Raw genomic sequence first — 72,089 nt, 5'->3', positions numbered from 1 at the left:
TTGCTTTAGACCGTACAAGGCCTTTTTGAGTTTATAAACGTGGTTTGGAAATTTTGAATCTTCAAACCCAGGAGGTTGATTAACATATACCTCTTCGTTTATAAGGCCATTAAGAAATGCACTTTTTACATCCATTTGGTATAGCTTAAAATTCATGAAACTAGTATAGGCACACAATATATGTATAGCTTCTAGCCTAGCAACAGGTGCAAATGTTTCTCCATAGTCTATACCTTCTTGCTGACTATAGCCTTGGGCTACGAGTCGAGCTTTGTTTCTAATCACATTTCCATGCTCATCTAGTTTATTTCTAAAGACCCACTTGGTTCCTATGGGCTTTTGATTCCTAGGTCTAGGTACTAGATCCAATACCTTATTTCTGGTGAATTGGTCAAGTTCTTCTTGCATGGCATTTATCCAATATTCATCTTGCTCAGCATCAGCAAAATTCTTTGGCTCAAGCATTGAGACGAAGGCAACATTGCTAAGGTATTTTCTAAGCTGATCTCTGGTCATCAACTTGTTGTTGGCAGCATCAAGAATGGCCTGTTCTGTATGTCCTCTTGGGATCTTTATTTCCTTGGGCAATGTTGAGTTGTTTAGAAGAGGTGTTTCTACAATCTCTACAGGAACAGATTGGTCAGCAAATGATATTTCAATTTCTTGCTTACCTGAGGTCAGCCCTTGTATAGATGACACATAGGCTTCTGGTTGATCAGCGGAAGCTGAGCTTGGTTCATCTTCTTCGAGCTGAGCTGACTTACCTGTAGGGTCAGTTTCATCGAACTCAACATGTACAGACTCTTCTACAACCTGAGTTCTTTTATTAAATACTCTATATGCTTTACTGTTTGTTGAGTACCCTAAAAAGATCGCTTCGTCAGCTTTAGCATCAAATTTTGCGAGGTTGTCTTTTGTATTGAGTATAAAACATTTACACCCAAAGGCACGAAAGTGTCCAATGTTGGCCTTTCGTCCTTTCCAAAGCTCATATGGAGTTTTCTTAAGTATAGGTCTAACTAGAGCCCTATTCAATATGTAACATGCTGTGTGAACAGCTTCACCCCAGAAGTACTTTGGAAGCCTATTTTCACTCAACATTGTTCTAGCTATTTCGACAATGGTTCTATTTTTCCTTTCAACAACCCCATTTTGTTGAGGTGTTCTAGGAGGGGAGAAGTTGTGGTCAATACCACTGGTTTTACAGAATTCATCAAGCTGTTGGTTTTTGAATTCTCCACCATTGTCGCTTCTAATGTGAGCTACTCTTAGGTCTTTGTCATTTTCAAGCTTTTTAATCAGTGTGGTAAACATCTCAAAAGTTTCATCCTTGCTACTCAGCAAGATGATCCAAGTGTACCGAGAGAAATCATCTATAATAACCAAGGAAAATCTCTTACCTCCCAAGCTGAGTGGCTGGATAGGTTCGAAAAGATCCAAGTGTAGTAATTCCAATGGTCTTTTGGTTGAGATAATATTTTTGCTATGAAATGACTTTTTAGTTTGTTTGCCTTGCTGACAAGCTTTGCATAGTTGATCTTTTTCAAACTTTAATTTGGGTAATCCCTCAACTAATTACTTTCTAGCTAATTTGACAAGAAGGTCCATGCTGACATGCCCAAGTCTTCTATGCCATAGCCAGGAGTTGTCCTCTTTAGACGCTAAGCATATGTTTTTAGAAAACTGTTTTTCTAAGTTTAACATGTATACATTTTCTACACGAGGGGCAGTTAAAATCAATTCATTTGTATTTCCCTCGAGTATTTGACACTTAGTATCATCAAATACAACCTTTCTGCCGCTCTTGCAAAGCTGAGCTACACTCAGCAGATTGTATTTGAGACCTTTAACTAAGGAGACAGACTCAATGGTTGGGTTACCTCCGATAGTACCTGAGCCGACTATCTTACCCTTCTTGTTGTCTCCAAAGCTTACGCTTCCACCTCGTTTAAGCTCTAGTGTGATGAACTGGGTTTCATCACCTGTCATATACCTTGAGCATGCGCTGTCTATATACCATAGTTTTGACTTCTCCACGCATGTCAAGCTGTCCTGCAGTTTAAACTATTCATTTTTAGGTACCCAATTCCTTTTGGGTCCTTTCTTGTTAGTAAAAACAGGTGCAAAATCATATTTTAACTTGTGACGGCATACTTTTATGGTGTGGCCCGGCTTACCACAGAAATCACAAAATGGTACCCCTTGAGGGTTGAACTGAGCATGGTCAGCATTGTTGTGTTGAGCATGCCAACATACTTTTGTGGTATGCCCTTTTCTTCCGCAGAAGTCACATTGGACAATCCGCTTGTTATGCCAACACACATCCCTTGTGTGCCCCCTTTTTCCACAGTATTCACATAGAGTGAATTGCTTATACTGACTAGTACTTGCGTACTCAGCATGGGGTTTATTCTTACTTGAGCCTTTTACTTGGCTTTGTAATGTTGTGACATCCTTTCTAAGTTTCTTTGACTCAGTTTGAACCTCCGTGACAAACTCATGTATGATTTGCATGTTGGTATGTAAGTCAGAGTTGTCCTGGAGGAGATATCGGACGTCACTCAGCTTGACCTCTTCAATCTCGTCACACCGCCTGCTGAGTGATTTAATCCTTTTGTTACACTTCTTAGTTAGTGTATATAAGTCACTCAGGGCATTTACCATTTCGTTTCTAAGCAAAAGTAGGGATGTTACCTCATTGTTATTTTCCTCCTGCTCGGAATCTCCAGAGAGGTCAGCTTGCTCAGATTGGGATTGTCAGCTCCATCATCTGCCATGAAACATATGTTGGCTGTTTCATTTTGCTCAGCTTCAGATGATGTTGACATATCACTGTCACTCCATGTGGCTACCATAGCCTTTTTGCTCCCCTTCTTCTCTTTCTTGAGGTTGGGACAGCTTGACTTGATGTGCCCAGTTTGATGACACTTAAAACATGTGACAGATTTCGAGCTGTCCTTCTTATACTTGTCACTTGACTCGGCCTTATACTTATCATTTCTTCTAAATGACCTTTTGCCTTTTTTATCATTTCTCCTGAATAGCTTCTTCATCTTTCTGGTGAACATGGCCATTTCCTCATCATCAGTTGACTCAGCTTCAGTCGAGTCAGCTTTCATGACAAGTGACTTTTGTTTCTTATCTTCTGATTTTCTTTCTCTTTGGCTTCAAAGTTTTTCATAGAGATTTCATGGGTCAGCAGGGATCCGATCAGCTCATCATATTTATAGGTAGTCAAGTCTTGGGCTTCTTCTACAGCTGTTTTCTTTGATTGCCAGCTCTTAGGCAGACTTCTCAGAATTTTCTTCACCTGTTCTTCTTCAGTGAAGTTCTTTCCAAGCCTTTTTAGCTCGTTTATAATGTTTGTGAATCTTACGTTCATTTCTGAGATGTCTTCATTCTCATTCATCTCAAACAGCTCGTAGAGTCTCATATGTTGATTGACTTTAGACTCCTTAACTTTGCTTGTGCCTTCATAGGTTACTTCAAGCTTCTTCCAAATCTCCTGTGCTGACTCACAACCTGAAATCTTATTGTATTCTGCAGCATCTAACGCACAGTGAAGCATATTTATAGCCGAAGCATTATTTTGTAATTTTCTGAGGTCATCCTCTGTCCACTCAGCCTCACTTTTAACAATTTTCTCATTGTTAACAGTTTTGTATGGCACATGTGGACCTTGAACAATTGCAAGCCATGCACTCATGTTTGTGGATTGTATAAAGTTCTTCATCCTATTCTTCCAGAATGTATAGTTTGACCCAAAGAATAGGGGAGGTCTGGTGATTGATAATCCCTCTGGGAGTATTTGTGTTGTTTGGTTTCCTGGAAGAAACCGAGTGCTATTCTCACCCATTTTAAGGGATCAGCTCAAGATTGTTAGATCTTTGAGTAGAGAGCTTAGGCTCTGATACCACTTGTTGGTCCCTAGTAATTAGTTCCAAGGGGGGGTTAGGAACTGATATAACTTTTTCGCGTTTAGTAATGTTGACTGAAGGTTATTTTAGGAGTTTGTTAACTCAACTTTTGGTCAGCTTGGTGAGATGTGTTTTAAGACAGCTTTAGTCAGGTGTTGACTAAAGTTATTTTCTTGTAAGTTAGGAATTGACACTCTTGGAGGTCAGCTTCTAACTCAGCACAACTTATTTACTCAAGGTCAGCTTTGGCAATTTATATGCTAAGTAGATAAAGCAAACAACACATGCAATATGAGAGAGAGTTTAGAGATTACTCAGTATCACTTATCCTGGTTCGGCCTCTCTGCCTACGTCCAGTCCCCAGAGTCCTCCGGGCTTTTTGAATCCAATACTGAGCTCTTTAACGGTAGAGCACAAACCAATTACAAGGCAGTTGAATATGCAAGAGTACCTTCCTCTATTCGTCTACTCAACTCCTACTAAGTGCTACAACCCAGCACCTAGATTTCTCTACCACTGAATGCTTACAACCAAGCACTCAGCTTAACACTCTTAATATTCCTATTGATCACAGACTTGTTCTTTTTCAACTAAAGAACACTTTAGATGATTACAAAACAATCAATCTAGCATTTACACAGAGAATAGAAAAGTTGGTGTAAGATCTTTTTGTATTTGAGTGCTTTCAAGATTTTCTCTCTTTGTATTTTTCTCTTGATGCTTCGGTGATTATCCAAGGTTCTTCATTGTCCTTTTATAGAAGGAAAATTGCAGATTTGGATCGTTTGAATTGTTGTTACCGTTAACACCAAAACGGCTCTTTTGGGGGACAAATTCTGGTCAGCTTTAGTCTGTTCCGCCATTCCCTTCCTCTGTTTTCTTCAGGCGTCAGGTTTTGTCTTATTGCACCAAACTTGTCTTTTTGCGCCAGTTGTCTTTTACCAATAATCCAATGTCCCATGTTTTTTGGAATTAGTCTTTTGTGTGTCTTCGAGGTTCCAATTATTGGTGCAGAGGATTGGCAGACTTTATCTTGTAGTGAACGGATCCTTCATACTGTCCTGACTGTCACTCAGCTTTATTCGTTATCTTCGAATGTTCAACTTCTAAGCTGAGTTCTTTCTTGGTCATCTCCGTTCTGTTTAAAAGCTTCTGAAGAAGTCTTCAAATTTAGTTAGCTTCGTTTTGCTTCTGAGTTCTACTCCACTCAGCTTCCATTCTGTCATGCTGAGTTCCGTTCTACTCAGCTTTGCTTGTGCTGAATTTTGTCCTGTTTTTACTTTATATATATTTTTGCACTCAATATTGAACAAACACATTAGTACAATTAAATCAAAGCATTTAAATTTAATTGCCTCTTAATCATGGATGATTTTAGTCGGTCCGCCATGATCAAGTTTGGGTTGGTTCCCGAGCCACATCCTAGACCTTACCACCTTGGTTGGGTCAACGAGGTGGAGAAACTTTAAGTTACTCATTGGTGTAAATTTTATTTCACTATTGGAGCTTATGGGGATGAAGCTATGTGTGATGTTGTGGAGATGGGTGCTTGTGATGTGCTACTTGGTAGGCTATGGCAATTTGATTGTGATGCCTCACATGCGGGAAGAAGCAACACCTACACCATACGCAAAGGTGAAATCCGATATGTCCTTACACCTTTGAAGAGTTCTCCTAGTACAAAAATGGAGGCCATTTTGGAAGGTTATCCAACTCGGGAGTTGAGTGTGAATGGGTGCATTGGTGGAACGGGTGATACATTGAATCATCTTGACTTGGGTTCCATGGATGAGTTAGCTAGCCACTCTCCTAGTGAAGTCAGATCCAAAGAGGAGAATGAAGTTGAGAAAGGGGAGAGCAAAGTTGGAAGTGAGGAAGTTGAGCCGATGTCCGAGGGTGACAAGTACATGTCTTTCAACGAGCCACCTAAAGGGCTTCTTAAAGGGCTTCCACTTTTGAGAAAGCTACCACATAACATAGCATGGGATCCGGGAGATAGGGCACCTAGCTCTACATATGGTGAGTTGAGCTCTAGAGAGGAGGAGGAAGGTTGCTCTATGAAGCCTATTGATAGCACCGAGATGCCTAACACATGCCATATGCAAAAGAATCGAGTCACTCATTGGGTAAAATGTGAACTTATTCTTTTGTGCATTGTTGAAATATATGTGTTGGAGGTTTGGTTGTGTATGTTGAGGGAGAACCTTTCCTATGATGAGCCCATGAGGGGTGATATTGTCATGAGGAATGGGAGTTTTATGTTGAGGGAGGATCTTTCCTATGATGAGCCCATGAGGGGTGATCTTGTCATGAGGAATGGGAGTTTTATGTTGAGGGAGGATCTTTCCTATGATGCCCATGAGAGGTGATCTTGTTGTGAGAAGTGTAAGCTTCATGTTGAGGGAGAACATTCCCTATGATGAACCCATGAGAGATGATCTTGTTGTGAGGAATGTGGACTCTATGTTGAGTGAGAACCTTCCCTATGATAAGCCTATGAGAGGCAAGCTTGTTGTGAGGAATGTGAGCTTTATGTTGAGGGAGAACATTTCCTATGATGGGACCATGAGGGTTGATCTTGTTGTGGGCTTTGGTGATTGTTTGTTGAAGGGGAATGTCTTCCCGTGGAATATAGAGAAGATAGAAGGAAGTCGAGACTTGGTAAATCCGGAATTCACTATTGTGTGCCTTATTGAGATGAATGTGTGCGGGTATGTGTTGTGCTTGTTGAGGAAGCATCAACCTTATGAAGAGTCAATGAGAAGCGATCTTGTGATGAAGAGAGTGGGGTTTATGAAGTCTTTGATGAATGGGAATAGCCGCCCGAGAGATGTTGAGAAGATTGATGGAATTCAAGGCCTTGGAGAATAATAGCCAAGTTAGTAAAGTGGCAAGTCTTGAAGTTCTGAGATTGTTAACCCAAGGTGAGGGAAGAGCTACTATGTGTGTGCTTGGGTTCACTATAATGTGGGTTGATGAATGTCGCCGGGATATTCCGTTTGATGTGGGCCATGGGCAAGGAGAGAATGAGCATGATAGTCGAGTTAGTGGAATGAGTGATAGCCAAGTTCGGGCATATTCAATTCAAAGTCATGTTTGGGTTGTGAAGAGTACTCAAGGGATCGCTCCAATTTGGGTTGATATATGGTACCGGGACATGTCATTTGAGTTTGGCTATGAGCGAGTGGAGATTGATCCTAGCATCCGGGTTGATGGCGTGAGGTACATTGAGGTCCGGACATATTCGACTCAAGATCATGCTGGGATTTTGAAGAATATTTGTGAGATCGATTCTAATTGGGTTGATACGTGTCGTCGGGACATTCAATTCAAGGTAGGCCAAGAGCGGAAGAAGAGTGTGTTGATTCCTCAAGTTCGTGATGGGGAGATCAAGAGAATCCATGGGTGGTCCGTGCAACCAAATGAGGGCCGTTGGAAGATCACCCAAGCATTTATTGGGAAGTGGTTTGACAAGCTTTGCCAAGACATACCATTCGATGTTGGAAGAGCATCTGATATTGGTGGAGATGGGGAGATGAGTACCACGGAAGATGAAGTCCGAGGTGAGGCACTTGTGGAGATATGGGGAAAGGCTCATGAGGAGAAGGTGAGTCCGACAATATGTGGAGTGGACTTCTTGAATTCATCTCGAACAACACTTTGGTTCGATTTGAGGGCTTGGGTTCATTCACAACGAACACGTCACATCAATATGTGGCAAGCAACTTGGGGTCAAGTTCTTTTTAAGAGAGAGTGTATGATGCAGGGCATCTTTCCCTAGGATCAGGTCCGTACGAGGAAAGTCGGAGGAAGAACCAAGCACGAGCAACAAGAGAGTAAAGAGGCCAAAACAGGGCCACATAACAGCTCAACAGCTCAGGCACGCCCCGCGTACCTTATAGCACGCTCCGCGTACTTGAGTGTCTGATCCGGAGAAGGGTTCAAAGCCAAGGCACGCCCCGCGTAGAGTGAGTACTGATCCAGAGAGGAGCTCAGCAGCCAAGGCACGCCCCGCGTAGAATGAGTACTGATCCGGAGAAGAGTTCAACAGCCAACATACGCCCCGCGTAGAAATAGGCACGCCCCGCGTGCCTTCAGTTTAAGGAACTTGCTCCTTACTCCAGCTTCCTCCTTATTACAATCCTGCCACTCCTTATTTACACATTTGCCACTCCCTTATTACAACTCTATCACTCCCTATTTACAATCCATGCCACCCCTTTATATTTAACCCCTTTTACCCTTATCTTATTATTTTTAAGTAGTTATATGCTTTACCCTTTATTGTAATTTGGCAATTAGGTTTTAGATGATATAAATTCATCTCTTTGTCATTGTAATGCTTAACTTTTTATCAATCAAATTATCAACTTCTTTGTGAAGCTTTGTTAAGGTTTTCACCTTCAACAATGGGGGATCTTTGATTTCCTACGGATTTAGTCCGTAAAACCCGGGATTCACTTCTTCTAGTTTAGCTAGAGAAGAAATATCTTTGTAAGTTTACGATTAAAACTTTCAGTGAAAACCGATCTGTATCTCTATATGTAAATTATATCTTTTAATCCTTAGGATGAACCCAGAGTATAGCAACTTGATGGTACCAATTTTAATTCTGCAACTTTCATCAATCCTAATATCTATTATTTCAAAAAATAAAATTTCATTAGTAGAAGACAAAATAAAATCAATAGTTAAATAAATTAAGATTGATCCACCAACGTCCTCATCTCTAACATGTCAATATGCCAAATTAATATATATCACGTGTTAATTGCTTAGTCTCCATTACATTATTTTATCTCTATACATAAATTATATTCTAAATTGTTTAAACTCATCTTTATCTTTTAATTGTTAGGAGCAACCAATTTTAATTCTCCTACTTTCAATGTAATATATTATTTCAAATATTGATCATTTCACTTTCACCCCAATCCAAATCGAATAAACAATTTCATTTTCTTTAACTAATGATTAAGTGGATAGTTAAAGCTTAATAATATATTTTTATATTAATTTTTTACCTGCATCTTCACCTGAATATCTCTCAGTTTGAAGCCGGCACAACATATGTGCATATCAACATGTGTTTTTAATTCCACTATTTAATAAGGTTATCAGAAATTCGTACCAGAGACTCTCGTACCATGTCATGCAACTGTTTGAATTAAAAGTTTAAACGGATAGTTCACATCTAAAAATAGTTGAGTTGACAGTTTAACTACCTTTTTTTCTATTCCATGTTCAAAATATTAGAGCTCAATATACAAAATTTAGAGATTCCTCAAGCGGACCGAGTTCATACATGTATAAAGATTTAGCATTGAATTAAATCACTAAACTATCTCATTGAATTCCTCTAGGTATAATTCTTGAGATTTTGTCAATATTAAGTTCCAAAACCGATCAATGGCCGACCTATATATTGGACCGAAAGGATCAATTTTTATATTTGTTCTTATGTTTATAATATAGCTAGAGTGTTGTAATATCTATACTATATATAATTACGGAAGCAAAGAGAAATGAGAAGAAGTGTTTTAGAGGTCTTTTTGATGAGTTGTCAACGTAGTAAAAAATCAGATTAAAAATATTTAATTAATTAAAAATAACAAATTTATATTTATAATATATTAAATAATTACTAGCCTATTAATTAAAATAATAAAAGAAAGCAAGAGTTACGAGAAGATGAAAAAACACAAAGCAAATGAAATCCAAAAGTCACAAATAAACTTCTATATAAAGCATGATAGATAATATTTCACCATTATATTCATTGGTCACGATAGATAGTATTATATTTCTGAAGGTAAATATTCGATTTTTTTCATATGTTGTAGTTATTTTGTTCTCAATTATGTTGTTGTTTTATTTTTATTAAACAATAGTTGTTATAGTTTTATCTTTCAGATTCATTTCTGTTGTTACTCAGGTTCTATATCCCTCGCTATCTTATCCATGTTTTCTTTTTTATTTGTCTTTTTTTTTCCAAACTGGTAGCTTCAATTGAAGAAATCCGACAAAAATAGAAGATGCATGAACAACTAAAATCGGAAAACACAAAAGTGTCAAAAATTACAAGAAATTCTTATGTTTCTCAAGGTAATTATTCGATTTTTTTTTCCATATGTTGTAGTTATTTTTGTTCTTAATTGTGTTGTTGTTTTCTTTTTATTAAACAATAGTTGTTATAGTTTCATTTTTCAGAGATGAAATTCCATTTCTGTCGTTACCCAGGTTCCATACCTCTCGCTACATTATCCATGTTTTCTTTTTTATTTGTCTTTTTTTTTTCAAAATGACTAAAATAAAAATTTTGTAAATTTGTATTCTTTTTTAGTATATGTTGCTAGGTGTTATCGTTTCGATTGTTAACTCTTAACTAAAATTTAGATTTTCGGCTTTATATGAACTCAATTTTTGGCTTTCTCAATTGTGCTGTTGTTTTATTTTTATTAAACAATTGTTGTTATAGTTTCATCTTTCAGAGATGAAATTTCATTTCTGTCGTTATCCAGATTCCATACCTCTCGCTACCTTATTCATGTTTTCTTTTTTATTTATTTATTTTTCAATGACTAAAATAAAGATTTTGTATATTTGCATTCTTTTTTAGTATATGTTCCTAGGTGTTATCGTTTTGATTGTTAACTCTAACTAAAATTTAGATTTTCGGCTTTTTATGAACTCAATTTTTAGTTTTAATTGAAGTTAGATTAATTTTTCTAATTCGGAACATGTTGAAATCCACTCATTTTTTTAGTTTGAGTTTAGCTAATTGATATGGATTGTATTTTTTTTATTTTTATGCATTTTGGTACAAATAGATATAAAGTTTCACATGATAGTTGTTCATTGAAGTTTGAGACATATTAAATAAAATATTAAAGAGATATTGGAATATTATACTTACAATGAAGTTTATTTCAATATAAACTATGTTATATTTTTATTATTATTATTATCAAGAAGTTATTTTTTCCCAATTTTCTAGACAAGGAGATTGTAAGCGTCTAATACGTTTGATAAGATGTTTATTCTTGAAGAATGTGGATTATGCTAGATACGAATTCAAAATCAAAGTAAATAAAAATAAATTTTGACGCTCAAAATCCTAAAAATGTACATTAATTATGGATATTGAGATAACTGCTTTTGCAACATTGGCTTATATAATTTTTAACTATTATATTATAGTTCGTACAAAATTGTTAGTATTTCAAGAGTTTTTAACAGATGAAAATGAAATATGATCATAGGACAAATTATTGAAAAATATTAATTAAGAAAATATTATTATTTGAATCTCTTCAAATTCTCAAATGTTGAGCATAATGATTCTAATTAATATAATTAATTTCACATATTAATTATAAAACATTTTTTTTGTACTGTGTGGTTACAATTACGATTTAATTCTATTTAACTAAAATTAATTTATGGACTTAATACTTCATTAAGAAAAAATAAAATATTTAATTAATGGGCAAAAAAATATTTTCACTCTCCTCTTTATACGCTTATGTCTCGACATTCTCTCTTATTTTCAAAAAAAAAAAAACCCGAGAGGAAGATGGTTCTCTCCTAATTATCTTTTTCGTCCCTTCATTTTTTTTTCAATTCTTTTGTTTGTTTTTCTTACTTACAAAATTCAAGAATATATCATTATTAGAAAATATTTAATGAAGTCAAATAAGTTATATCTGCGATTATGACTGATATTCTATATAGTGAAAGAATGAAGAACAAATTGATCGAATGTCTTGATGAGATATTACGAGATGAAAATAGGAGAAATCATCATCTTAAACTGATTCAATTAGATATATTGGGTTATTGTAGAAGAATGAATAATTGAATTCGAATACTTGGTGATCATGAAATTCCATCAACCAAAATAATTATCATCAAGATGAATTTGTAACTAATTCTTATGAATTTTATTTTTTTATATGTAACATATTGAATTGATAAAGTTTCTTCATATGCAACATTAAAAAAGTATTGTTTGTAATAGTTTATAGAATAATATATTGATGTTGCTTCCTTTTTAACATAGATTGTAATTCTTTTGTATCGTAGATATAATATTTAATTTTAATTTTAGTTTAATTTAATTTTTGTTTAACCTATATTGTAATTCTTTTGTATCGTAAATATAATATTTAATTTTAATTATAGTTTAATTCAATTTTTGGTTTTTTATTATATTCTAATATATTTCTTAATTAATCTGCTATTTTATTATTATTGTTTCACAGAATATTTGGAATATGAAAACGTATTAGTACAAATCATTGAATTTTGTAAAAATAAATAAATCATTCATCTTTACTTAAAATTCTATAAAAAAAAAAGTAGTCAATTATTTTTAAAATTAATTTAATTTGAATTATCATTAAAAAATATATATTAATTTCAAATATACATAATATAAAAAATTTTCATAGCATGATATAAAATTATTTAAAAGTAAATATGTCAATTTATTTATTTATCTAAATTATGTAAAAGTTTCATACCCCGTGCATCGCATGGGTTTTCGACTAGTGTATCCTAATTTGACAAACGCTAATTTCAATCTCATTTTATGGTTCGATTTCTATTGGGGGTAATTTAATTTTTATATTTTTAGCATACGCTATAATTTTACTCTATAGTTAAATTTATTTAATTAAATTCAACTTTCTTTTTTCTTTTTTCTTTTTTCTTTTTTCTTTTATTTAATTAAATTCAACTTTCAACAACATAAAAATATAATAGAAGTAAGAAATAATAAAAAATTTATAACAAAAAACAGAAATAAAAAAACAAGGATCAAATATGAACTATTTTTCAGCAATCTTGCCCAATAACTTTTGCAACGAAATTGAATCCTGAATCAGTGGAATTTTGGACGGCCAATATGGAATTCTAAAAATTTGGGATGTTAGCTTTCTAGAATGTCGAAAATGAAGAAAAACAGAGTTGTATTGAAGCTTGTGGAATTTTTCAAAGTTCACTGGTAGTGCTGAAAAAATGGGATGAAAAGCGGCCCTTGAAAATTGTTTTTCATGGCTTCAACTCTATTTTTTAGCTCCATATTCACTCATGATCTTCCCTTAACTAATGGTTATTTTCAGTTAATTAGCTGCTCAAAAAGCTGTAAATAAATAGAGCTTCAATCACTCATTTCAAAGCCCCAATCAAACATCCATTAAAATCAACAACAACAATTTTTATCAAATCAATCCTATTTCGTATTAATCCAACATACATTATCAATTTTTAGTCTTTCAAATTGGTTCTCATAGCTTCAATTTAGTCAATTTTAGCCTATTTTTAAAAAATAAGACTCTCAGGTTCTTCAACAAAACTTCCAAATTTCAGAAACTTCAAATTGTAAATTCTCTTAGTTTACTCAACCAAATTCCAATTCGATATTTGCTTCCTCTCAGTTTATTCATTACTGATATTGCCTAGTGATCAATTCAAGCTCTCATAGTCTAGATTAAAATCCACCATTGCCATCTTCCTCAAAGCTTCAAGCAATTTTTCGTGAAACCGGTATCATTGAAATCTTATTTTCGAGTCATTCTTAGTTTACACATTCGTTCTAAATCATATGTTTAGAAACTTTTTATTGATTCCAACCAGTTAAAAAGACCCGGAAACAAACTTTTGTATTTTTCATTCTTGAAAATTCATCAAACAACTTTTCTGAAGAGCCGTTTCGAAAATTTATTCTGAGCTTGTTACTTCACCATTTCATCCCAAACTAATTTTAATCGTTTTAAAAAGGTGAAGCATTAAAGTTGTTTAAAATATCATTTAACGCTTGAAAATTTTCATTTCGAGATCGTTATCGGTCAAATTCTGACAAAGTGAACTAAAATGCAAAATTTTACAAGTCACAATATTTCGTTTGAAAAAAATACCACAAGTACCAATCTGCAAATCGGCAAAACCTCAGGTTATCTATATATAATTAACCCTTTTTTTTATTATTTATTTTTTTTACCCTATTATTTAATAGTAATAAATAATCTTTCATATTATTGTAGTATGATAATAAAAGGCCAAAAGCATCATGAAGCCCCTGATCTTTCATTGTTTGGTGCATTAAGCCCTCAATCTTTCATTTAGACACATTAAGCCCTTGATCTTTTATATATGGGTGTATCAGGCCATTCCGTAAATCAATTCATATATAAGTGTATTAAGGGCGTGTTTGATTCAACTGTTAGCTAATAGATGTTGCTGTTGATTATAGTTGTTTGCAGTTGTAGTAAGTTGTTTGTTATTGTTGTTCGCTATTTGTTATTAGCTGTTTAATTATTAGTGTTTGGTAAAATTATACTGAACTGTTGATATTAGTATTTAAAATGTCTAATATGGACATGTTTTAAATTAATCAACAAAGAAATTATAAAATAAAAAAATGTATTATGCAAATTAATAAAAATAATTTAAATAAAAAATAAAAAATAAAAATTTATTGAACGCAAGAAAACTTTGTTTTTCGATAATTATGTTCTAAAAATAAAAATAATGTTAAAAAGGAAACACATTTTGTCCAAATAAGAATGATAATTTTGTGAATAACAAGTAACTAAAAACAACTGTTTATGAAAAGCTCTAAAAAAGAGTTTTTCGTGAAAATCTCCAAAATGCGCAATATCTAGAGAAAATGCTAAACATTGCGGTTATATAAATCTAACCAAACAGGCCTTTAATATACTCATATAGGAATTGATTTACGGAAGGGCCTAATACACCCATATATGAAAGATTAATGGCTCAATGTGTCTAAATGAATATTTGAGGGCTTAATACACCAAACAATGAAAGATCAGAGGCTCAATGTGTCTAAATGAAAGATCGATGGCTTAATACACCAAAAAATGAAAGGTCGGTGACCTCAAGATGTTTTTGCCTAATAAAAATGCATGTAATATTTTTAGCATGTCTTTATTTACTACATTTCTTATGTAATATGAGTCAAATTTTATTTTATTGGGTAAACAATAATGTAGTTTAACATAAAATTTGAGAAAATAAATATAAAAAATATTTGACTTTTTTTATGTAACAATTTATTTCAAATCAAAATATATATATTTTATTTCACTTTTAATTTACAAATCAAATTTTCTTTCACTCATTTCTGATCTTTTGGACAGAGAACTTATCAACACTTGAACTGGTGAGTAATATGCACATTTCATATCTAGAGAATTTTAACAGCATCTGAACTGATATGGGAGATCTATAGGAAAATATATAATGAACATAATAGTGTCTTTTGATATTCTATTATTGTACACATAAATGCATAAACACTATTAAATTAGTGCAACCTTTTCAATTTCCAATCGATATAATTTATGTATAAACATTTTATAGAAAAATAGAGTAAAAAAATTACTATTATAAAGAGAATTATGATTTTTTTCTATAACTTTTTACACATCACAATTAATGTGGTGTGTCAAAATATAGAAATATCCTTTGTCCCTACTTTGATATATATAATATAGTTCTTGTATTTTTTCGGTTAATCTAAATATAATTGTGGTTTTATCTTCTTATTTTCTTAACTGTTTTCATTTTGTATATTCATTATAATAGTTAATTTATATTTATTAGTTAAATTTATTCCACTTTAATGTTTATCAGGGTTAATCAGGGGTAGAGATGATATTGATTTCTGTGCTTGGCAGCCCTCTACAAAAGGTATTTTCTCTATCAAAGAGTTCTACTCGATTCTCAGTCCTAGTTCATCCTCGGTGGATTGGTATAAATTTGTTTGGAATGCCCACACTCCCCCTTCTCGATCCTTCACTTTCTGGAGAGTTTTGCATGGACGGATTCCGACTTATGACCTCCTGCAGCGTATTGGTCTCCATTCCCTCTCGTTGTGCTCTATGTGGTAGGGATGCTGAGTCCATTAACCATCTATTCATTAGCTGCTCTTTCGCAGATTCTCTTTGGAGGGTCATTGAGATTCATTTTGATTGTACTTTTCCTCGGCATTCCCAATTCATCCACTTCTTTAGCAATCTTCGTAGCATTGATTTTGGCTCACAGGTGTCGATGATCTGGCGTGTTGCTGCTGTCACTTGCATCTGGTTAATTTGGCATTGCAGGAATGAAGAAATCTTTAAGGAAGTTTCCCCTTCTATTCAGCATTCGAAGATCGCCCTCTTTCGAATGATTCGAGAGTCCTTGGCCACTTCTAAAGGTTTTTGCTCTTCTCGGAGAGATGCTGCTATCTTATCCCGTCTTTTGGCTTCTCCTAGGCCTCCTCTTGCTTCCAACATTATTCTGGTCCATTGGCTTAAACCTCATACGGGTTGGGTTAAAGTCAATGTGGACGGCTCTGCTTTTGGCACTCCTGGCGAGGCTAGAGCGGGAGGAATTTTTCGCAACCATCGAGGATTTCCGAAAGGTTGTTTTGCTTTTTCTAGCACGCCCTCTTTTGCTTATATGGCTGAATTGAGAGCCGCTATTTCTGCAATTGAACTTGCTTGGGAGAAAAATTGGCATCAGCTTTGGGTTGAGTCAGATTCAATGTACGTAGTTAATCTGCTTAGACACCGCGCCATGGATGTTCCTTGGAGTATTTGACAAGAGTGGTTACATTTTCTCAACATTTGCTCAAGAATGAACATTATCTTTTCACACATCTTTCGGGAAGGAAATAGAGTTGTTGATGCATTGGCAAAGTTTGGAGTCTCTTCCTCCTTGATCAATTGGTGGCCTTCAGCTCCTGCTTTTTGCCATAAGTTTATCAATGATGACATTTGTAGTATTTCACAATTGCGTTTTTCTTAACTTTTCCTATCTTTTCTCCTCCCCCTTTCTTGTTTGTTCTCCTTCCTCTTCTCTTGTTCAAACACTCAATTTTTTTTTATTTATATATTGAGGGTTTGTCAGTTCTTGGGTCATGGGTGTTATCCCGCCCAAGTTCTGTCTCGTCCCAATTTCTATCAAAACACTTTAATGTTTATCAGGGTAATAGATTTTTATCTTGTCTTCTTTCAAAGTCATGTTTCACATAAAAAAAAATATAGTGAGAAGAAACTGAAATAAATAAAAATTTACATGTTGACACATCATTATTATTTTTATTGATGCAAATCGATCAACATAGTATTTATGATATTAATATAGTATATATGATGACATAGATAATGTAAACTCATATTTTTTTTTTACTCCTAGTATTTTTAATATTAATATAGTATTTATAATGACAGATATAATGCAATATTTCTGATATTAATATAGTAATTATGATGATAGAGATAATGTAAACTCATTTATTCTCTTTACTTATACAGTGTCAACTAAGCCAAAAGACCTCTAAAACACTTCTTGTAAATTCTCTATACTTCCACTATTATATATAACTAGTATTGTGCCCGCGGATGGATAAATGTTTTGTACAAAAATTTAACATTTTAATATTTTTTAAATTTTATATCATTTACATATAGTGATATTAATATTTTGTTTTAAAATAATTTAAATTTACAACTTGTAAATAAATTAACAAACATACTTTTATAATTGCTTGATAATAATGTTTGGAAGTTATTGAAGTCATAATCTATTGTCCCTATTTACATATTTGCAAAGGTCCTTTCTTTTCGTTCTTGTGTAATATTTTTTGTATATAATCTTGTAATTTTAAAATATTTACTACACTTTGTGATGATATTTTTTCAATTAAATTCTAGCTCTCCTTAAAATTCATTTTCTCTTGCTTTCTAAAATCTTTGATAAATCTATGAAAGTGAAATAAGCATGTCTTTCATTTTAAATTTTATTTCGTTTATATAGTAGTTTGGGGGTTTAAATATTGTGTTAATTATTAGAACAAAAAATTAAATATGTTATAATTTTTTTTAGTTATATTGGTTTTAATGCTATTTATTAAAGTTAAATGAATGAAATTTGAATGGATCCTTACATATTTTTTGTCAATGTGTTATATTTTCTTCCAGTTATATTGGTTTTAATGTTTTTTTTTTGGTAGGAAAGGAAAAGAAAAAACAAACAAAGCCGCCTAACCTAGGATCAGCCTGGGAAAGCTGACCCCCACCAAATCATCCAAAATCAGGGACGAAATGAACAACGGAGGAGAAGAAAAGGTTGAGAGGCCCAACATCCTTGTATGACCTTCAACTGCGAGACGGTCCGCTACCTGATTTTGCTCCCTATAAATATGGTCGAAGCTAAGAAGGTCAAAGGAAGAGCAAATCCTTCTAATTCCTTTGATTAAATTTTGGCTATTTAAGCAAATAGCATTATTCTCCGAGATCATCTTGACCGCTTCAAGGTTATCAGATTCCACCAGAAGCTTCTTCAGCCCCAGATTTTTAGCTAGCCTACGGCCAGAAAAAATCCCCCAAAGCTCTGCAGAAAAGGACGAACCCATACCTAAATTCTGAGAGAAACCAGAAACCCAACCACCACCTTCATCTCTCAGAACCCCTCCCGCGGCAATTCTCCCGTCCTTTAGACAAGAGCCATCAGTGTTAAGCTTAACCACACCTTCACTAGGCCTACACCAGCCTAAGAGATGGACCTCTTTCCTTTGAATATCCCTAGCCAAAGGATCCTCAACAAAGCTATCAACCAAGGAGCAAATCTTTTTGGAAAAGAAATCAAAAACATTAGGCAAAACAACCGTTTCTCCTCCAAAAATCTCCTCATTTCTCCATTTCCAAATCTGATGGCAGACCATCATAAATAAGAAAACACCATGCTTCAAATCAGCCAATAGTTTCCCATTAATCCCATCCACAAACCAATCAAGCTCAGAGTAGGATAAAAACGTAGACAACACCTTTATAGGGAGAACTTTCCTCCAAACCTCTTTACTTTTCGCACAATCTCTAAGAGCATGGCACAAAGTTTCTTCATGACCTCTACATCTGCCACAAGCTCCAGACTCCACCAAATGCCTCCTTTTCCTATCAGAATTAGTAAGAAATCTATTTTTAACCCCTAGCCACAGGAAGCTTCTAATACGGTAAGGTACTTTTAAGGCCCAAATCGTCTTCCACACCTCAGGGTGCGAAGTATCCAACTCCTGAAAGAAAGCCTGAAAAGCCGATTTACAAGAAAAAGCCCCGTTGTTCGTCAAAGACCAACAGTAACTATCCTTGTCTTCCTCCTTGCTACTAATCTGAACTCCTTTAATGTTATTTATTAAAGTTAAATAAATGGAATTTGAATGGATCCTTACATATTTTTTGTCGTTATAAATTTTTTTTTCGTTGGGATATTTTGGAAGTTATTTTATATATCTATTAAATATGAACATAAAACTTTTTTCAGTAATATTGGTTTTAATGTTATTTATTAAAATTAAATGAATGAAATTTGAATGAGTCCTTACTTATTTTTTGGGGGGTAAATTACATTCATAGCCATTGAACTTTACCCATTTTAACATTATGGCCACTGAACTTCAATTCTTAACAGTATGACCACTCAATTTTAACTAACTCATTAAAATGACCGTTAATGACCTCAAAATGTAAATATTCAAGAATTAAAGTTGTTCAATAGAGGAAAAGCAACATCGTTGGTCTTAAACTTTAGAAGAGGTGATATACCGATAAAATGAAGCATGAGAAACTAAGTCACATAATTATTTATTTGAAACGATAAATGTCATTTAAAAACTTACTTTAAACAACTTTCTTTTAATTCACGGTCTTGAGAATATGATACGAAAATAGGTTCATCTAACTCTTCAATATACCTATTGCTTCCACTTTCATTTTATTTTTTAATTAATTTGTGAAACATGTCACTGGATTTTAGTGATTTCCCGATAAAAACTTGCATTTAAAAAAAAAAAGAGTTCGAAAATATATAAAGAAAAATATTGATGCTAAATAATATTTTTTCATATAATACCATTCATTAATGTAGTAATAAATTTATTTATGGTCAAATAGAGGAGAAGCAACATAGTTTGTTTTAAGCTTTAGAAGAGGTTATATACCTATAAAATGAAGTATGAGAAACTAACTCAAATAATTATTTCAATTTGAATCCATAAATGTCATTTAAAAGCTTACTTTAAACAATTTTTTTTTTTAATTTGTGAAATTTCTTACTGAATTGTAGTGATTTTCATACAAAAACTCGCATTTTAAGATACGACAATGAACTGTATTTCCACTTTCATTTGAACTTTAGTTTAGAAAATTGTCACTGAATTGTAGTAACTTGTATACAAAAACTTGTAATTTTTTTTTTCTTACGATATGACAATGAACTTTATTTAGTAAATAAAAACTTATAACACTATCATGTAACAAATAAGTGCAAATTGAAAAGTTGGTTATGCCATAATTTTATAATCTGGAAAAATTGAAAGCAAATAATTTCTTCTTCTTTGAGTAACTAATTCATAAATAAAATAGTAGATTTTTCCATTGTACTGAATCAAATCAAATGAATTCTAATGACTAAAAGCATCTTCCAGATACTCTTAGTGCACTCTCTAAAATTAATATAAATAATTGACTCTTAGTGATTTAACTCCAACAATACTCATTATATTCAATCTTTATTTATTATTTTATCATTAAAATTATTAATTATTGTTATATTTATCAATAGTGAGAGGAGAAAGACTTCTTAATAATAAATTATTAATAAAAAAATGAATTAAAATGCACTAAAAGGTGGAGAGAGACTCCCTATTAATAGATAGAGTGGAGAGGCTCTTAGTAATTTGAGGAGTCACTAAGAGGTTGTTTGAGCTGATTTTTCATTCTCTCTTTTCAAATTTTAACTTAAAAGTCAACTTAAAAGGTTGTTGGAGATGCTCTAATAAAACACCAAACCTCGAGCTATGCTACAATTCTAAAAGATAAAAGCTAAATTGTATGAATATTCAACATACATGTAACCATTATACTAAATAAATTCATCCTTCTAAGTCTAAAGTGAGCTTGAGCATATATATATATCAATCCAATTGGTATAAGTAATGATACATTAAGATTGGTCCACAACTTCAGTGTCCTCATCTCTAAAATATCACATGTTAATTGTTTTGCAGTTAAGAGAGAAAAAAAATTGACACTCTATAAATTGCTTAGTGACCACTATATTATTATCTGTATATATAAATTATATTCTAAATTGTTTGACTTCATCTTATAAATTATATTCTAAATTGTTTAACCTGATCTTATATATTATTTCAATTCATTTTCAACCCAATTCATAGTGAAAACCGAATAAACAATTCCATTTAACTAAAATCTTTTCTTTCTTTTTTTTCTAATCCATATTCAAAATATTAGACCTTAATACAAATATTAGAGATTCTTGAACCACACCCAATTAATTCACCAATAGAGATTCATAATTGGGTTAAATCACTAAAAACAAATTATAGGGTCCAACTATATTACGTATCCTATTTTGCTAGTATATATACACTATATTTTGTATGTTTTATTATAAATAATATATACATTTTGTTGTTTTTTATATACAAATGTTATATTCTTTAGATTGTGTATTATGACAATTTTAGATAAGTTATACACGCAATCAATTTAAAATTGGGTAATTAATTTATTAGTCCCTATATTTTGACAAAACACATTGTTTAGTCCCTATATTTTCAAAAACACACGGTAAGATCTCTAATCTTTTTCTTGATGAACTGTTTAGTCTCTAACATTTTTCTCGGTGAACTGTTTAGTCCCTAACATGAGTTGAGAATATGGAGGAAATTAAACTCACCATTGAGAGTAAGAGGATTTCCACCTTCAATTCGAACACAAAGAGTAAGGGAGAGAGATTTGAGTCGATTTCCACCTTTAATTCTAACGGAAAAGTGAGCATGAGTGATTCAATTATGGGTTAGGGATTCAATCTTTTCTTCATTTTTTGTTGTGAGTGCGAGTTGTGAAAAAAAGACATAAAGGTGTGAATTGTTTTTGACTGATAAATAGTAAAGGGTAATTTGGCCATTTCCGAATTCAGAAATGGTAAAATATCTAACAAACAGACGGAATGACTAAACAGTTCACCGAAAAAAGGATTAAAGGTCTTACTGTGTATTTTTTAAAACACATAGACTAAACAGTGTGTTTTGTCAAAATATAGGGACAAATAAATTAATCACATTTTAAAGATATTTTCTTAATTAGAAAGGATTGGTATTCGAGGGATCTACTTGGGTTTTGTTTGTTTTAGCGGTGTAGGCCCCATAGGTTGTTGACTCATAATGTTTTCCGATGACTGCAATGGATGAACGGGAAGCCGGATTATGGAAGATTATGTCAAACATTCGAAACATTTATCAATCATTTACTAAGGGGGAGTATGATAAGTGTGAACTGTCGGATGCTTGGGAGGGGGTTGTCCCCCATTCACACAAGTTGTGTTACTTTTGAGGGACTTCCGATGTTACTTTTAAGGGACAGTAAGCTTTTGCCATCACGTAAATATAGCTTACTTTTTAGGGAAGTCCGTCAAGAATCACATCGCGTAGTTCAATACTAATTAAATACCTTGAAACTATTGGTTTCTAAAAGGTAGAGTTGCCACCCGATTTCAATTGGAGAAATTCGGTAAAGTCAGTCCTGAGACAACCTTACCTTCTAGATACTAGGTTCGTGGACAATCACTGACTTTCTAATGGTTAATCACATTTAAACTTCAATTAATGGGGTTTCCCTATATTTTCTAAGGTTATTTACAGTTGTATATATCCATACGAGTACATTACGGCATACTTGCGAGTTAATCTAAAATATCAAAAACGATTTTATTGAAAAAGGTTTTACTGAAACAGTTCTTTTATTTTGGCCCTATTGAGACAACAAAGTTGAGAAAAACCAATATTTCTTTATTATTTGGCTTGGATTTAATAATTTTATATTTCTCTTTTTTTTCTAGAAGCTGAGATGATACAGTAGCAATGATCCTGGAATCCTAACTAGATTAGCACCTCAAGAGCACGCACTGAAAACCCGATATTATTATTAACAAAAGAAAAAAAATAATGTAACACGGAGAGGGAAACGAAAAAACAAAGTAAAAAGTATCAAAAAAACAAAACAAAAAACAAACAAATAAATCAGCGAAATATAAAATGACCAACATTACAGCTATCATAAAAAAGCAGTGAGTGGCAGAATTGTGGAGCCGATTGCCACCACGTAATGCCGGAGGAGGAGATGCCGAAGCGGGCTAAAGCATCAGCAAATGTTTAACAGTTACTATATTACTATATAATTTTATATTTTCACTACAAATATTCATAATATTGTTGTTGACCGTAAACGAATGTTTAACATCCTGAATTTATTTAATAATTTAAAATATATACACGAATATTTCATCGAATCCAACAATATAAAATTTTAAGCTTAAAAACCATGTTATCAAATCAATTCAAATCGCAAATAAATATCGATATCTTTGCATTAGCATTTTTGTCAAACTAAACCGTAATCAAATAAATTGTTTATAAAAAACGACTCATAATCCAATAAACTTTTTTCATCAAACCGTCTCATAATCAAATAAATTTTTTTATCAAACCAATTCATAATCAAACACTTAAAATATTACATCCATCCTAAAGTTTTTCCCCTTACATATCAATTCATAAACCACATATGTAGTCGAGACATCTCTTGCCTAATCTCGTATTGGTCTTAGCCAATACTTCGCTGCCAATACCGGATTAGGCCTTTACACAATGTACACATGCTATGTTCCTCACTAAACATGGTCTTCAAATATCAAAACCAACGGTCCGTATTACTCTAGATGAATATAAGAATCATAAAATCATAACATGCTCAAATTAAGAGATAACAATAAACCATTTGTCTTCAATTAACTATTTCGCAAAAATAATCACAATCATTCAAATACTCTCTTAATATAACTATAATTTCAAAAATTGGTATACATACACTGACATATAATTTTATTCAATCCTAAGAATTAAAGTTGCTCTCAAAATAGCTTACAAACAAAATACAAAATCATTTAAAATCAAATATACTTTTTAATATAACTAAAATAGTTAAACATTTGTATAAAATTACCAATTCCTAATTTAATCCAACCTCAAGAATTAAATTGCTGAAAATATTGTAACAATAAAATTTAATATCGTTTAAAGTTAAATATTCTTATTAGACTATATCTTCATTTCTCACCGGGATAGTAACGTATAACACTAAACCGGCATAGTTAGTTCAGACTGAAAATACTGTTAGAAGTGAGACACTGTTAGTACCCTTATTAATACTAATTTTAATATACTAATTTCATATCCTATTTTGCTTGTATATATATACACTATATTTTGTATGTTTTATTATAAATATATATACATTTTGTTGTTTTTTATATACAAATGTTATATTCTTTAGATTATGATGCGGGTATCTACTTCAAGGGTTCGAGTCCGGTAAAGGGAGTCGGAGGAGGAATGAAGCACGGGCAACCACGCGACGAAAAGGGACAAAACACGGCATGCCACCTATCCCACACGCCGTGTGGAGTGGGTGTTGGACCAAGAGGAGCTATGACGGGGCTTGGAAGGACGAGATTTGGGCGTTTTCGGGCACAAACTGACCCACACGTCGTGTGGCTTGTCCCCAAGTTTAGGGACTTGATGTATATATTTTTGGAATTTAGATTTAACAGGTTTTTGTACTTAGGTATTACCAAATAAGGAAGTCAAGGGAGTTGATAAGACATTTATAAAGTTTAATGAGCTAATCTACGTTTATGACAAGTTCACGGACTTGGTGATACGGAATAATCGACTTCAAGGAGCTGCTAAGGCACTTGCAAAGTTTAAAGAGTCAATCTACTATTACGGACAAGTTGAGGGAGCTGGTGATGTTTTAGGCCAAAAACAAAATTGCTTTCAAATAAGTTGATGGGAATTTTGTAATTGTCTGTAAACAATTTACAATTTAGAGAATGTTATCAGTACTATAATCCAATAATTATCAAATTATCATTCTTGAGTTAGTTGGTAATTTCTTGTATAGTATAATTTTGTAGCATTACCATGTGAAAGATAAAGAGTAGAATATTGTTAACCAACTAGTCTATGCTCTTATAATATGATTAAGCTACCTACTGAAACATAGTGTTTGTCATTTTCGAGTGACATTCCACATATATACACAAAACAAATTAATCATGTACAAGTAACAGATCCCATAGAAAGTTGTAATGATTAATGTAGTGTTTGTCATTATCTACTATTCAAGAAATATAAGTCTACAGCTGAAGATTGAGAGAATGGTCATATTGATAATAAAAGGTATTTAAGCCGTACGCATTCATTCGCCTGTGTTTAGTAATATTAGGTCGCATTGAATGAATCAACTGCAAAACAATTAATCTAATCTTCCATGTTTTTAATTAGCAATTACTAAGAGTATTATTCCTCTATAAAAGAGAAGCTTTTGGTACAGATCAAACACCAAATCAGAAGATCAAGCATCAAATACATAATATGGCAGGAACATTCTGGTTAGCAGCAGCTCTCTTGGCAATATTTGTTGTGGGTTCAGAAGTAGAAGCAGGAGGAATATCAATCTACTGGGGTCAGAATGGAAACGAAGGAACTTTAGCAGAAACATGTGCCACTGCCAATTATGAATATGTCAACATTGCTTTCCTCCCAACTTTTGGCAATGGCCAAACTCCTATGATTAACCTTGCAGGCCATTGTGATCCCTACACCAATGGTTGCACTGGTTTAACCTCTGATATTCAATCATGTCAAGCCAAAGGAATCAAAGTTATGCTTTCAATTGGAGGAGGAGCTGGGGGCTATTATCTTACATCTACACAGGATGCCATGGAAGTTGCTACTTACCTTTGGAATAATTTCTTGGGTGGGAATTCATCGTCTCGTCCTCTAGGACCAGCTGTTCTAGACGGGATTGATTTTGATATCGAAGGAGGTACAAATCAACACTGGGATGATCTTGCTAGATTCTTATCAGCATACACTAATCAGAGTCGGAAAGTATACTTATCTGCAGCTCCCCAATGTCCATTTCCTGATGCTTGGGTGGGAAATGCTCTCAATACAGGTCTTTTTGACTATGTTTGGATTCAATTCTATAACAATCCTCCTTGCCAATATTCATCTTCTGGCACTGGAAATATTACTAATCTTGAAGATTCATGGAACCAATGGATCTCGACTGTCCCGGCTAAGAAGATATTCTTGGGATTACCTGCTGCGCCTATTGCAGCTGGAAGCGGATTCATTCCTGTAGCTGATCTCATTTCTCAAGTCCTTCCTGCAATTAAGGGATCTAACAAGTATGGAGGAGTTATGCTTTGGTCCAAGTATTATGATGATCAAACTGGTTATAGCAAAGCTATCAACAGCTATGTTTAAATTACCTTTTCCTGATTTTATATCTACTACTTATTCATATTGAACAATGTACAAATAAATACATATATGCTTTTATTCTACCTATATTCCATCTATACATCATTCTCTTTCTTTTAATTCTCATATATTCATTTACAAAACAATTAAAAAAACATTGAAACCAAAAATAAAACACTAAATCATCTATAGTTGTCTAAAATAGAAGACAATTATCTACAATTTACCCAAATCTTTTAAGAATAAGTTACATTAACCTTTTGTCTACGTCAATAAGTCGAATCGCTCTAATGGTGCTTGCCGTCTAAACTCGGCGGAAAAGTTAAATAAGAGCTGAATCTATAAGAGAATCAATGATCAATGACTTAATATGGAAAATATATTAAAATGCAACAAATTTTAATCTAGAACAAAATAATTATTCATGTTTTATCATTAACGGTCAATCTCCCACTTTTAGAAAAAAAAAAGTCTCCTACATGACAAACTTATATGGCATTTTATCGGAAACGGAGTGTACTCATCCAAATCTAGTTATAATTTGCAAGCTGATGCTCGTGCCTCTCGCAGTGTAGAGGAAGGGTGGAAAAACTTATAGGCTCTAGTTCTGCCGCCAAAACTGAAATTGTTTATGTGGAAACTGGGCATACTACCGTTGAGGCCTAGACTTGCCAGCAGAAGAATCCCTATATCAATTAGCTGTTTATTGTGCCCAAACAATGTTGAACATGGCTGGCATTTGTTTAGGACGGGGCTCTACAGGTGCTAGTGTTAGACAAACGATTACGTCTGTCTTAGAAATGTTAGATGTGATTAACCAAAAAACAAAACGAACACAGAAAAATATATAAACAGTAAAACTGGAAATTAAAAGGAAAGAGATAGACAAATCTGGGGTCTGTATTAACAGTTTCTTTAAGACGATGTCGTCGCTATTGACGATCGTCTCCCAGGATACAACAGATTACGCAAGCGAACTCAAACCGTGTGTAGCCTAGTTATCACCGGAGTAGGAAAACAAGAACACTACGAAAAGATAAAGAGTATGTTGAAAAACTTCAACAACAGCTTTTTCATCTTTTTGCAACTTGTGAATTTTGACAATCCATTCTATATAATAGAACTTGAAAGGATATGTCTTTTCACGAACTAACACAACTGTACACGGACAAACACGACTGTTCACGACGAACAGGACTGTTCATGAAAGGATGTGTTTGTTGGTATTTAAATTAATATATAATTTTATTCAAATTTTTCCAACAATCCCCCACATGAATAAAATTAAAAAACGAGACGATTAGGATGTAGTGATAACTTTCTACAGAAGATATCTGTATAGTATAGGTAGCTAATGTGCCTTGAACCTTCCCTTGTGAAAGTATATTTACTTTACTGGCTGACTAGTAGACGCGATGTCTTTGAACTATTCTGCCGTTTGTGTAAACGATGATATACCCTACACAGATACCAACATAACACGGTATGGTTCTCATGGTTATGTTCGTTACGGTCATGAACATCGCCTGGTTCTGCGAGAGTTTAAGATAACTAGGCCTCACACTAGTCTCCATCGAAGTGACCCCACTTCACTCTAACATATGTGATTTATTTGCTCAAAATACTGACGCACAATGTATCATTAAAAGCATATAGCTTAACCTTTTCCCGTTGGTGTCACTGTTTACATCTAGGAATTAGGTTGTCCCTTTGAACCTAGATCTTGGGATCTTCAGTCAACTAGGTAGGGTTTTCCTTCACATAACGCCTCTTCTCTATGGGCTTTAGTCTCATTCCTTTCGATGATTTTTCAATTTGATCTCGGTTCAACCTTTAGGTTGGCGGATCCGCTGTGTTATCCTTTGATTCTACAAAATCAACAAGGATGACACTCGTTGAGATCAATTGACTAATGGTGTTATCACACGGAAGCTTTTCTACCTGTAACTTATCATACAGAAGCTTTTTATACCGTATATTCACCGACTTATATGATATTTTTCTTTAATTCCATCATTGTGACGTACTTATTTAAGGCAATTTGATTTTTACATTTTTAGTAACTTTTATAAATTAAATCTAGCCAACTAATGTTCATCTACCAGCATCTCGGTTAGATAACATTACTGCTCAAATTTGTAAATTTATGATATTTCACATTTCTAATGTAAATCCACCCTTACGCACGAGAATATCAAATATGGAATTTTCGCATATCATCGTCATCTCTAAAGAAAACGTATTTTCTTTTATCACAAAGTCTTTAAAATTCATACCAATGAATTTTCCTAGACTTTTAGTGTGGCTTACACGTTGCCAATGGTACAAGTAAGCTTAAAGTCTCTGAAGTGATCGTGTTCTTAAAACCGGATCCATCTTTAATTAACACATGTACCAACATATGACAAAATGAAATTAATATGTTTAAACAAACAGAAACAAAACAGTAATTAACAACTTTTTCTTTCTGAAATTTCAAACAAACCAAGTTAGAATCATAAAATTGTAATCTGTTTAAACAAACAGATACATAACAAATAATTAGCAAAAATATAAACTATTTATATAAAGTTGTCCTCCAATCTGTCCCGATATAATATTTCATTTGTACTCTGTTCGTCAAGATAATCTATCAAAATTTTCATGTACATCTCTTTGGAAAAAATACTCTGGTAGTCCAAAAAGACAAAATAAACAGAAACAACAATAATAATAATATAAACCTACACCAATGAATTGCAAAACGGCCGGATTAATAACATTTGATGTCCGTCACTCTGCTATACATAGTCATCTTCTTCTTGAAGAATTTAAAAACTTGATGTAACATGAAGTCTTTAGTGGAAGCAGTAATCAAATTGATTTCAATATCAATATAATCACTGCTATTATCCTTAGAATAACTACAAAAGGGTTAACACCAATCTCATTATGCACATAAATATAAATATAAACACATTTAAGAGATGGTCACAGGAAATCGGAAAAATTGGTATTAAACACCAAACCAGAAAACTATCTCTGTTTTCTTTTTTATCACACAACAACAATTATTTCCAATATAAGTAAAGCACAATAATTTTAAAGGAAATTTCTTTTTACATGGACATGAACAACATATTAAACTCAGGTCCAAAACAAAGCAAAAATTTAGAATTGTCTTACTGTTTCTGTGTATTTCTTTTGGAAATCACAAAACATAAAAAATATGTCTTAAGAATGTTAGACAAACGATTACGTCTGTCTTGAAAATGTTAGATGTGATTAACCAAAAAACAAAACAAACACAGAAAAATATATAAACAGTAAAACTGGAAATTAAAAGGAAAGAGATAGACAGTTTCCTTAAGATGATGTCGTCACTATTGACGATCGTCTCCCAGGATACAATAGATTACGCAAGCGAACTCAAACCATGTGTAGCCTAGTTATCACCGGAGTAAGAAAACAAGAACACTGCGAACAGACAAAGAGTATGTTGAAAAACTTCAACAACAGTTTTTTCATCTTTTTGCAACTTGTTGATTTTGACAATCCATTCTATATAAATAGAACTCGAAAGGATATGTCACTGTACACGGACAAACACAATTGTTCACGACGAACAGGACTATTCATGAAAGGATGTGTTTGTTGGTATTTAAATTAATATATAATTTTATTCAAATTTTTCCAACAGCTAGCATCCTCAACAACTGTTATAACCTAGAAAAGCTTTACAGTTATGTGGGCGATATGGAAGGCCAGCAATGATGCTCGGTGGAACCAGAAGGTGAGTAAACCCGCTGAAAACACAAACTTGGCTGTTCGTTTTGTTGATGAATGGTTACAAGCACAGGCCTCTAAGAAGAAAACTGATGAAGGGGACGATTCCATCCTTGAAACTGATACGAGTCGTTCAGGTATTATTGGAGAGGAGCTTGGGTCGTTGGAAGTGAGGAGGGGGTCGGAACTAGAAGAAATCCCAGTTAGGACTGCGGGAAGTGCAGAATTGGGAAGAGATGCAGGGGTTCGGGTTGAAGGAGGGAGAGTTGAGGAGGAGGAGGAGGGGCGTGTTGAAAAATTAACTATTAATTTAAAATAAATAAATAAACAAAAAGATAAATAAGAAAAAAAAATGAAAGTCTAAATTGGGTGCCTCCATTGTTGAAAAAGGAGGCACCCACATTTAATTATTCAACTACTTGGTTGAATAATGGGTTCATTACATGGCTATAAATAGCCATGTAATATTCTTTTCAAAGGTAGTAAAATTGGGAAAAAAAAAGAGAAAGGGGAGTTAATAGAGTGGAAGAAAGATGTAGCTTGAGAGGAGGCACAATTGTGTCTTGTGAGTTTTTTAGAGTTTATTTTAGAAGGTAGTCTAATTATTTTGGAGAGAGATAAAAATAGTAAAGATAATTATTTAAGGTATTTTTTGGAAACACCCGAGTGCTACTATTTTTGTTTTATCTCATTGTAACTCTAGAAAGTTACCCTCTTGTAAACCTCATAAATTCAAGTGTTATCTCCTGACTCAACGTTAGAAGCAGCCTTAGTTTTTTTATTAACTAAAACTACCTCTGACCTCACTCAATTTCACTGTGCTAATAATTAAGTGAAAAAAAAATCTTAAGTGTTAAAAGAAACAAGTCAGCCTTTAAAAAGAAAGTTTTTTAAATAGTTCCTTAACCCCCCCCCCCCCCCCTTTAGGAACTAATTCTCACATTACAATGGACCAACATCGTGCTCTAGCGTGTTTAGAATCGGAAATTCTGTGGTTAAAGGAATTGTTGAGCGAAATTGGTCACTCTTCAACATCCTCTCCAGTTACGTGGTATGACAATTTAGGGGCAACCTATCTTACTACTAACCCAATTTTTCATGATCGGTCAAAGCACTTGGAGATTGATTTTCACTTTGTCAGAGGCAAAGTAGCAAAGAAGGAGCTTAGTGTCTCTTACATTTCCACGTTTGGTCAAACAGTCGATATCTTCACTAAAGCACTGGTCAAAGCTCGGTTTCTTGACATTAGAAGCAAGTTGAAGGTTTATCTACCATCAACTTGAGTGGGGGTGATAAGGGTACTCGGTCAAGAGCTATTCTGTTTTAACAGAATTGAACTTGTCAAAGTTCTGTTCCTAATATTCTGATTTGTTTCCCTATAAATATGTATTTCAATTAGATCAGATTTCCTTTTATTTTGAATTCAAATCTGTTGTAATCTCACACTTGTAAATCCCTATATATATACTCGCATTAATGATAAATCAAAACTCAGTGGAGACCTATTCTCTTCAAGTTTGAACTGTTAGTTTTATTTTTGTACTTTAACCAAAAATCATTATAGCTTCTCATCCTCACCACCTCACGTTTGGAAATCATCTGCTCACCATTGAATTAAAAATGGGTTTGTCCAATCTAAAGTATTAAGTCATTTTTTAGAAGAAAGTACAAAAATAAATCTTGTTGTTTGAGTCATTTTCAAACATAGTCTATGTGGTTTAAAAGTTGACAAGCAGTTACCTTAAGGTTCATTCTGTTAGCAAACACAGACTAAATTGACTAACGGTGTTACAAAAAGTCAAAAGTCAAAGGAAAAATAGTTAATTTTGTGATTATATTTAGTTATTTTATAAATTAACTCCTCTTATTATCTAATTATCATAAACAAACTCTAAAATAAAAAATAAAAATCAAATACACCATTTTCTCCATCTCTTTTTAATTTCTTATTTTTCTTTTTCTTCCTCTATCTTCTCTTTCCTTTTTGTTAATTTTTTTCTCTCTAAAAATTACTTACTGGGTAGAGACGATATTTTTGCAGCCTTGATGAAGCTCAACACAGTGTCCACGGCCAGGACATTTAACCCATTTCTTCAACTTCATAAGCCGCATAAAAACACATCATGCATATCTTGACCACATCTATGAATCAAAACAATTCTTTACAATTTGGGCATTCTGATTTCTTCAGTCTCACCGCATTCATTCAGTAGCTTGAATTAGGCCATGGAATTGAGCTTTGGCAAATAAGATCGCACCATTCCACAAACAGATTTTCAGTAATAATATCCCCGCAATCAAATGGATCTAACGAATATTGGCAAGTCAAGCCTCGGCATACTATCATGTTTCCTCCTCTCTTGTCTTCAATCTTGAATTGTATGACACTAAACTTGTTACTTTGGCCCAAAGAGTAACTAACATTTATGAACTATTTTTCATTGAAATCACTAAACTTATTTTTTAACACTGTATCACTAAACTTCCAAACATTAAAAATCATTCACATGCCGCGAATCCTCTTGAAAAAAAGGGGTGCCTTCGGGAACGCGGACACGGGTGGTGCATGGCTGTCGTCAGCTCGTGCCGTAAGGTGTTGGGTTAAGTCCCGCAACGAGCGCAAACTTTATTTTAACATTGTGCCACTAACTTTAATTAACGCCTCAAAATTATTGTTAACAGTCTTAAAATGGAAATGACATTTATCATGAAACCATATTTTTCAAAATCACCATTTTTTGGAACTTTCTCTCTAAAAATTTGCTTTCTCTCCTAACCGAACAACTCCTGAATGACATCAAAACGAAAATTTTGAAAAATTAAAGTTTCTTAAAATATCACTAATTCTTGGAATTTTTTATTTTGAGATCGTCAAAAGATATTTTGAAACGATAATTGGAGTTTAGCAGTCATAATATTAAAAAAAAGTGTGAAATTAAGTGACTTTTATATTGTATTTTGAAGTTTAATATTTATAGTGTAAGCATAGTTCAATGGCCATGGGTGTAAATAACCATTAGACATGCTCTTATCATATTCAATTTACCAAGGTAAAGAAGAAAAAAGTGTGGAGGGGAAGAAATAGCTCAGTGGAAAACAAGTATATGATTTGCTGAGGCAGGCATCCACTTATGGCGAATGAAATGGAAGTCTCTCAAAGCTCAAACTAGATCAGCAAATTACCATTCCTAACCTTTCATTTTCGCAACAATTCAAACTCTTGATGCACAAAAAATACGCAATCCTCGAAACAGAAAGACTAGATGCTTAATTGCCAAGCATGAAACTGTTTAATTTAACGTTTCAAAACAGAATTTATAGAATATCATCTCTATCTGCTTAATATAAATAATTATCCCTTGTCTGATTGAAATTAAGCATTGAACTTTGATCCCATGCTATAAAAATCTAAAATTTCAGAGCATAAACTTGAATTTTCACTATTTCAGAGATCTTGAGAATAAAATTTCCAGTTGTAACTATTAATCTGCAATTTCATACCTCACCAACCAAAGGAGTTCAAATTAGCAGTAAACAACAAAGATCAAAGACTAACATTTGAATGAACACTTGCTTTTTCTTCTTTCCACTTCATTCAATACCCCACTACTAACATCTATTATCATTTTAATCCCCAAATTAAAAAACCAACACAGAAAGAACGCTAACCCTAAAATTGGGCACATCACAATTTAAATGGCGTCACGATAAGCTTCAAGAGACTCACCAGTAAGCCTGCAGATCCTCCATTCAGGTAAGATCTTCGCACCCATTTCTTCATAAAATTTAATTGCATTCACATTCCAATCGAGTACCACCCACTCTACTCTCCCGTATCCCATTTTCACCGCCTGTCCGGCCACCGCAGACAGAAGCATTTTCCCCATTCCTTTCCTCCTATAACATTCCCTCACAAACAGATCCTCGATGTAAAACCCTGGCTTCGCTAGAAATGACGAGTAATTTGGGAAGAACAGCACGAATCCAGCTACCACAACATCATCACTTCCGCTTCTGAAAGTTTCGGATTCTGGATCGGTGATTGGATAATCGAGTTGGACGATTTGCTCAATGGATGTGAAATTGGGGAAAGTTAGTTTCTGAAGAGGACTAGGGGAAACCTCGAGAAGGAAGACGGTGAATGATTGGAACGGCAAGGAGTTGAAGAGAGTGGATGAAAGGGAGGATTCAGTGGCGACGCACATATCAGTGAGGCGCTCGAAGACGGCCATTTGGTTGATGAGTTTGTGGATATGGGGAACATCAGTCGGTGTTGCTAGGCGGATCCTGGTGAAGAGAGGGTGGCCGACGGGGGTACAGTCGGATTCTGGAAGGCCGGTGGGTGGAGATGGAGTAGGGGCCGGCGGAGGCGGTGGAGCGGCAGCTGCCATTTCTATTAAGTGAATGGGAATGAGGTTGTAGAGGAGTCTAGGTGAGAGGTTTTAGATAAAACCACGGAGGTCATATCATTTATACATGTGCCGTTTTTGTTGCTAAAAGGCACACTTATATTTAGACCTGTCCATGGGCCGGGCTCAGGCCAGATCTATCAAGTTTTTAGATAAAAAAAAAATGCTTAGTCTAAGCCTAGCCCAGTCCACTATTAATTTAGGGATGTTCGGATCGGATTAGGTTCAAACTTAAAAATCAAATCACAAACTCAACTCATATAAACACACCTGAATATATATATATATATATATATATATATATAAAGTTATTAATTATAAAAAATTGCTAATAATCAGCAATCTTCCTCTCCGAAGAATCTCTAGGGGTGTGTTGGAGCAACTACTAGCAATTTTTAAAAATTGCTAATAATCAGCAATCTTCCTCTCCAGAGGATCTTTAGGGGTATGTTTGAGGAACTAATTAGCAATATTTAAAAATTGGCGAGCCCTGATTATTAGAGAGGGACAATTAAAAGCCTCCAATTTCTAAGAGCATCCTTAATGGTTGGAGGGTAAAAAGTCACACGGTAAAAAATCATTTTCCTTTTAAAAACAATTTCCATAAAAAAAAAAAACAAGTCTTACTTTATTGAATAAAATGAGTCCAGAAATTAGCTCATATAGCTTTTCAGAGTAAAACACTCTCATGAAATGGAGAGCCTCACAATTGGACAATGTCCAAATCAACCATTTTAATGGTTGGATAGTGTTTTCTTATAAGGAAAAATTGCAGAATGGTCCTTATAATGGACCACTAAAGAAAAGACGCTATAACAAGTCACAAGGAACTGGCGACTTGATAGAAATGGAAAGCGTTTCAACCTTGTGTCACGCGGAAGGGAGTGCAGGACACGAAGCTCAACTGGTGCACATGTGTAGAAAATGCAGCATGAGATGAGAAACTGTGATAAAAAGAAAAAATTGCCAACATTGGGCCTGTTGTTTTCAGCAGTAATAATTGGCATTTTAATGCTTTGTAATTCAATTGACGCTATGTACGTGCCTTTTCTCCTGAAGACATATAAGGGCAAAATTGGGGGAACATTAAATATAGCATCATAAATAAATATAATGGATGATGATCTAAGTGGCATAAAAAGGTTTTCAACTATCACAGCAATGCATTCAAATAATTTGGAGAATGCTTGCTCACCTACAAAAGATCAGTCTAACCCTACACTAGAGTTTCACTTCACACATCATTTTGTACAAAAAAAACATCCCAACATATAACAACTTTTCAGGCATCTGTATTCACATAGTGTCCTGTTTTTCTCCTATGTCTGCTATAGTCTGATACAAATCTGAATGAAAGTCCACACCCTTCTACCTTGCATTTGTATGGCTTCTCTCCCGTATGTACCCGTATATGCTCCGTTCTAGCCCATGCCCACTTGAACGACATCGAGCACCCCTTCCACGGACACTTGAGGGGTCTATCGTCTTCATGTACACGTTGATGAATTGTTGCGTATTTGTGAGAAGTAAATCTCTTCCTACACCCTTCTATTGGGCATCTGTTGCGTTTGTGCAGCTGTAGCTCTGCCTTCGTCGAGAAACTCATTCGACAACCTTCTATGTCACACTTGTGAGACCTCTTTGTACTTCCCGTCTTTTTCGTGCAAACAGCTGAAGCATCAGGGAGTTTCCTTGCTTTCTTCGTTACTGGATTCTCCTCAATCGGTTTTTTAACATCAACTGCAGTTCTACATGTAGCATCTTTCGCAGCTCGCGGCCTCAATCCTTCACATGGGCTTCTAATAAAAGCATTGCTATCTAAATTATCATCTGTCAACTGCTCCAGCTCATTCTTTCTTTTACTTCCCTTTCTAGAGGATCTTGGATCTACCACAACGGATTCAACACTGTTTTCTACAGCGCAGAGTTCGTCTTCATTTCCAGAACATCTTTTGAATGGGCATTCCTTCACATTATTTGCACTTGTAGCCTGGCAGATTTTATTTGCTTCATTGTTCATAGACAACCCATAATCTGAGTAAATTTCCTTCAGCTCTTCCACGTCTATATTCTCCAAGCCGAGAGACAAGTCATCAGCAGCACGAATTTCAGAACATCCTTCAACCGTGATACGAGCAACTGGATCTTGCATTTGAGTAGAGGAATAAGAGGCAGGCTCCTCCACATTACTTCTGTTCGTAGCCACAAGTCTTTCCTCTATCTGGAAGTCCAGAGTTGTGCCAGTGCACAACTCGTCTTCAGACGGATCTATTTCCATTTGCATAGCGGAACAAGGTACACTTTCCTCTTGCCTTTCAGTTGTAGCCTGAATTGCCGGCAGCACCCCATCATTCGAAGTGTCATCATAACATGAGTCACCTACTGCACACAGCTCCCTGGAAATTCCCGAACATCCATCTGCAGATATATGATGTGGATGATTTACCAACCTCACATTATCTACAACAACCTCCTCCCTGTTACTTTCAGCTTCATGCTGTGATTTATCTTCTGCAGCAGAGATCTCTTGTAGATATTCCGTGCTTCTTTTGGACGCAAAAAGATTATTACTTTCATTCCCATTTTGCAATTCAAGGTTCACTTCATTAGCCACAGCCACACAAGCAGAAACCTCATTATTCGTGCATGATTTCTCTGCAACCTCATTATCCATTTGTTCTCGAGGTGCGCCGGAAACATGTAAAGTAAATAACTTAGCTGGATTACCAACCGCATTCATCAAAGCATCATCTTTACCAACCAAGCTGATATCTTCTATAATTTGACACCCTCTTTGCATTTCAGACATCCCATCATCTTCAGAAACGCATGGTCCAGAGCATTCCGTAACATTAACGTTACAATTGCCATTTACACCAGTTCCAACAGTGTCTTCCTGTTGTGTGTTAAAACTACAAGAGGCAGCTAAATTGCATATATTACCATTGCTGTTTGACTCTTCCAAAGTTTGATTAACACCTATAGTAGGAGTTAGAAGTGAAGCAGTGATGTGTGAAGGTTCAGAATTCAAGTTCATATCACCGGTTGCTTCAATCGCTTGGATATCATGCAGCACTGGAGACATTCCCACAGAATCACTTCCCCAAATTCCTGAATTAGAGGGATTAATCTTAGGTGTTTTTCCAGTAGGCTTAATAAGATCTCCGCAACTGGTAACTGAAACCTCTTGCTCCATGATCTCCCTAGTGTGACCTTCACTCCAAGTTGAGGAACAATCCATTTTAGGTTTATACTTTCTTCTTGTATATTGAATAAGTCTTTCTTCTTTCTCAATGACGACATCAGATTTTTTGCCCAACACATCATCTTTCGTTTCTTCAACAGCATCCAATCGGTTGTTTTGTGCAGGCTGATTGATCTTAATTCTTGACCTAGATTTTCTGGATTGCCATTTGATGTTTAAGAAATCTGAAGTAGTTCCATCAGAAAATAGTCCCCCCAAAGCTAACGCATGATGTACTTTATTGGATGGAGAGTTCTTTCTAACCTTTACACAGTATCTTAAGTTGATACCCATTTTTGAAGTCCAATCTTCTCCGCATTGCGCACGGTTTTCACCATCAAGTGCAAGATATATCAAGTTCAAATCTTCTTGGGATGCAGTATTTAATGGAGCCTCTTTATATTGGAAAGGAATACCAATCTCCTCAGCAATGGAAACAGCATGTGCTTTTATTTTCTGATAGTCTACATGAATTTAGGACCAAAAACAAAAAACAAAAAAAAAAAAAAAAACGAGTAAGAAAAATGACTTCATAAGGAAATAAACAATGAAGTGAAGATAATGCATGAACAAACAGTTAAATTCAATTCTACTGAGCCAAAGTACAAACATAATTAAAGCCCATCTAACCTGAATGGCAAATTATACGTCTGTTTGCTCCACCTTTAGACCTTAGAAGCTCCTTAATCTGGAGACCATGCTCAAGGCAGAAAATCCGAGGTCTCAGAAATTTATTAGAGTTATTCCACCCTGTCGGCACTTCCAGATCTGTATGATGCAGAGAAAGATCCGTCATGCCAGGGAGATTGTGAAAGTATAAAGCACACAACTGACCAAATTTAGCATCTGAAAAGGCTGAATTGAACAAAACAATTTGCTTCTCTTGAGAAAACAGACGCTACTCATGTATTAGTTCAAATTTGCAATTAATATGGATTCAACTTGACAGTAAAGAGTTCTTTGAATACTAAGGAAGTTATTACGTACATCAAGATGATACAGAAAAAAATGTCAGAAATGGAACAAATAACTTAACTTGACTTTCAAAACGTCCTAATGGTTATTAGTGTTTGATGACTACTGTATGAAATGAATACTAATGATTGTCTGCGTCAATCATAAAGCAGTAGGCTCCTCCAAGTTTCTTTTAAAATGATTTTGAGAATCAGCAAAAAAAATTACGTGTCTTTGAAGCATTTCAAACATCTTTCAATAATTTTCTCTATATTAAGTGCACTAAAATAAGTTCATAGTTCCTACAAGTTATTCACGGTAATATAAGAATGTTAGTAGTGTTCCTTGAACAGTCACAACATGGTAGCATATATTTTGGGTTGAGTAAAGCACCATAGAGAGGAACAACTGAACGCAGAAAAGAGATAGATAAGGATAGAAAAAGTAGTGCCATAGTAGACAAAAAAGCAACAGAAGATACCATAGGAATAATGAAGCATGGCAAATAAATGTTAACTCAAACCTGGAATTGAGCACCTAATAGATCCATCAGGGATAGCAGAGGAATGACAATTTTCAGGTTTCTCTGCTCCATATCCTTCTTGAACCAATGGATGATCCACAGCAAAAATTTCTGTAGATGCTCCGTCACATGGTTGAACCACAGACATAAAGGGAAAACCAAGGATTCCACAAGCAGCACATACCAATGTACCTGAATCAACTTGAAAATCACAGGACAGATCATCATTGTCCATGTATAGATCATTAAGTGTTTCCATATAAAAACTCATCTCCTTAAAAAGATCATTCCCAGTAGTGTTACTATTATCTTCAGAATGGGTATGGAGAACATTTTCTGTCATGCTAGAAATTGTGCTTGGCAACTGGGACTCTTTACTTGCACATGGCAACAAATCGGGGTTCCAAATCACCACACCAGAATCTGATTCTTTACTGAGAATAACAGATAAAATGCTGTTTTCTCTCAAAATATCCTCTATAAAAGCCTTCTTCACTGACAACTCCCTTTCTTCTTTCAAACGGTCTCTAAGACGAGAACTTCGTGCACCTGGTAGAAATGATCTTGGTACCCTGGTACGAAAACAAACTTAGTGATGAGATATTGAAACGAAACCATATCTCATCTTCCATATACAGCATCAGAAAAGCATAAGATGGAAGCCCAATTTTCACATAATATTTCACTCGCGCTCCATTAGCTAAAAAGTTTCATTGTGTTAACACTAAGAGTACATCTAGCTGCATCTCGGTGGTAAAGACATCTCTTTTTATGGGAGAGGTCAATGTTCGAGTCTCCTTATGAGCAGATACTAAACTCTTTGTATAGCATAAGAATCTTAAAAACAAAAAAATAAAAAATAATACAAAGACACCAGATAGGAATCATTATAACATTATAGAGAAAGTATTATAGATGAGGAAGATAGGGTAAATGTAGTAAGATTTGCACCTTGAAACAAAGGACATGGTCAGCAAGTATAGCAGCTGCTGATGCGAAAGCATGGGTAGATAATTCATGGCAGCTCTTCGCACAGCAGCTTCCTTAGCTACTTTAAGCCACTGTGGAGTTGCAAAATTAGCAGCTTCGCCACAGTTGAAACCTAATGCAATTGCACACAACAGGAGAAAATGAACACATTGAACAGGAGGAAGACAAGGAAATAGAAATAAATACACTAAAAAAGGAATCCCAGAAGTGCTATAATTATTATCCCACTGAAAATTGCACGCACCAATTGCATATTACAAAAAACATCATGAATTAAGTTATAGTCCAAATGAAACCCTGAGATTCTGTTTGAACCATCACAGACCTCAAAATTATATTTTCTCAACACTGCTGTAATAGCAAGCAATTTGATATAAATCAAATGTCAGCTTATTCTTATGGACAAAAAATTTGGCTCAAACTCATACCCATCCCCCCTTCTTATCCCCTCTCTTCTTTTTCTCCAATAGCACTCATTATTTCTTTTCATTTAATCCATTCTTTTGTCTCTCCTTCTTTCTCTCTTCCTTATGAATGCTCTAATGAACTGATTTAATTTTATTGCTTCAGTGTAAATATAACTTAGAGAGGGCGAGCCTTGGCGCAACGGTAAACGTTGTTGTCGTGTGACCAAGAGGTCACGGGTTCGAGTCTTAGGAGCGGCCTCTTGCCAAATAAATTGGCAGGGGAAGGCTTGCCCCCAGTACACCTTTGTGGTGGGACCCCTCCCCGGACCCTCGCTCAGCGGGGACGCGTAGTGCGACCGGGACGGCCTTTTTTTTTTTTTTAGTGTAAATATAACTTAGGGTGTGAAATACACAACAATTACAGTTATATGTATTATGGTGAACATATTACATGCAAGTATCAGAAGGTAAGGCTTCTTGAACAAAACAGAAAAGGAAACCAGTGTTTTTAGAGGGATCACCACCTGCCTCTACTAACGACCCGATAATCTTAAGATTGTTATCAGTAAGTATTTCCTAGATGCAAGAAAATTCGAAAGTTCGTTTTGAGAGCCATATATTTTATACATAGTTTTAGGTTCAGGTAAAACTTCTAAGTTCATATTCTATCAGTACTTTTATACAATTGATTTGATTATATAAGACAGGAGTTTCCACCCAGCTTGATACATGCTTATGCAACTATATTATCTATTAAACAAGTAAAACTGCAGAGACTGCAACTCGCCACTTTTCGGTATCAATACAAATTTGGAGGACTTTGAACAAAGTCGTTACTTTACAGCAGTATATTAAAATTATAAAAGCCAAAGTGAAAAGGGTGCCCAGACTTGAGAACAGGATCTTTTTGTCTATAAATGGATCAATCACATTCTCGGAACATATTCAACCTAAACTCTGGTATATTTCCATATCATCAGTAAAGAATCGATGGACTTGCATTTCACCAAAATTCAAGATGGTATTAAAAAAATAAGAGCAGTGCGCTTGGCTTAGGTGCCTAAGCTTCATAACAATAACAAGGGTTAATATAATTTGTAAGCTTGCTATTAAAGAGTGAAGCAATTACCATGGCTGAATCCTACATGGTAGGCCCTTGGAAAAGTCACGACAAAGTCACCAGGATTCTGTACTAACCTAAAGGAAAACCAAAATAAACATGAGAAGAATTTCAACACTCTCAATCAGCAGAAAACACCAAATTAATGCCTCAGTACATTACAAACAATCTAATTATTCAACAATTGAACATGTTTTACAACACTTTGTACCAAAAGGTTTTAATTAATAATAAGCATAAGACACTAGATGGTTGCATAAAGCATCATCTGTATGAAATTAACTTTCTATTCTTTCTCGAAAATAATATTTTGCATTTTTTGTATACATATCAGATTGTCATCGATAGATCATTAATTTTGTGCAATGAGTCATTTCATGTCCCAAAGAAAATTCTAGTGATGTTATTCAAATGATATTATTATACTGAGATTAGTTAACAGTTGGTAAACATTTTTCCTTTTTGAAGATTCAGCCGAACAAATATGAACAGAGCTCAAGGAGGTAATAAAAGTACAAAGAAAGAAAAAGAATCACAACATACCTACAGCAAGGAATGCCAGATGAAACTACTGTCTCAGGTGACAGAAGGGTTGTTTTCTCGCCCAACATTGAAAGAGCAGCTGTAGAAAAAACACCACATCTGTGAACATGTTATAGGAGTAAAATATCCAACAAATTTCATATCCTAATGCACTGTTTTTTTGGGAAGGATGATGAATGCTCAATCATAATGAAGTTACAAAACTAATTCTACAAGGAACACAACAAATACTCTGTGGTTAACTAGTCCAGAATCATGCACTTAATGATGTTATAAAAGAAATAAACTCCCATTCAAACTCAGCTCATCAAATTTGGCTCAAATTCTATCAAGTTGACCTCGAACTCACTCAAACAACAAGTTAAGACGAGTGCAAGTATTAAAACACTTTGGTGAGCTTAATCAACAATGAATTCATTTAGTTTTCAATATATAGTATTATAGATTATATTCAAAATAATACTTTATAATATGTGTTATTTGATGCTGGGTATGTATATACCACATTACCAATTCAAGTTTCAACTTGAGATTAATAATAGTAAGAAAAAAATCAAAGCAGTTATCAAGTGAAGTACAAGCGTATTGAATATTTCAACAAGTTTAGTCAAGAAATATGAAGTCAAGTAACTTTCAGTGGCTGTAAGTTTATAATCGAGATGAGCTCAAACTCACTACTCTATCAAGATTGACTCAGCTTGATTACACCCATATGTTATATCTAGATTCATCACTATAAACTCATCCATCCTTCAAAAACAGATATAGGATTAGATTTCAGGGGGGGGGAGAAACCCATCAAAAGAGGGTAGCTCACCAGCTAATGGACCACTTAGTTTATATCTGGATACAATATGCCAAAAATTTGGCATAATACTCAAAAACATAGAAAATAAAGGCCATCAGAAAGCATTATGCAGTCTAAAAGGAAAACAATAATATGTTGGCCTTTGTTTAAGAACTGATAAAGACAGGAATCAACAGAATAGATCTTAGTGTATGTATGTAGAAACATAAAGGAGGTTAGAGAAAATATCAAAGAAGATTTGCACGGATAATACTTGGTAGTAGTACACACAATAATATGGCATGCAACTCAAATGTGTAATACCTAAGCGATCGATACTTCCACCATAAGCTTCAGAGCGAATAACTTCCTCAAAAGTAAATGCATAATCTCCAGGAACTGAATACCAAGTCTTTGGAGAGCCAGTATGAAGAAAATTCATGCTATGAAGTTCATGATCCTCAACATGCCAAGCAAACCAACTGAACAACATACCGATATAGACCATAGGGGAAGTCACGCCCGGGATATCATCTGGCATGAAACGTGTAAGCGAGCCAGGTGAGCGTGCAATTACCTGTAGATTCCAAGGGCTGTTTGAAAGCTTCCAACCTGCAGTACCTTCCATATCATTACCTGAATTAGAAGATCTCAATGTTTCCTCCGTATATGAAGTGGAAGTAATAGATGCATGGGGTATTGTCTCTGTAGACATACTCAGTTCATTTTTTGTACCAATACCCTTGGCTCCCTCATTACTTGAATTATTTACACTATCCAATCCAACAGTAACGCAGTCAGAATTCTCTTTACTCTGCCGAAATGACTTATACGATGCCCTCTTCCTTCTACGCCTATGAAAATATTGAAACTGGCCCTGTGGCTCCCCAAAGCCTGACCCTGGCACATCATTCGCATACTCCACTTGGATAGGTTTCTCAGAAGCTGCCCTCCAAAACAATGCCTCAACAACCAAAGCATTAATCTCCTTAATTGGCCCCAACAAACTCCTTGCAAAAGCCTTTGATTTAGACTCAAACTGCTCCAATGTGTAAACCTCTCCACTTTGCCAGACTTGCTTATGAACACTAAGTTGTGGATTCTCCTTAACCATCCCTTTCGTTTTCTTCATACCCAGTCCTAACTCTTGATGCCTAGTTGTAAACACAGCTCTAGCCTCTCCATCACTAGCATTTTCTCTCGAACCCACTTTCAAAGAGGAACAAGGGCTTGATAAATCTACACCATCAACAACTTCTGGAGACTTGGACAATGACTTGTTCAAGTTATAAAAGACATATTTTTTAGAAGGTTTAGGCAAGGGTGGTATAATCTTACATATACCAAATGCACTAGCTTGCTTCTCTATTTTTGATATATAAGCAATTGGGTCTGCAAATTCAGTATCAGTTGGATGGAACTCAGGTGCCAAAGGCAAGTCGTTAAGCCATTTTGGTATTTCCACATTACCCATTTGAATACCAATTCACATTAACAATTACCTAATAGAGGAGTCAATATACAACAACATATGATGTACAATTATAAAGATTCCCGTGTTATTGAAGCTAAGGAGGAGTATATCTAAGCCCTAGATTCAAGATTTACAATTGGGCGGAATTGCAAATAGGGTTTCCGCAACTGTTCGTGATTGAAGGTACCCTGACTTGAAGAAATTGTTCAGATATCTAGAATTTAAAAGGGTAAATTTAAAAGGATAAACATATGGAACCTGTTACGACTCTACGAGACTTTGGTTTGGCTTTTTCCTTCTGCATGAGCACCAAAACGAATGAGAGGAAGAATTAGGGATTTCGTCAATGTTTTGAATCACATTTCTTATCCGGCGCATGATAACAATTTATCATATGAAGTGTTAACATGCACCCTATTGACAAAGCGCGCCACACTGAAACAAACAGTTCCTCTGGAACAAGGAGTTCGGTCGGCAGGGTCTCTTTTAAGCGCGAGATATGATGTCCGTTTTGTGAATGAGCGTATTTTAGTGTCTTCAACAATTATATAACTTTTCTTTTTTTATAAGTTCCAAATTTCCTTTATCGTTTTTGAAAAATCTTAGAGTTACTGTCAAGCTACGAAATAGTAAAAATTGAGATAAATTACACCAATAGTATTTGCCTAGTAGAAAATGTGGGCGTGCTCAGTGGCGGAGCTAGGAATTCAGACTTGAGGGGCTAATTTTAACCGTGGGGTTAAGGATAAATTTTCAAAGTCACATGATAGTTCTTTAGGTAACACAAAAATATAGGTCGTGGAATCGGCCTTGTGTCACTTTCTTGCTAATATATATCATTTTCTCATTTGGAGGATTGCTCACCGACCTCTAAGAATGGCCTGATGGACACATATTGGAGTTGAAATAATTTATTAAACCTGCCATTTTGATTACTTTTACTTTGATGTTCTCTTTTGACTCAAGTTTCCCTCCAACTTCACCTCATGCTTCTCCTTCGACTTAGCATCTCACTGCTTATTTTTTCTTGGCTTGTGAAAGTCAAAGTGGCCAACTTGACGGAGGCGAGACTTATATAGTTTTTAGACAGCTTCTTGAACGGCCTCCATAGCAACTAGGGGAATCTGTTGAGGTATGTCAATCTGTTGGTGAACATAATGCATATGAGAAATTCTAGTGTTTCTCCCATTTCCTCTATAGTTGCCCCACATCTCTCTAATTATAGGGTGGTCACTGCATCCTTGTGATATAAAATTATGTGGGATGTAGGATTATTATTTTCAAAATATTGAGGAGCAGGTGACTCAGTAGAATTTTCTTGGTAACGGCCTTCTACAAGATGACCTCCTCCATCAAGGGCAGAATCTGAGATTTCTCATCGCCGGACACACCACATATTTCATTAGACTTTGAGGATCCTTGAGGACCATAGTTTCCTCTATTCTTGATGACTCCTGGTTGCGATAGCTTTTGGAGTATCTTATCCATCTTTTGATCCTTGTTGCTCCTTAGAGCTTCCAGGTTCTTTTCAATGGAACTCAAATATCTCTCCAAGAATGGTGAATTTTAGATCTCTATAGAGATCCATGCTTGTCCTTTGGGGCTAACATTCTTTTCCCCTTCAGTTCATCCCACCATATGTGGAACATTGCCTGTTGCCGTAATCTCTTCTTCTTCGGAGCTAGCTGCTACATAATCTTTGTTGTTCTTATCATTTTTCTTTGGTGGTATTGTGATTTGGTCCCACTAGGCGTGCCAAATTTTGTTTTGTTTTTTATGGAAAATACGGGCGTGCCAAAGAATTATACTATTCTCGAACTATGAAATTAAATAGAGTGCATCTACTAACTTCTAAAATCGATCGATGTTGGAAATAAAAGAGACCTTAATATTTCATGAGGTTCTGATGATCAAAACGATACCAGCCTAAGAAATACTTGAAGAACAAAATAAAATAAATTGAAAGGAAATGATGTGCTTGGATTGAAATTAAATTGAACGTCTACAGACTGAGAAATAAAACTGAAAATGGAAAACTACACTGGAAATTCTAAAAATGTTGAAGTCTAGAGATAATTTGCTAGAGTTTTTCTTGAGCTTGTCATTTTCATCGTGATTTCTGCCTGTTGTAGATGTTGGGGGTAACTTCCTATTCTTCCCACCAATCCACATTCTACACCATATTGAGTAACTGCTTCACTTTAACTTTCATGATGGATTGATACTGATACTTTCTAATGTTCCTGCTTTTTAATTGGCTCATAAAATATATGTTAGAAATATTAAATGGCCTCCTGATCCTCTAGATTTACCTCAAGTATCCCCTGATGTTTACTCTAGGAAGTTGGTTTCCCGTGAGGTATACTATAGGAAGTTGGTTTCCCTCGAGGTTTACTTTTGGAAATTGGTTTCCTCTGACGTTTACTCTAGGAAGTTGGTTTCCTTTAAGATGTTTCCCCTAGGGAAAAATGAGGTCCACTATAGGAAATTCTAAGTGAACGGTACACCAGGAAAACATAAAAAAGGTTCCTAAAAGAAAGTTTCGTAAAGAGTTCTTTTAGCCCTTGTTTGGGAGGAGGTTAATGGGAGTAAATGGGAGTAATGGAAGGTTAAGTATTGGGTTAACCTTGTTTGGGAGTTATTTTTTGAGAGTAAATGGAGGTTAATGGGGTTAAATGTTTACTTCCTCTAACCTTCAAACTCTAACCTCCAAATTGGAGGTTAATGGGAGTAATGTAAACTTTTTTAAAATTTCTTGTCTCTGTAGAGTAAATTTAACCTTCCTTCCCCTCCATATTTAAACTCCCAAACAAGGTTAAACATTTAACCTCATTTACATCCTATAAACTCTCAAACAAGGTTAATTGTTAACTTTCTGTCCCATCACTTCCCTTCCCTTTCTATTACCTCCTTTAACTCTCCCCTCCATTAACATCCAAACTCCCAAACAAAGGCTTAAGAAAAAGTTTCCTAAAAAGAAAAGTTTATCCCATGAAAAGTGTACACCAGGGTATGTATCACAAAAACTTTATTTTTGGTGCAAACAGATAGCAAGGGAATTAATGCATTTTAGATCAAGGATATATAAAGCATTTTCTAGAAATGTGGTTCCATAAACAATATTGCAACATTGAATAGAAACTCTACCATGTCCAATATTAAAATTAAAACCAGAAATATCCAACATAGAAACTGAAATAATATTCCTGCGCATTGCAGGTATAATATAGCAATTTCTAATTTTTAAAACTAATCCACTAGGTATCTCTAAAAATGATCTCCGATCTTCAAGGCCTCTGCACGAGCACCATTATCGACTCGAAGATCCACTTCACCAGATCTTAGTAACCTCCTATTTCGTTGTCCCTGCACATTTGAACAAATGTGAGAACCACATCCAATGTTTACAACCTAAGATGTAGAAATAGCCAGATTAATTTCAACAACATAAATACCTAAACCAGAAGCTCCGTCCTTCTGTTTCTCCCTTAGCTTTGGACACGCATTTTTCCAGTGTCCATTCTCATTACACTCATGGCAGATATCATCTGCTAAGGCCAACCTACCTTTAGAAGCTGCCGCCTTCCTAGCCTTGGGTTTGGCCTTTTGGGCCTTCGCTTTGGACTTGGACTTGGCCTTTCCCTTAGGCACGTTCCCTTTGTTGAACAGCAACACTTCTGGAGTCCTCTTGTAGGATTGCTCAGCAAGCTTCAGCATGCCATGCAATTCTACTACAGACTTATCAACACCCTGCATGTGGTAGTACATGATAAACTGGTTGTAGGATGTCGAAAGTGATCCGAGAATAATGTCGACTGCCAGTTGGGCAGGCACTAGTGAGCCAATCCTTGACAATGTGTCAGTAAAACCCTTCAACTTTAGCACGTGTGTGCTAATAGAAGTCTCGGCTTGCATCGTAGTGCTACATAACACCTTTGTTGTCAAGTATATTTCCTGACGAGCTTGATCTTGGAACATTCTTTTGAGTTTATCCATGATCTAAAAGGCATGTTGCGAACTGTTTTTGAAGATCAGGAACCATGGTACCCAGCATAATGCACGACACATCTCTGTTGTCCCTGACATGCTGACCGTACTCCACCATTTGATCAGCGGTTACACCCCGACCTGCTAGCAACGAGCTGCTAGCAAGGCATCAGTCAACACATATTCCTTGGACTCGTGTCTAAGAACTATTTGCAAGTTTCTGGACCAGTCAAGGAAATTAGTCCTTGAAAGCTTTTCCTTTTCCAGGAGTGGTTTGAGTTAGTTGTTGCTAGTTGCAGCCATTTAATTTTATTTTCGTGTAATTTTGATGTGGAGTTCAATCTACGTGGAAAAAATTACATTAGAGTTAGCATAAAGGGATTAAGCCAAATATCAAATTAATAATCCATTTTAATTCGTTATTAGTTATATTTATTTGGATGTCATGACCAAGATCCACAACCCATCAACAATCGACCGAGCTAGGGCTCCACCATCGACCATTGACGATTTGATAGGATAAACTATCCAATCCTCCATGAGGACTCTTGGTTTGATGGGCTTTGTGACACTTAGCCCATCTGTGCGTAGGGCCCGCTTTGAGTTAATGCTACCTACATTGAGTCCAACCACCATACATGTGTTAGCCATACCGAAGTATCCTAACCATCGACGGTCCACTAATTACTATAGCATACCTGCTAGGGTACGTCATACACTGTAGCATTACATGGTAGGAAGAGGTGTGAATCTGGAAAGCACTTTTAAACGACTCAATATTTCATTATCCGGATTAATTAAGTGATACGACTTTAATATATAATTATCACAGGTGATGATCTGGTGATCTTTCCTACTTATATTTCATGTTATACTAAGCAATTATAAAACAAAATAAACATAGAGACTCTATGGGCCTTATAATACATCCTAGTGAAACTAGATAAACTATCTAATCTTCACGGGCTTGCTTCAAGTCTCCTTTGGCTCCCACTATCGGCTTGGACCATCTGGGCTTCTTCTAGTCAATTACAATTTTATAAAAATAGAACCTATTCTAAAATTACATTAATAAAAGAATGGCACACAAGCCATATTTCCCAAAATAATTAAATTACAGACCGACTTTAATTTAAGGTCCATAGAACTCTAAAACATGTTGCTGCACGGTGAGACATACAAATATAATGCATGATCATGGCATTCCAAAATCATCTAATAAAGTTAAGTCGAGTTACTTAGGGTGAAATCGTCAATTTTACCATATGTGACTAAGGTCCATAAAGGCCCAAACGGTTAATATCCATTTAAATGCAAAATTACAATTTCGCTCCCATTGAATTTTTAGGGTCGTCACATATCTAAAATTTAGCCCTCCCTATGTAAACCGGTGTCACGGTCTATTGGGCCAATTTCAGAAATTAACCTTATTCAATTTTATACAAATTATCAATTCAATTAAAATTAAATATGCATGTCAATCGTAGTCCTAGAAAGAGCTTTATCCAGATCCACACTCTCCTCTTTGAATAAATCTTTATAAAAACTAAGGGCCAAGTGACGAATATCCTCATCCTCATAAACCCAATCTCCATTCAAATCTTTGATAGCATCAATCTGATTCCTCTGCCTTCTAATAATAGTAGAAAGATGGAAAACCTAGGTATTGCGATCTCCATCTTTGATCCAAGCCTTCCTAGATTTCTGAAACCAAAGTAACTCTTCCTGCCTTAGCACAGCTTCCAATTCTTTCTGGAGAGATCTAAGAAGACCATCCAAACTATGATCAAATCTAATCTCCAAATTACGTTGAATGCCTTCGATTCTGCTTAAAAGTTTATTCTTTCTTCTGATAATATGGCCAAAGATGTTTTTATTCCATCCCACCACATTTCTTCTAAACCCCTCCGCAGCAAGTAACATATTAAAGTGAGGCTACCAATTATCCTGAACAAATTTATTCACTGAATGCCATTTTATTAATTTATAAATTAATTAATTTCATCCCGTAAACTAATTAATCAATTAAATACTCAACTCCTAAAACCATTAATCAATTACCTTGATACAAAGTATCAATTAATCAATTAATTACCCACCAATTAATTACCTTGACATTTTATTGCCAATCAATTAATTAATTCCATCTCTCCAATATACCGTTCTGTAAGTTCTAACTCAGATGTTCGATGTGCACGATCTTATGGGACTGCCCTTAGTTAGCAATGGGCTTATGGCCCACAAACAGTAAGTGGGTTCTAGCAAACCATACTGTCCCTAACCAAGATAGAATTTTAGCAGTCTAAAGATGTAGAGACCCTATAGTTATCTCTTAACGTCTTTTACCATCTGATATCGATATGATAAACCAGAGGCATGGCGACTGTCATCCTCTCTGTTGTTTATGATATTTCTTGATCTTAACTAGATTAATGAATCAGATAAGCAAACTACTTATCTAGGTGTGGCCATACACTCATCAATCTCACTTATCAAGGGGCCTGTGATATCATCTCACTGTTACGTGAGTGGTAATTCCATCATTTCACTATCCATACCAACGTGTTCACCTGTTCACCCAATCATACCCGTATTTGGCATCCTGTTAGGCGTATGTCAAGGTGAACCGGATCCCACATTGATATTATAATGAAATATGGTCTGCAGACAGTTAGAGGCCTACTTAAGTAAACTAATGACACAACCACTATGTAGTTTTCTCGGGCGGATCGATCCAGTCACATGTGTGCAACATGTACCCATATTCAAAACTGACTTAACAAGTGTCATGGCTAGTATTATTTACTACTATACAATCATTTAATATACAAGTTTGTGGTCCTAATCATTCCCATGACAGAATAGACTTGGGATATGGTTTTACGATTGTCAATCAGTGGATTCTCTATTCATATTACAGCACAAGATATGAATGAACTAGATTAATGCCTTTATTAATGTGACATAAATACATTTTTATAAGAACCAATGCCTATGAACTAGGACACACCAACATGGATTTCTTAAGGGATCAGGAATCCTAGCTCCGTAAGGATTCATAGAGAAGATGACAACCTTAAACTTAACCAAACACTATAAGTACACAAGTATATGCACAAGGTTTGGTACATTAACTACTATCTCTAAACTACTCCATTCCCTTCCATTCGATCCTAACTCAAAAACTGACTTAGGCATCAGAGCGGGTTTGTAGGACTCCGGCCCGGTCTGACCTGTATTTTGTTTTGTAGGCTCAAATACAACGTCGGATCAGCATCACGGTTTGGACACGTGACCAAGTTCAGGTAATAAGTTATCACATTTGTTCCTATTCTAGTAAGAAAGAAAAAAACAGAGTTTAAGAAATTGGAGATTCAGATAGAAATTGGAATTCCATTGAAACTAGGAAACTATTTCAGAGACAAAACGCACACACAAATATAATTAATTACCAAATCATTAAAATCCACAATGATTAACATCCTAATAAGTATCTACAATCATACAAAATCAAGACTGAAATTTCTAGGGCACTAGTGCCTAAAGGATTGCTACCTTAAGAAAAAGAAGGTTAAAGCTAATAACCTTCCGCTTCTCCTTCTTCTTTCCTCTAGTATCTTTTCAAACTCCTTGAATTTCAACCGTTCAATTTTAGGTACCAAATCCAGAATACAGAAAAAATATGTCGCGTGCTCCAATATGCTCCATTAGAGTTAATCGAAGAAGGAAGCCATATAGAAGGGAGAGGGATGAGGTCAGATGTCTGAAAGGAGAAGGATTAGGTCTGACAAGAAGAGAGGAGAGTGGACTTAGGCCAGAGAGTAGAGAAGCGAGAAGAGGGGGCTTAAGTCGAGTTCAGAAGAGAAGAGAGGAGAGGGGTTAGTTCGAGAATAGAAGAATTTTAGGTTTTTCTTTTTTAATGTCATATTTATATAAATCTTTTCTTTTTTAGGTTTTTTAATTTCTTTTTTTTCTATTAGTTTCTATTTTGCATTGATGAATGAAAATGCACACGGTAAAATGGCCATCAATTGTTCCGCTACTTTCTGCAACTGGACAAAACCATTAGTGACCACATCTGTCGCTAAGTAGATGTTTTCTTGTAGTGAACATTAACAGGTGAACCAAACGAGCACTTCGTGTCCATTTTGGAAACTAAACTCCTACGTTTCCAAGCATGTGTTTGTGAATATTGAAAAACAAGAAACATGTTTTTGGTTGAGGAAAATGTTTCTCCCTGCAAAACACAATCCAATTCAAATTCTAACTATGATTCTATTTAAGTGAAACTTTCTGTTTAACAAGAACTTCTCAATTGTTGGTAATTCATATTCCATAATTTCTAATTCTTTCTATGTGTACATCAAGTAGGAAATTTAGAGGGTGTTTGTTTCGGCTTTTCGGAGGAGCGTTTAGCGCTTCATTCCAAACCACATGAAATATAGCGTTTGGTTATGTTTATATAACCGCATCATTTAGTATTTTCTCTGGAAACTGCAACGTCCTGGAGCGTTTCACGAAAAGCTTCTATTTGGAACTTCATAAACAGCTGTTTATAGTTATTTGTTATTGATAAAATTATCTTTCTTATTTTCACAAAATATGTTTATTCTTTAACATTATTTATATTTCTACAACATAATTACCGGACGAACAAGGTTTTGTTGCATTCAATAAATTTTTTATTTTTTATATAGATTATTTTTATTAATTTGTGTAACACATTTTTTATTTTATAATACGATAAGGTGCAAAATACCCCCAATATTTATAGCCAGGAGCAATTTTACCCTTAACGTCTAAAATTGTGCAATTATATCCCTAATGTTGGCAGCCAAAAACAATTTTACCTCTAACAATTGCACCATTTTAGATGTTATGAGTAAAATTATTCTTAGTTATAAACATTATGGGCTTTTTTTCACATTTTCCCTTTTATAAATCCAAGCAGCAACAATTCAATATAATTTTACCAAACACTAGTAATTAAATAACTAATAACAAACAGCTAACATCAACCGCTAACAACTTACTACAACTGCAAACAGCTAATAGTTGAACCAAACAAGCCCTTAATCTTTTACACTAAATTGATAATTAACTAATAACAATGCTAGAAATGCTATCATTCAAACAAATCATTTGCAACTAGTGGTACAAGTAGGCAGTTAAAGTAATTCACATAATTTTAAGGATAAAATTGATTGTGATTTTAAATCAAAGCATTAAAGCACAAAGTGAATGTTTATCCAAATTGAAATTATTTTCTAATTAGGACTTGTAGAATTATAATTTATTATCCCTAATTAATTGAAGTTTTATCGGTTACAAATTCTGAATCTAATTAGGATTAGAATTCGAACCTTCCATAACTATAAATAATCATACGATTGAATCACATAATTTCACCAAATAGAATCGTAAATTCTGAGCTCTTTCTTATTAAAGTTTTGTGATGGAGAATAGGGTTTGTTGTAGTGGTGATGAAGAACACATCAGCTTTGAGTTTCATCATGAAGTGGCTGCTCTAACATGGAAGAAATTTCAAGATAAATTCAGACAAACTCCTCTAATTGACCTTCCTTCAATGGCTTCCAAATTGTATACAGCTCTTGATAATATACAACACCACATGATTGATATATCCATTCCAAGGAAGAAATTTGAAGGAGTTATGAAGATGATTGAGCAATTGAATGATTTAGAATCAGCTCAGACTAAGAAATTTGAGGAGCTTAAAACACAACTTGAAAGCAGTTTGAGACAGGAACAAAAGATGAATCGGTTTTTCTCTATTTTACGAGCTGAATTGATGGAGGTTGATGATGAACAAACTCCGAGGGTTTTGATTTGCAGGAAAGATAAACTCGAAACTTTCTTGGAGAGAATTCAAAAAGACATTGAGAAAAACAATGATCAAATCTCTGAAATTAAGCAAAGTATATTGGCTATCTTGAATTCTTCTGTTGATGATGATGTAGAAGAGCTTTTTATGGGATCCATAGATTTTTTTCTTTCTTGAAATTAGAAATTAGAAATGTTTTGGAAAAAAAAATATAGCCCTAGAAAGTTTGTAGAACGTATAGCTAAAAAATGATTGGATATTTAGGACGATTAAAGTGAATCAGATCAATCAAAAAACTATTTGCTTACTTTGAGGTTACACAAAATTAACATAATTAATAATTTTTTTTTGTTATATATTACTCCCTATAGTTTATATTATTTATCGCATAATGATTGATTTGTATTAAATTTCTAATAAATATATCAAAATACCATCTATCTCTCTTTATTAATAATCATTATTTTCTATAATATCAGTTATATTACACCATTTACCATATCTTGAACAATTAAAATGACAAAAAGAGTGATTTAAAGAAGACCTAGGTCGAGAAAGGAGAAGTTGAGAAGATCTCGCTTTTGTCGAGCCAGTTCCGCCGCCCTCGCCGTCTACGTTTCCTGGATCTGCAGTTTCGCCGGATTCTTCCCTGCCGCTCCGCCTCGTCTCTGCTCTGCCTCTCCCATCGCCGCTGTCGCTGTTCCTGTGGTTTCCACCGTCGTCGCCTTCCGGTAGTTGTGACCTAAAACTTCGCCTGCCTGGTTCCGTTGTCAACCGCCTCTCCGTTTCGTCTCCTTTCTGCCTCCTTCCGTTCCGCCTCCGACTCCGATCCGACTGGTTCTGCAGTCGTCATCTGCCTCCGACTACGATCCGCGTAGTTATACCATCGTCGTCCGCCTCCCTTAGTCTTTGGTTCAGTTAAACTCCCTATACTGAATTTCAAAAAAGACAAATTTGGCCCTAACTTTAACCTAAATTTGGAGTTTTATTAATTTACAAAACAGAACCTGCAGATTTTAATCCCTAAACAAAATTCTTTTCTACAGTTCTTTCAAAGAAAAAGCCCCAAAAACAAGAGGGGACTTTTGTGACCTAAAAATTAAATTACAATCTTCACTTGTTGATTGATGGAGGAGATTATTGACAGGAGTCCTCTAATCACCTTAGAGGAGGAAATTCAATCAGGACTAGTTATTCAATCGGATGCTGCCGAAGTTCAATCTCGGCCCCAAACTTGGTGTTTGATAGAGTCTTTTTTAACAAACAGGCCAATCAAGACCTCATTTATAAAATCTACATTAGCCGATGTTTGGAGTCCCTCAAAAGGGATTTTCATTGAAGATCTAGGTCCTAATTTGTTCCGTTTTGAGTTCTACCGCCCATGGGAGCAGGATATGGTAATTCAGGGTGGACCATGGGCTTTTGAACAACAATTGTTGATGCTAAAAAGGCTAGAGGAGGATCAAAATCCTTTAGATATTCACTTGTCTCACACTGATTTTTGGATGCAGGTTTATGATCTCCCTGTCGGTTTTATGTCCGAAAAGGTGGCTGTCAGCATAGGTAACTATGTGGGTGTTTTTGTGGAAGCTGACCCGAATAACTTCACTGGGGCCTCTTGTACCTACCTACGAATTTGTGTTTCAATTAATGTACTTGCTCCGCTTAAGAGGAAAATGCAAATAAATGTTCAGGGAGGAAATATTTTTTGGGTAAACTTTAAATATGAACGACTTCCAACCTTTTGCTTGTCTGTGGACATATAGGGTACGCAGATAAATTTTGTCACATTATATTACAAGTGGCTGATCCGATGAAAGTGGAGAGAGTATATGGGCCCTGGCTTAGAGCCCCTACCCGTCGTTCCCAAGTCCTTAAGCAATCAAAGTTTTTGTTTAGCCGACCTCTCCAGAACCTCACTCAGACAAACAGTGTAGTCACTTCAGGGTTTGCCCCAGGGGCCGGTCCAGGTGAATGGGAGGTTAGTATTCCGAAAATTGCTACAGCCTTTCCTCTAGGTTTTAAGACACTGTATAAGGGTAAGGCAACTTCTGAAGACAAGGAGTATATCCATCAGACGCTAGAAGATATTGGTGTTGAAATTTCTGACCCGAAACGCAAGCGCTCAGGATCATTAGCTGAAGATACACAAGGAAGCTCAGAAAATCTTATGGATTGTGAGGAAAATAACACAGAGAGATTGGAGGAAGGTTTTGAAAATATCCCAGAAGCGAGTCGTGGTAGCCCGACTCGCAAGATAGCATGAGTATACTGTCCTGGAACTGCCGGGGGATCGGGAATGCCCGGACAGTTCGTCAGCTGGTGGATTTCTCTGCCAATTTACATCTCGAGTTCATCTTTCTAATGGAGGTTAAATGCAGTCGACTTAAGGTGGAAGCTTTGAAACGAAAGCTTTCATTTGTGGGCCTGTTTTTTGTTGATCCAATTAACAATGGAGGGGGCTTAGCGCTCTTGTGGAGAACTGTTAATTCGGTTCAGTTGCTTGGTTATTCTTCTAATTTCATTGACTTCAGGGTCACTTTATTAGGTTTGCCGGAGTATCGATTAACCGGTTTTTATGGCTTCCCCGAACGGTCGCGTCGGGCTGATTCTTGGCAGTTATTGAGGAGTCTTAGCTTGAATAATTCTGATCCCTAGGTTATTATTGGGGACTTTAATGATATGCTCTCTCAATCTGAGAAGAGAGGAGGTAACAGACACCCCCCTGCCTTGCTAAGGGGCTTCAGTGATGCTGTTACAGATTGTGGATTGTCACAAGTTAGTATGAAGGGTTATCCATTCACGTGGAAAAGAGGTCGTGGTTCAATAAATGCTATAGAAGAGAAACTTGATCGGGCCCTTGCTAATAATAGTTGGTTTTCGCAGTTCAGTTCAGCATCGGTCTTGAATGAAGATGCTCAATGTAGTGATCATATGGTACTCTTCTTGTCTCTAATTAACACTATTGATACTATGTATCGCCGCTTTCGGTTCGAAAATGCGTGGATAAAAGAAACTGATTGCAAAGACCAGATAACTTTGGCCTGACAACATTCAAATGCCAGAGGACTTCTAGTTAAACAGGAAAAATGTGGCGAAATACTTGCAGCTTGGGGAAACAACATTCGCAGTCGGTTTAAGAAAGAAATTCATTGCTGCAGATCAGAAATTAGAAGACTAAAATCTCGTACTGATAGGCTGGCGGTCGAAGCACTATTGGCTGCTAGGAATCGCCTAGATGAGCTTCTCCTCCAACAAGAAGCCTATTGGAAGCAGAGAAGCAAGACCCTTTGGCTCAAAGCTGGTGATCATAACTCAAAATTTTTTCACTCTGCTGCTAAAAGTAGGCGCATAGGGAACGAAATTCGACGACTGAAAGATGAGGATGGAAACTGGGTCGACTAGGAGACAGGGTTACCTTCTCTAATTTCAGACTATTTTACAGAAATCTTCACTTCTTCAGGGTGTCGCGCTGAATATATTTTAAACAATATTCAGCCAAAAAATCTCAATGGAACTAAATGCTGAACTTCTCCAACCGTATACTGCGGATGAGATAAAGAGGGCAGTTTTCTCAATGCATCCTGATAAAAGTCCCGGTCCTGATGGCTTTAATCCATGCTTCTACCAACAATATTGGGACTTGGTAGGTCCTGATGTGATTCAATCATGCATTCAATGGTTGAATGAAGGGTTGTTTCCAGAAAGTATTCATGACACAAATATTGTTCTAATCCCAAAGAAATCTCCTCCAGTAAAAGTATCAGATCTCAGGCCCATAGCTTTATGCAATGCTATCTACAAGATTCTGGCAAAAACAGTTGCTAATAGGCTGAAAAAGGTTCTAGATATTATTATCTCACCTACACAGAGCGCTTTCATCCCAGGACGACTTATTGCGGACAATATTATGCTTGCGTTTGAAGTAAACCATTTCCTGGAGCACAGAACTCGAGGTAAACAAGGGTATGTTTCTCTTAAGCTTGATATGGCTAAGGCTTATGATCGGGTTGAGTGGACGTTTTTGGCACAAATGATGCAGAGGTTAGGCTTTGATGACAGGTGGATATCTCTGGTAATGCAGTGTGTTACAAAGGTCAGATATAATGTTACTCACAATAATCATGTGATTGGACCAATTCTGCCACAACGTGGCCTGCGTCAGGGTGATGCTATCTCTCCCTATCTTTTTTTAATTTGTGCAGAAGGTTTATCAGCATCTTTGCGAAGTTTAGAAGCTCAGGGTCAGATCCATGGTTGCCGGATAGTTCAATCAGCCCCGTCAATCTCTCAGCTCTTCTTTGCAGATGACACCTACTTGTTCTTCAAAGCGACAAAGCAAGAATGCTTAGCGGTTCAGTAGTGTTTGCACGAATATGAAGCAGCTTCTGGGCAGAAGGTAAACTTCTCCAAATCCCCAATCTCGTTCAGCAAAAATTGTAGTGCGAGTCTCCGTTCGACCTTGAGTTCAGTTTTTGGAGTACCAATGGGGCTGGGCACTGCAACATATCTTGGTCTCCCGGCTTTAGTTGGAAGAAGTAAAACACAAGTGTTTCAATACATTGCAGACAGAGTCAGAGCAAGGGTCACAGCTTGGAAGGCAAAAATGTTATCTCGAGCCGGTAAGGAGATTCTGTTAAAATCTATTATCCAAGCCCTCCCCTCCTATGCTATGAGTCTATTCCTCTTACCTCAACTTCTATGTGATGATCTAGAAAGAATGATGAACTCATTTTGGTGGGGAACTGGTTCTGAGGAGAGAGGCCTGCATTGGAAGTCATGGGAGAAACTGTGTGCCCCCAAAAAGCTTAGGAGGATTGGGTTTTCGTAAGTTACACATATTTATTCTTGCTCTCCTAGCTAAACAAGGCTGGAGGATTCTAACTAACCCAGATTCATTACTTGCACGAGTATATAAGGCTAAGTACTTTCCCTTTTCTTCCTTCCTAGAGGCGGATCTTGGTAATTAGCCCAGCTTTATATGGAGAAGTATATATACATGTCGCACAGTCACTTGTTATTTCTGGTGCTAGACGCGTTGTTGGGACAGGGGAGTCTATTAACATATGGAAAGACCCTTGGCTACCTGACCCTGACCATCCTTTTGTCGACAGTGAGCGCCTTCCGGGCCTGGAAGTGGAAACTGTGAATAACATCCGACAACCTTCGGGGGAGTGGAACTTGGAATTAATCAATGGGATCTTTGTGGATCGGGATATAGAACTTATACAGAGGATTCCTCTAAGTCTCCGTCTGGTGTCTGATGCATGGGAATGGTACTGGGGAAAAAGAGGCAAGTTTTGCGTGAAAAGTGCGTATAAACACCTGTGGGCTCAAAAATATGGTAATAATTCTTCATTGACAATTGCCGGTGTTAACTGGGATTCGGTGTGCGAACTTCAGGTTCCGCCCAAGGTAAAAAATCTAATTTGGAGAACTTTGGCTGGCTGTTTACCATCGTTGTGCGCTTTATCTGCTCGAAGGGTTCCAATCAATAACCTATGTCTGACATGCCTACAATCGGAGGAGGACGACTTCCATGCTTTAGTTGGCTATCGTCAGGCTCGGCTTTTCTGGGGTCTGACTAGCATTGCAGGACTGGGAGATTCTTGCTCTTCATTTAGGGAGTTCTGAGAGAAGCTGAGATTATTGTTCCCGTCAGAAACTGGTACGGTGGCGGTCTGCTGCTCGTTCTTATGGCTCAATCGGAACAATAAAGTTTGGTCAAAACAAGTCATGCCGCTTACCATACTCTTCTCCACTGCCATGCAGTTCAACTCAAGCTGGAAAGCTGCTCAGAGTCAGGGACGTGATGCGGGTGTGACGACTGCTGTTGTAACTCAGAAATGGTGCAAACCCCCGCCAGGTATGTTTAAACTCAATATTGACGGGGCTATATTTTCTGCTTTGGGTAGTGCCGATTATGGATTCATCTTGCGGGACAGCAGTGGCGGGTTCCAGGCTGCAGGTAACGGTACTATTTACTGCTCTCTAGATCCTTTTTTAGTGGAGGCGATCTCGTGCCGTGAAGCATTGAGTTGGTTAAAGGAGTCTGGCAGGCAGAACGTGTTGGTGGAATCGGATTCACAATTGCTAGTGTATGCTATTCAGCGAGAAACTAGTGGCAATTCGGCTCTGGATCTAGTTATTGAAGACTGCAAAATCCTTATTAAGGATATAGTTAACGTGTCAATTTCATTTATTCGTAAGTCAGCGAATTCCGCTGCTCACTTTTTAGCCCGTGCAGCTATACCTACTTTCGAGAGGATGGTCTGGATTTCAGAACCTCCTCCTTGTGTTTGTACTGGTCTTGTTACTGATATTTAATAAAATTGACTCTTCCTTGTCAAAAAAAAAAGAGACAAAAAGAGTAATTACTGCTAAACTTGTTAATAGGGGTAAGATAAGAAAAATTTACATGAAAAATTTAAAGTGACAAATAATATACAATAATTTTTTTTATCTCTTTAATAAATAATATGAAGCCGAGGAAGTATATATATACCATTTGGAATATCAAAATAACATAATATTAATTATTATAACATAAATAGCTATTTTCGAAGCTGAAACATACGTAGAATGAGGGAAAAAAATTAAAATTTGGTGTTTCATAGAAAATATTTTTCTTATTTCTTAGTATTTATAATTCAAAAAGAAATTACGTCAAAGAAAAGAAATTAATCCAATGAAAATAATTTCAAAAAATAAAAATAAATAATCAAATAAAATACTTTTCTAATAATAATAATAAAAAAACCCTATAAAATTAAGGGAATATAACTTTCCATTATTATATGAGAGAAGGATACCAATCTAAGATAATGTTTGATTGGATTGAAAGACATGGAAGAAATCAGAATGGAAATGAAATAATTTCATTATGTTTAGTTAACTAATCTTGATATGGAATGTGAATGTGATTCTTATACATAATGAAATTAAAATTTGATTCCTTTTGTCTTATACATAATGAAATGAGTCATTAAGTAATTAAGAAGCGCTGAGTTAGTTGAAAGTGAATAGTTTGGTTGAGAGAACTAATTTATTTGTCTTTTGGCAATGAATGTTATTCATAAAGATAATTTCTATTTATTGGATTCAATTTTCGATTATATATCTTTATTACATGATTTGAAGATTGTTTTTTTTATTAAATGTTGATTGAATTCTACACTTCACTATTTTGCCAGAACTATTAAATCTAAGTTTCTCTAAGGTACGTGGACAATGTACATCTCTCTTCCTTATTGATATTCTTTCCGCTGATTTGAGTTAATAAATTTTATTATTTATAAATAGTTTTTTTTTTTGTTTCCAAGTAAGTTTTACAATATTTGTTTTTTTAACTGAAATTTTTATAATACATTTCTTTTATTTACTTTTATTTGATTAGAAAATTTCAATATTATTTAGAACTTTTATTTTAGTAACATTCGATTTCGAAGTTTGAACGAAACCATTTTGATTTTCGGTATACTTTCGTGGTTGGTTTTAAATACGCTAGAAACTATTTTAGCAAGATCAAATGAATAAAAAATAGTTGATTGTTTAATTTGGTTTCACTGGACGTGCGAAACTAGTTAGCGAATTTTTTTATTGATTATGAAAAGTTTGAATGCAACAAACAAATGAGCAAATAATTGAGAAATTACGATAAGGACAATGCTTAACATGTAGCTCGCTAAAGAAAAACTCAAAGATTATGAACAACTGTTGCGAAAGAAGTTTCTGACAGTGTTTTTGGTTCACAGACTCAAGATTATGAACAGAAGTTGCGAAAGAAGAGTTGGAAAAAGAGAAAGCGATTTGGAAGAGTTTCGAATTTCATGTATTGTGTTATTTATAGGCAAAATTTCCATGAAATTACGCTCTACACTAATCCCATGATTTTCAAGCCATGTCCTCCTATTTTTTAGGAACAATTTTGAGCCAAAAAAAATTGTATTTTTTAATAGGACTTATTCAAATGAGTTTGAAAATATATTTTTTTAATATCAACTTTTTATTTTGTTTTTATTTGATAATTATATTGATCATTCGTGTGTTTATTACAATAATTAGATAATTAAAATTTAACTAGCCAAAAAAGTTGAAAAGAAAAAGAACTATTAAGATACAAATAACAAGGACATTAATATAAACAAGTTAAAGAAATTATATGTAGGGATAAGGTATCAAAATAGGTTTATGGTTTTTGGATAAGTATCAATTTAGGCTCCACGTTTTTCTGAATTTCCCGTTCACAATCCTTTGTTTTTTTAAAAAAAAAATCAATTTAGACTCCACGTACAAAATAACACCAATATAGATTTAACGTTTAAAAAATGTACCAAGTTAGACATCGATAATGGATTGTAAGGGGTGAGAAATATTACTTTTATGAAGTTAAGGGGGTAACTAGGACATTCTATGAGTGGGGGGGAGGGGTAAATGGACAAGTTGATGGGGTGAGAAATACCACTTTTATGGAGTTAAGGGGGTAAATAGGACATTCGATGAGTTATGAGGGTAAAATGACCAATTTGGACAAATTAAGGGGGCTGGAGGAGTATTAGGCCAATTTCTTTTCTTAAAAAAATACAAATATTAAAATTGAGAATTTACAAATTTATTTACAATTATGTCAATTAATACTTTAAATTATGTCAAATAAATAAAATCATTCTTTTAAATATATTTTAAGGATTAAGGTTTATAAATTAAGAGTTTAAGATGATTAAAAAAAAAGAGTCTAAGATATATAAACTAAAGCTTAGAATTTATAAATTGGAGTATAAATTTCTTTAATTAGAGTATAAAATCATACTTTATTTCTTATAAATAAAAAATAATGATATATTAAAAAATAATTTTAAAGATATGATTTAATTGTAATTTTGTAACCAATTCTGATATTTATGTAGGAAGCTCTAAAAATTATTTAGGTTTTAAAGGGTCCCAATAAGTAATATTTTAAATTCAAAAGATGTAATTGATTGTTTGAATATAGATTAAAAGTAAATTTAAGAATTACACTCATATTTGGCTTTGTGGTATCCAAAATTTTATCATATCATTTGGTAACATTTTGCTGTTGAAGTATTTCATAAGTGATATTTTACTCATTATAGATGGAAAATTAATCGATTTGTTAAATTTTTTTACCACATGACACAATTTTTGACACGCGGCAATTGATTTAGTTTTTTTACCATATATATTTAATATGTAGATAAATAAGGAATTGATTTTTTTTTTCTTATTTATCCACGTATTAAGTCTATATAGAAAAATACAATAAAAAAATTATTGGTAAAAAATTTAATAAATTTGTTAGTTTTTTTTATCCAAAATGAGTTAAATGTCCATTGTGGAAATACTCCAAGGGGTAAATGTTATAAAATAATACCACATTAACCAAATGATAAAATTTTGGATACCACATGAATCAAATAGGAGTTTAATCCATAATTTAAAGAAATTGTGAAACAACTTTTTTATTTTGGATAAACAATTATATTTAGTGAACATAATAATACGTACCATATACTAATAAAATACTTTTTATTTATCTTGTACTGAAATATACTTTAATTTTTTTATATAATTTTTTGTTATTAAATGGGTCATTAATTATTATTCCGTTTAGGGTCCATAAATTATCAGGATCGACCTGGCAACCTCATTAAACCTTAAATTAAAAAACTCTTGTAACTCCTTCAATACAGTCATGTTTTGGAGTTTTTATATTAGGCACTGGGTCTTTCATGTCACTCGGGGGACCCCCAATTCACATTTGGACATGTGTATTGTGACCTCACGTAATAATTAAAATAGTGTGGCCTCTTATAATATATGTGGGTCCATGTTACACATGTCAAAATATGTATGAAATGGAAAACCGGATACCACTAATAATTGGCCCTATTTTGGCTCTGTGAGTAATCCATAAACTCTCAAGGTCGAGAGAGAAAAATCTCAAATTGGACCCGCATAAGTCTGAGCAGAAATCTACTAAAAAGCAGTATTTCCAGACATACAAATTTGGTGAGAAATCTATATATCTCTCTATTTATACAATATACTAAAGCAGTAGAAAAAGTAATGATGTGTCCTCTTACTATCACTGATGCTGACATGTCTTTCTCTCAATTTGTTGAAAGCTTATTCCATTTCCCTTCTCCTAGCCGTTCCTCATTTTCTACCAAACTACAACACGATGCAAATTCAAATTGTAGTTGTAACCGCAACATCAGTTCTACAAAACTGCAAATTTAAACTGTGCATTCATCTCCCACTACTATAGAGAATTGTTATCCTAACAAGTGCACTAGGTCTAAGTAATAAAATGATAAGTAAATATCGTCTCCACGGGGATAGAACAACCACACTTTTACTCCCATAAAAGTATGTATAGCTAAGTTTAAAAAGTAACCAAAAGTTTAAGTTGATTTGAAAGTGGTTTGTTACAATATGAAACGTAAAACAATCAAAGAGTTTAATTGAAATTCAGATGAGAAAACCACAGGTATACAACATACACACAAAACGGTTTTAGAACATGCATTCCTATCCTTGTTCATTAAGTGGGAACAGCTTTGGCTTAAGGTATCTTTCACGAAAATCGGTTGAGTCAGGTCTCCCTTGTTCCCAACGTTCTTTAAAAATAATTAAAATAAGTCTCCTTGAGATTAATGTATTCTTAAGCTTTAAGAACAGGAAAGCATTTAGTTAGAACAACTAAAACCCTTAACATTTAATTAATTACATCTCCGTGTCATAATTAAATGTGCTAAATGAAAGTTCAGCTTTGCAAAGAGAGTCTCCTCGTGATTGCTCAGCTTAAAAACAGGTTAGCTACTCCAATTTATCGTTAATTACTCATTGAACAGCCAAGCTATACGCACTTAATGAGTTTAAAGAGGAATTAACCTGCTATGTTTACCTGTTTCTGCTCCGCTGCATACCTGTTTAGTAAATTACTCACTCATGATTGAATGAGATAAAACAAAACAATAATGAAGAAAACAACAATATATTAAAACACATAAAACAAAGTTTCACAACAAGGCTTCAGATCCAAAAATCTGAATGATCAACATACAAAATGAGGGCTCATTAAATAGCCCGAAATTGTCCAGAAATGATTGTTCAAGATATAATAAAATAAAGAAGATATGGTCTGGCAGACTGTTCTGACAGTCAGGAACAGTCTGCAGCACAGCAGTTCGGCTATGCTTGATGATTTCTTCTGTGAGGGATGGTTGTTCTGCCTCCAGCATTAATTCTTCTTCCGGAAAGGTCTCCAATGATTTAAGGATGATTGATCAAGTTCTTCGGGTACAAATTGTTCCCATGAGTTCTTGTTCTCTTCCTTGTTCTTCGCTTGTCCGCACTCCTTTCCTGCTTGTTCACCGTGTGGATTCTGCTACCGAACAGGCAGCTGCATTATCACAAATAATCTGCGAAAACAATGTATTATGAGAACGATATGTTGCATTATTGTTCGTTTATGCCCAAAATTGTTACAAAATATTATACACATTTTACACTCATCAAAATACCCCCAAAACAATGTGTTGCTTGTCCTCAAGCAATTGTCTTTATAGAGATTGTTCCTTCTTTTCATATCACCACTAACTTTCACGGAGGTCAGAACAGGTAGGAGTATTTGCAATAACAGGAGAAAATATGTAATCAGAAAGAACCTTATCGTTTCCAACTATCCATGTTCACTCCTACAATTGAATCTTAAATTTCAACATGTTTGACTTGCAGCCCGATCACCAAGTCCAGGGTATTGCTTGTTTCCCTCATGCAACCAATGCAAGAATAGGTGTGTCCATTGGACTTGAGAATCGGTCTGTTTGACACTTCGTATAGGAACCTATACCCTCATTGAGACTTTTGCGGGTTGTAACGGGGTTAGGGTGATTGGGTGTGTAGTGAAGGCAATTTTTGGCTACTAAGGACTGTTGAGCTTATTATTTTTGTTTTTGAGCCAAAACAGAGATGTGCGATTTCCATGATTGTTCTTGTGTTCTGCTTTTTAGACAATGGCTGATGATTCCTTTCTTTGTTGGCTTGTCTTTTCATTTTAGTTCCCAATAGAACAAACTTTTTAAATGATGATTTTCTTGGCTCAAATTTTCTTTATGGATTCGACGGTCCTCTCGGGGTTCTTTTTGGGATTAAGGGTGGTTTGTCGGCTTTTAAGATGGTTTAGCGAATGAAAGTGTTGGGCTCAAGTGATTTTTCTAATGGTATAGAGAGAAGGGTGGTCGTATGTGTTTGTTGGGGAATATCCTAATGCCCAAATCATGCTGGTATTGAGTTCCTTTCCTAAGGTCCGAACAGGCATCCAAAACAAGTCCTGGACTCCTTGTTCAAGATGGTCCTTTCAAAAAGAAACAATAACCGATTGTGTTGGCTCAATTCCTCACTTGATTGGTGTGTTGGACTCTTAGATCTAAGGGTTGTTTCCTCAAAAATGTTGAATTTTAGATTTAATGTAGATTACGAAGAATTAGTCTTTATGATTTTAGTTCTTTTGACCTCTATTAACTCCTTTATGCAATTATTCAAGCTAACACTAGTGGAAAAAAGGCCATTTGCATCGGTCATTTAGGGCTATTTGCATCGACCACTGGCCGATGCAAAAGGCCTCGATGCAAATGTGTTTGGATTGGTCGTCAGCCGATGCAAATGATTAAAGCATTTGCATCGGCCCTTTAAAAGGACCGATGCAAATGCAGTGTCATTTGCATCGGCCCTTTTAAAGGGCCGATGCAAATGAGACTGCATTTGCATCAGCCCTTTTAAAGGACCGACGCAATTGGTGCTACATTTGCGTCGGCCCTTTAAAAGGGCCGATGCAAATGATGTAGCATTTGCATCACACTTTCTAAAGGGCCGACGCAAATGACTGTTTTCTAACAAAATTAGTGACGGATTTTTGTAAATAGTAAAATATTTAATTTTTTTTTTTGGATTGAATGGAGCTCCATGCAAATAATAATCAACAACTTAAATAATCAACATCTTACATGATTTTACTAAAGATCTTAATTATTTTCGTACAAAACTAATAAAAGATAAAAAAAAAATTTCAAGAATCCAAGTTTAATACTACATTTCTTAACGCATAAAATACCAAAGTAGTTCCACCTTTTGCATCTTTGCATTATTAAAGAAAAACAGTTTAGCTGCTCTATTTATTGCCCTTGTTGGATATGCCCTTGATGTTATACATGTTCTTCCTCCTTGTCCAAAGCTCTCTATTATTGATTTGATCCACCTGCAATAAAAATTCACTTCCTTAATTTATTATTCACTTCATCTAATCACCATATTCATTAATCAAAATTAATTAGCCTTAACTTACCAGTATCCTTAATGAGAATTTCCCCCTTTTAGCAATGGAACGTAGCTTCCATATATTTGTTTGTTAACATCATTTGCTACTGAATATCTGGTTTGGTTTATGTAGAAGAATGTTTTCAAAGTGTGGTTTCTTTCTGTTGGCGATATTTTCGAAATATCCCAATTTTCAACCTTGATACGCGTTTGCGGGGATTAAAAATGGTAAAAATAATGCGGGCGTGCCAGAGAAGCTAATTCTCAAAGGGTAAAATGGTAATTGAATAAAATAAATAAATAAAGTGCGCCTAAATTACTTGAATTCTAAACGAAAAGCGATTGACGACCGTTACAAGGACTGAAAATAAAAACAACGGTCTTGGGCCCCGACGTTACTTGACAGGTCAGTCGGAAAAACAATTTTTAAATATAAGTACCAAAAAATAAAGTAATAAAACGACACAAAAATATAATTTTTTTAATTTTCTTTTATATTTTTATTGATTTTGTAAATATTTTTCAATGTTTTTTGTATACAAATAATAATAAAGCATGAAAATTACAACTTAAAAAGAAATAATAACTTTAAAGCTAGAAATGTAAATAAGTCACAAAAACAAATATGTACGGAATGAAATGAAATTAACCGATCTCCTTGATGTCGTTGGGATGCGTGAAATTAAGGATTGGACCTCCAGAAAATCGGCTCGGGGGCTGTTGCGTTGTCCGGGTAGTGCTGGGCGAATTTGAAGTAATTCGGAGAGTTCAAGGACTTGAGCAGAAATTTACCACCAAGTCAACATCAAAATGGGACTAAATTGATGCTTTTATGGGACTTTCGGGCTCAATTTCGGGAGCTGTAGAGGTCGGATTATAGCGAAACGAAGGCTAGTATTTAAAGTTAGTGTGCGAAGGAAGGGTTTAGAGCTGGAATTTCAGAAAAAGATCGAGTAAATGAGTCGGAATAAATTATTGAAAATTGGGCGACAGAATAATTGTTTGATGGTTGAAAAGACCAAAAGCTTGATTCTGTTTCGTGGAGGGTACTTTAGGGGCGATTTAGAAGGCTATAGGATGTCGTTTCTTACGAAATAAAAATTGAGAGTTATAGAATTGATGTCAATAAAGAGATTAAAATTAATTTGGGCTAAAACGATCAGCTAACGAACTCTAAATAAAATTTGGAAAGCGGCTCACCAGAAAGGTTATTTGATGAATTTTTCAATAATAAAAAACTCAAAAGCTTGCTTCTGGGTCTTTTTAATTGATTGAGATCAATAAAAAGTTCCCAAATATGATTTGGAATAGGTGTGTAAATTAAGAATGACTCGAAAAATGGGGTTTCGGTGATCTTGGTTTCACGGAAAATGCTTGAAGCTTTGAAGAACTTAACAATGGCGAAATTTGGTTTAGACTAAAAAAGCTTGAACCGAGGATTGGGTAATGATTTTACTGACAGATTGCAAAAAACGATTTGAGAATTGGTTGATTAAACTAAGAGAATTTCGGATTTGAAGTTTCTGAGAATTGAAAGCTTTTTTGAGGAACTGAAGATTAAAGAACTAATTCTGGGAATTGAGACCTTGTTTAGACTAAATAGATGCTAGAGAGCGATTTCTACGAATCTAATGATTGATAAAGAGGCCGATTTTGGCAGAGAATTTGAGAGAAAAATTTGAGTTGTCTGTGTTTGATTGAGTTTGGTTGATTTTTGAGTGGGGTTGGTTGATTTTTGAGTGGGGTCTGGAATGAAAGGATTAGGCTCTATTTATAGGATTTTGGGTAACAATTTCCAAGTTAGTGGCCCTTATTTTTCTCAAACATGATCCCACTACCTTCCCATTAGTTGAAGATAGAAAGTGGGTGAGTGGGGAGTTGGAAGAATGGAGATAATGCGTTGAATACGTCATGGATGTGTTGGAAATGTTCAAACCCGTTTTTCAGCACCACTTCCCTTTGAAAAATTCTACCGGCTTCGTTTTAGCTCCGTTTTGCTCCGTTTTTGACATTCCGGAAAGCTAACATCCCGAACTTTCTGAAAAAAATATAACTGCTTGATATCTTGCTGTTTCGGGGTCCGTTTTCATCGTCGAAGTTGCTAGACGGGTTGCTGAAAAATGGTGCAAATTTGCCCCTGATTTTTATTATTTATTTTTTTTCTTTTCTTTTTTTTCTGTTTTTTTTATAATACCCTTTTGATATTATTTTCTATTTTTTGTCACATTTTTATTTTGTTGAGAGATAAATTTAATTAAAATAAAAAACTATAGAGTAAAAACTATAACCTATGCTAAAATACAAAATTTTTAATTAGCCCCCAACAATTGCCCCCCTATTTTATGTGTAAAAGATTTGAAAATGAATTTTGCACATAAAATAAGTCTTTTATTTATTTTTATTTTTCTTTACCCGTCAGTACCGATTTGTTGAAGCTGAAATTTGTTTAACTCCGTCTATGAATTCGCGACTTCACTTCCGTTGTTAATAAACTTCTTTAAGCTACTGACTGGCGGAAATAAATTGAATTGTCACTTCTTTTTCACAAGAATCATGATTGGGTAATATCCGTCTTGAACCTCTTGAGGTTAGAGGTGAGAATCCATTTGGTGATATGGATATATCGTACATGACGGAACTTGCCCCATAACGTCTTCGAGCTCGGATGCCATCGGTGCTGCACATGTTGTTGTCTCAAATTTGATGGGGACAAAACTGAGCGAGTGGACGACGGATCAGGTGGAAAAGGCTACACCGAGCTTCTTTGTAGCGATTGTTTTTTTTTTTCTCACAGCTCTTTAATTCTTTTTTAATTTTTTTTTGGAACATGTAAATGGACTTTTATTGTTTTTCTTTATTTTTATTTTTCTTTTCGTTTATGTCTTTTGTCATTTCATTTTTTTTTACGCTTCTTTTTTTTATTATTTTACCTTATTATCTCTAAGCATGCTAAAAAATATCAATGATGCTAATTAACAGCTTAAAAGAAAAACTAAAATGTAAAATGATGCAAAAATGAAACAAAACAAAAAATAAAAGGCACCTCGTACCTTATCGCATCCTTATATTTTCTATAGCGGCTGATGCCACCGCTTTGTCCTTCGGCTATGACAAAATCATTGAACATTTTCGATGAGAGGCTCATTGCCAATCGGCCTACGGTAAGGCATAATGGTGTTTGACTTTTTCTTGCCTTTGGCCTTGATTTTGATTGGACCAATGCTATCTTTGTATAATCGAGACTCCACCATATCCGAATGTGTCTCAAATGGTTTTTCGTTTGCCCGAATCACCTCAATGTCGTTTCCTTTCCAACGTAATAAAAGTTGGTGCAAGGATGACGGAATGCACGAGTTGGAGTGGATCCAATCTCGTCCGAGCAAAGCTTGATAACTTGCTGTAGAGTTCAATTCCACCTTAGTGGTTTGGGTACCAATGGTAAGTTGCACAGGTAAAACCCCATAGGTTTTAGCAACTTCACCGGTAAAAGCTGAAACAGAAATTTCTGACGTTATTATGTCACCTACAGATTTCTCGAGAGCTAGCGCCATCTTTAATGGCATAATGTTAACGGCTGAACCGTTATCAACTAGAACTCTCGATAAAGGCTTGCCATCAATGTGTGCTTTGACGTATAATGGCTTAATGTGGCGTGTCATCTTTAGAGTGGGTTTGTCAAAATAAACCTGCTTCATCCGATCTTCCGACGAAGCTTTAATTGTGACGCCACTTCGTCGGTCTTCTTGAATCTCGTGTACCTCCTCGTTTGGATCTTTACTTCTAAAATTTATTGGTAAAATTAAAGAAGTAGCAGCACAATCAGCTTGGATAATCAAATCTCCAACATGAATTTTCACATTTTTCTTTTCTTTTATTTTTTCTTTCGAAACGTTGCTAGAATCGACACTAGACAACTCCATTTCACTTTTCCTTCCTTTTTCTGCCTCTCTCTTTCTTATTCTTCTTTTTGCATTTTTTGAGAAAGGTTGTGGAAATTTTTTATGTCGGTTGACGAACCATTTTTCGAGGGGAACTTGCGCCGGTGGAGTAACGAAGCGTGACCGGCCTTGGTTTGTGCCACTTTTATTTTTATTTATTGGCTTTCGTTTCCTCCGTGGCTTTTCTTTCTCCTTGGCGGTTGGCAAAGTGCCCTTTGGTACCCAAATTTGTTTTGTCTTTGAATGGTCGGGGCGCCCTTTTCTCCGACTCGAGGTGTTGCTATGGACATTACACTTAGGAGGTGGCATCTCGATGGAAGTTGCATTTATCATTGTAGCGACTGGAAATGGATCCTCATCAATCAACATGCTCTCTTTCTTTTCAGGAAATTTAAGCACGCCTTTGTTTACTCTATCCTGCA

General features: G+C 35.1%; 3 protein-coding genes across 3 annotated transcripts; 1 reads left to right on the top strand and 2 right to left on the bottom strand.

The window, feature by feature from the left end:
• Positions 1 to 25,257: 25,257 nt before the first annotated feature.
• LOC136226817 (acidic endochitinase-like) lies at positions 25,258 to 26,441 on the top strand. The gene has a single exon (XM_066015474.1). It carries the CDS (start codon positions 25,447 to 25,449, stop codon positions 26,344 to 26,346), a length of 900 nt encoding a protein of 299 aa, XP_065871546.1. The 5' UTR covers positions 25,258 to 25,446; the 3' UTR covers positions 26,347 to 26,441.
• A 7,121-nt stretch (positions 26,442 to 33,562) lies between these two features.
• On the bottom strand, positions 33,563 to 34,577 carry LOC136227862 (GCN5-related N-acetyltransferase 8-like). The gene has a single exon (XM_066016631.1). It carries the CDS (start codon positions 34,497 to 34,499, stop codon positions 33,801 to 33,803), a length of 699 nt encoding a protein of 232 aa, XP_065872703.1. The 5' UTR covers positions 34,500 to 34,577; the 3' UTR covers positions 33,563 to 33,800.
• Positions 34,578 to 35,610: 1,033 nt separating this feature from the next.
• LOC136228035 (lysine-specific demethylase ELF6) lies at positions 35,611 to 45,053 on the bottom strand. The gene is made up of 7 exons (XM_066016862.1): positions 43,410 to 45,053; positions 42,299 to 42,377; positions 41,765 to 41,832; positions 40,190 to 40,340; positions 39,239 to 39,810; positions 38,392 to 38,529; positions 35,611 to 38,225 (listed from the first exon to the last, which is right to left on the bottom strand). The coding sequence occupies exons 1-7, from the start codon at positions 44,557 to 44,559 to the stop codon at positions 35,800 to 35,802; spliced, it is 4,584 nt and encodes a 1,527-aa protein (XP_065872934.1). The 5' UTR covers positions 44,560 to 45,053; the 3' UTR covers positions 35,611 to 35,799.
• Positions 45,054 to 72,089: the final 27,036 nt, after the last annotated feature.

The sequence above is a fragment of the Euphorbia lathyris genome, chromosome 4 (assembly GCF_963576675.1).
Source record: "Euphorbia lathyris chromosome 4, ddEupLath1.1, whole genome shotgun sequence".
Classification (NCBI taxonomy): Eukaryota; Viridiplantae; Streptophyta; class Magnoliopsida; order Malpighiales; family Euphorbiaceae; genus Euphorbia; species Euphorbia lathyris.
Note: the sequence above shows the minus strand (reverse complement) of the source record. Positions and strands in the feature narration are given on the sequence as shown.

Excerpts from the sequence above, each read along its gene's own strand:
- LOC136228035 (XM_066016862.1), bottom strand. The coding sequence starts at position 44,559 with ATGGGTAATGTGGAAATACCAAAATGGCTTAACGACTTGCCTTTGGCA. Across the intron at positions 40,341-41,764 it reads CCATGTAGGATTCAGCCATG|GTTTCAACTGTGGCGAAGCT; the intron begins GTAATTGCTTCA and ends CAATTGCATTAG. Across the intron at positions 38,226-38,391 it reads ACGTATAATTTGCCATTCAG|ACTATCAGAAAATAAAAGCA; the intron begins GTTAGATGGGCT and ends AAATTCATGTAG.
- LOC136226817 (XM_066015474.1), top strand. The coding sequence starts at position 25,447 with ATGGCAGGAACATTCTGGTTAGCAGCAGCTCTCTTGGCAATATTTGTT.
- LOC136227862 (XM_066016631.1), bottom strand. The coding sequence starts at position 34,499 with ATGGCAGCTGCCGCTCCACCGCCTCCGCCGGCCCCTACTCCATCTCCA.